Raw genomic sequence first — 72,089 nt, forward strand, 5'->3', positions numbered from 1 at the left:
GTATACCTATGTAACAAACCTGCATGTTGAGCACATGTACCCCAGACTTTAAAGTATGATAAAAGAAGACTTAACCAATTTGCCTATAATTAAAAGAAAATTATTTATAATAGTTATATAAATTTACATAAATAAATTTATATGAATTATTTATAATAGTCTTTCTAGAGTTTGGACTTGGATATTAAAAATATACTATTACACTAAGAATTAGTTAGAACAACAAAATGATCTGAAGATATTGATTTACTCTTAATAAAATTAGAAGTGATTTTAATTTTGTACTTGTTTTTCTTTTTTGAGACAGGGTCTCACTCTGTTGCCCAGGTGGAGTGCAGTGGCACGATCTCAGCTCACGACAACCTTGACCTCCCAGGCTTATGTGATTCTCTCACCTCAGCCTCCTGGATAGCTGAGACCACAAGTATGTGCCACCATGCTCAGCTAATTTTCTGTGTTTTTAGTGGAAAGGGCATTCGCCATTTTGCCCAGACTGGTCTTTAACTCCTGTACTCAAGTGATCCACCCAACTCAGGCTCCCAAAGTGCTGGGATTACAAGCATGAGCAACCGTGCCTGGCCTTAATTTTGTTTTTAACAGACAGTTCAACTTTTATTGTGTTTCACTGTTCTCAGCTTTTTGTTTCCTTTGAGAAGGCCTAATGTAATACCTCTTTCCTTCAACTTTTTCATTAGCTGTTGCAACTTTTTTCCTCAGATTCTAACTACTATTGTGGCCTGATGCTAAAAATGTTTTATATTAAAAGTCTAAAGAAAACGTTTTCTTCCAATATAACATTCTGTGCTTTGGCTTTCAACTATTATATAAAACTGAAAAATTTCACTTATAACCCAGAGCACATTCTTCCTATGTCTAACTAATTCAAGTACTGTTTTTATTGGTTTTGACTTCCAAGTTATCTAAAAAAACTCCTCATAGGGAAAACCAACCATACTTCAGAAGGACGTTTTTTGCCTTTTGGTAACTAACCTAACAAACAGATTTTATGTTTTATCAAAATAATTCCTGTGTAATTGTGATTATGTTTTGGTTTATGAAAATTGAAATTAAAATTTTTTAAAGTAAGGTTATTACATATATGTAACTCTTAAAGTCTTTATGGTGATAAGTTACAGAACTTTGATTCTTGGATCTAAAAAAGACAGCAAGTTCTGCTAAATCTTTTTTTTTTTTTTTTTTGAGACGTAGTTTCGCTCCTTACCCAGGCTGGAGTGCAATGGCGCGATCTCAGCTCACCACAACCTCCGCCTCCTGGGTTCAGGCAATTCTCCTGCCTCAGCCTCCTGAGTAGCTGAGATTACAGGCACTCACCACCATGCCCAGCTAATTTTTTGTATTTTTAGTAGAGACGGGGTTTCACCATGTTGACCAGGATGGTCTCGATCTCTTGACCTCGTGATCCACCCGCCTCAGCCTCCCAAAGTGCTGGGATTACAGGCTTGAGCCACCGCTCCTGGCCCCTGCTAAATCTTAAACATTGACAGTAGTTAAACCTCATCTTCAGACCCAGGAAAAGTTGACAGCCAAAATAAACTGTGTTCATAAGACACAATGCAAGAAATTAAAATTCGTTGAACCCTCTAGGCCCAGGTACTATCAGGGAAGAAGTGGGCACAGGAAATTGTAAGGTTCAATTGTGAGAGATAAATTAGTTCAGAGTCTATTTGTAAATTAAGTATTAACATCAAAGGCACACTGATACAAGACCAGTATCTCGGCTCCTATGTCAGCTTAAAAAGTGTTTCTTGAAATATTAACCCATTTTTTTTAATTATAAAAGGTTATTAAACGGTTTATGGCTGGGCACAGTGGCTCACATCTGTAATCCCAGCACTTTGGGAAGGCAGCCAAGGTGGAAGGATCATTTGAACCCAGGAGTTCAAGACCAGCCTACACAACAGGACAAAACTTCATTTCTAAAAAAAATACCAAAAAAATTCATCTGGGTGTGATGGCACATGCCTGTAGTCCTCAGGAGGCTGAGGTAGAGGGAATCACTTTAGCCTGGGAGGACGAGGCTGCAATGAGCTATGGTCATGCCACTGTACTCCAATCTGGGCAACAGAGATCTTATCTCAAAAAAAAAAAACAAAAAACAAAAAACTAAAATTAAAAAGACTTATTAAAATTAAATCTTATGATCAAGATGGTCCCAATTTTATAGATTTGTTTATGAGATTTCAGAGGCAGATTTAATTGGCTTCATGCTGTCTTAATCAGGATTATTTAGAAAATTAAGTCTCCTCTCCAAAGAATAAAGGTTTTTGCCATTTTGTTAAATATTTGAGTTTTTGTTTTGGCTAACTAAATAATAACCTGAAATATCATTGTACTGATGTGAATTTTATTTTGTATCATCGAGTGTTTTAAACCTTTGACATTTGACAAACTTTTCAAAACCAAATTCTAAATTAAGTTTTTACCTGATTAGCCCTTTTAAATATTAGATCCTCCAGTGTCCAAAAGAGATATATTTGGCTTGTTTGATATATTATAATTATGTAAGAAGCATTGTCAATATAAAATGACATTTAGCTTTCTTGGAGCTATATTCATTTAAGTATTTTATTAGTATGTTACAAAATTATATAAAATATGTATAATTCTGATATGTCTCAGTATATATTAACAGTAATAATTATAATTGTTATGTTAAATTGCTGTGTGCCACAGAGATGACCAGATTTCCTTGTCAATTGTGTCTTTAACTGTGACTGTCCTAAAATTTTGGCATTCACAGACAATTGTTGTCTTGTTTCAATCCTTTTCAAAAAGAAGTTTATAATCAGTCATGGGACTCCAATAGGTACTCTTAAATGAAGATCTCTGATACTTTGAAAATTGTGCCATTGAAATGGAAAAGGACAAAACAAAAACAATTTTTAGGACTCTCATGGAAAGCTAATATATTCATAAGAACTGCTGGCCCGCCGGGCGCGGTGGCTCAAGCCTGTAATCCCAGCACTTTGGGAGGCCGAGGCGGGTGGATCACGAGGTCAAGAGATCGAGACCATCCTGGTCAACATGGTGAAACCCCGTCTCTACTAAAAATACAAAAAAAAAGTAGCTGGGCATGGTGGCACATGCCTGTAATCCGCGCTACTCAGGAGGCTGAGGCAGGAGAATTGCCTGAACCCAGGAGGCGGAGGTTGCGGTGAGCCAAGATCGCGCCATTGCACTCCAGCCTGGGTAACAAGAGCGAAACTCCGTCTCAAAAAAAAAAAAAAAAAAAGAACTGCTGGCCCAATATTGGGCCAAACAAGAACAGCATGGACTAAATTAATAAAAGACCAAAATTATATTTTTTAATAATTTTTTCGCTTAAAATGTTGCTGATTCTTTTTTGTCTTCTAAAGCCAAAAAAACTTTTTTTCTTTTGAGCTATTTACAGCTTTTAGAAATTGGGTAAACTATACTCTTGTGAGAAGAATCTGGAGCATATTTCTTTCTCTCTACCTGATTTCTTTAGAATTTGGAGGCAATTTGTGATTATTCTTAAGTTATGGCAATACAGTTGTTTGCATAAGTGCAATAAGCATTTATTTGCTTGTGTAACAGGACACAATTGGAGACTGGTTATTTTACCAAGGCTTTGACTGCAATGGACTGTTTTCAAATATAAACAGACAGTTTTAAGGAGTCAAAGTTGATTTAGAGAGCCAATAAAATACCCTTAGGAAACCTGGCCTCATACTTTCTCTACACAGTCCCTATATAGAGTTCCTGGCCTGTGGTAAGTAAAGAATGTCACTTTCTGACAGGTCCAAGCACCTGTCAGACCTTGAGTTATCTTGGGACTTTGAGAGAAGAGATTTTACCCAACTCTTACAGGTATTTTCAGACACAAATAAAATCTGTGGCTGGGCTCAAAGCTTTAAAAAATCTAATCTGAGATTGCTGTAAAGTTCCAACAAAGCCAATTTTAAAAAAGCCTATGTCACAAATAATTACTCTTGCTACACTTTATGCAAATAATCAGGCCAAGTATAATAAGACTAAAACTTATACTGCATCGTTTCTTGGCCTTTTGGCTAAGATCAAGTGTAAAACTTATACTGAAACAAATTGTTTCTACTATAATTTTGTCAAAATAGGGATTGGAGAGAGAAAAATTATGATTCAAAATAAACTATAGCACAACTTATTAGATTCTAACCTTGAGTAGTTGTTTTCAATTTTTATTATTATCTAGAATTCAGACCAAATTCTCAAGTTTTTCCTGGCTCTGAGATTCCAAAATAATGTTTTTTATTCTTTTTCTTTTTTATTTTTCTTTTTTTTTTCCTAAATTTTCCTGACCTGAAATTACTAAAAATAAAGCTGTGCTTTTCTTAAAGCCTTGTGAACTGAAGCTGGACAATTTAAATTTGAGAAGAAAATAACAGCAAACTATTTTTATATATAAACCACTTTTGTGCCTGCTTATTGATGTATGAACTTCAGAATAATATGGCCTGCATCAGTTTTCCAGGATTGTTCTTCATTTTTTTTTCTTTGTTTATAGTTGTCTTTCTTCCTGCCCCTAATTTTTCTTCATAGGACATAAGAATTCATAACCTGCTAAAAATGATCTTTCCTAACAATGTGGGACCTATTTGTCTGGGAATAAACTGTCCTAGCCACAAGAGACCGGACAAAACCCAAGACCAGAGACTCATTTTCTTCCAAAATACTGCTTCTGAAAGAGTTTTAAAAAGAAGAAGAGGAAGAAATATAAAAGGAAAATAAAAACTTGGGATCTCAATTTTCTGTGCCAAAAGGAAAAAACTGATCTGAAAGCTGAGTCATGCAAGAAGCTGCCTTTCCTTAAGCAAATAGCTTAAGCAAATAAGAGGTTTTTTAAAAAAGATAGATAAAAGGTTTTATAAAAATCTCCACAGGTAGCTATTCCATGTTCACTTTATCTTCTGTAAAGTGCTTGAGCATGGATGAAAACTTGACTATTCCCCTACTTGCTCCTTTTCTTTTGCAACAGGTGGGTTCAGTAGCGTGATCATACCTTCCATACCTTCCCTTTTTACCACCAGTCTGCTTTATCACTTTAAATATTGAAGCCCTCAAAATAACCTCTGGAGAAAAGCACAGACCACAGACTATCTCTCTCATTTCATGTTTTTTCTCCCAGACATTGTCCTTACCCTCGGCAAAATAAACATCTAAATTGATTGAGACCTGTCTCAGATACTTTTTGGGTTACACTGTAAAAGTGTTAATCTTTTAAATTTTTTTTCTGAAATACCTGGGTAAAATAAAGTGATATTAAAATAATTGTTTAGTCGTAACTTCTCAATAGTGTATATTGTGCCAACAGTAGACTATTATAGACTTCTCATTTCTTCTACACATTTATAAACATCAAGTCTCAGCCCTTTTCATGGAGCTGGAAGATTCTAGTGAGACAGTTTACCATTGTACCTACAGCTCTGTTCATTCTTCTTTCTAGACTTATCCCATCTGGCCATGCTCTTTTCTTCCAGATGTTCATTTTAGCTTTCATCTCATCACTTATTTTGTACTGCATATGTTATCCCTCACTCTTAAAAATCATCTGCCACTGCAAAAGAAGAATTACTCCAAACCTGGCCTGGGACAGAACTTTTTACTTGATAAAATTGACAACTTCTTTCTAGGAAGAAATGATAATTCCTGATAAAATGATTAAGCAATTTTCAGATAAAGTTTAATGAAATTAAGACATTCTAGGAAAGTCAAGTAAGGTCAGAATTAATATGAATCCAGACAGGAAGTTATCGGCGAAGAGCACAGTTACTATGATGACATAAAGCAGAAGCCAAAATACAGTGGGTTGAGAAATGCAAGAGAAGTAAAGAATTGGAGACCACTAGGCAGGTGTCTGTTTCAAGAATCTTGGCTGGGAAAGGCAGGAGAAAGGGAAGATGATAGCTGTTTTTAAAAGATCATGAATCTTGATCTTGTTTATACGTGAAAGAAATGGAGAATTATAACTATCTGTTAGATAAAAGCTTTTGCCTCTCATTACATGTAAGATGGCATGTTCTGATTTGGTTTCACTTCTTTAGAATAGGCAAGCAATAGAAGTTTAGGAAGGAGAAAAGCTTATTTTCATTACCTATTATTAGAGAGTATGGTATAGAGCAAGATCTCCTAAATTCATCTGCTCAGTAGACTAAACTATGGATCTTGATAGAAATTAAGATTTCAGGGCTTTGTACCAGACCCACTAACCCAGAATGTCTAAGAAAGAGACCTAGAAATCTGCATAAAATGTACCTTATGAGCAAGCAAAGTTGGGAAAAGATGTTGCAGTAATGAAAAGCACAAGCTCTGTAATCAGAAAAATCTTGGTTGAAAATCTTCTCCATCACTATGTGGCCTTGTATAAATTATTACTATGTGGCTTTGTATACATTATTCTATCTCCTCAGTGGTTATTGAAGAAATAAGATGACATAGTACAGGTAAAGTGCTGTTCAATAAATTTTATAGGAGGCCATTGGTTTGGAATAAGCTCCTACACTACACCCAACAAACCAAACCAAAATGGGGTTACTTATGCTGAAGTTTCATGCCACCAAGCTACTAAGAGTTTTATATGACATTCTAAGACATCAAGAGAGAGATAATAGCCAAATCCCCAAGCAGGCCTGTTTTAGGCAGCACGACAAGGAAGTCCTTTTTGCTTTAACCATTACAAAAAAAAATAACGTTAAAATGACCAATCACTTCTTGTTTTCTGTTTCTGCTTTCTTCTTTTTTTCTACCAACCAGCCTCTTCTGTTCAGCTCATCAGAACTCTCATGTTATTTTACAGAATAAAATATTGCCCAATTCTAGAATTACAGATAAAAACCAATAAAGATATTTGAGTTTGTTACCGTTTTGTCTTTTGATAGTCCTGGTAGCCATAAAAAGGGATCTTAAGAAGACACCTGGCAAATCCCAAGACCCCTTGAGAAATTCAGGAAAGACACTGTTAACCCCTTTTGATGTCCCTCAGTGTTGTAAGTTCCTCTCAGGTTGGACTATGCTCTTTGTGGACTGAGCTCCCTGATATTACTGGCTTTTGAATCCAGGGTTAGCTTGTGCTATAAGAGAGCATTTGACCTTGGAGTAACAAGTATTAGTTTGTACTCTAAGGGAGAACTTGACTTTTGGGTTTGTGGTGCCGATGAGATATTGGCAATAGTTATACAGTGTTTGGTTTTGTGATTATTGTTGTTATTGTGGTAGCGGTGATTGTTTCAGAAAGTGTCTCACCCTGTCACTCAGGCTAGAGTACAGTGGTTTGATCTGGGCTCATTGCAACCTCCACTTCCCAGGCTCAAGGGATTCTCCAGCCTCAGCCTCCTGAGTAGCTGGGACCAAAAGGGTGAGCCAGCACACTCGGCCAATTTTTGTATTTTTTGTAGAAACCAGGTTTTGTCATGTTGCCTAATCTGGTCTCAAACTCCTGGCTCAAGCCATCTGCCTGCCTCAGTCTCTGAAGGTGCTGGGATTACAGGCTTGAGCCATCTCACCTGGTCAAGAGCCACAGTTTTTAAATTGATAGCAGTTGCAGTAACTGGTTATTACTGCTGTAAGCTTTCAGAATCACAGGTATTTATGTCTATCCTCTTCATTTCTCCTTCTTAGGCATTTAGGTAAGAGAGGCCTCAGATGTCTGACTGAGCCAGACAGAAACTATAAAACCATTGGCTAAGTTGGTCGAGGGGATGTTAGAGCCAAATCCACAGCTTGCCTATTGGGCACAGGTAAGGCAGTTAAGAGTCCCAAAGTGTTGCCACTGAAAAAAATATGATAATAAGGCTTCTATGAAAGGATAAGCTGGTCACAGAATGGCTGAGTTGACATTAAGTCACCTGCCAGTCTCAAGAAAATGCCTGTGTGACAAGGTACACTGTGAAAGCATTATACAACCCAACTGTATGGCATTTCCCTCTTAGACTTTTATATCAGCTCTGAAAGATCCAAGATTCAATGTGAAAAATGAATTATGAAGATGGCCAAGAGAAGGCAGCACCAGAACGCAGCTCCCAGCGAATGAGATGCAGAGTGCTAGAGGACTTCACAATTCCAAAGGAGGTGCCAGGTTCGTTTTGGCGGGACTGATAGCGCACTGAAAATAGCCTAGGGAAGGAGCCACAGGAGGAGAGCCGCCCCGGGGGGACGGTGGGGGGGTGCAAACCAAGACAGGGTTGGGCGTGTCCCCACCTGGAACGTGCAGCCGGCTCAGAGGGTTGGGGGGCTTCACACCCTCAGTGCTCCCATTCAGATCCAGTGCTTACCTCATCCCTCCTGCAACCTATGGTCCACAACAGCCCCGCCAGACTGAGGGGCGCAGTGGGTTGTCAGATGCAAATCTGAGCTGTGGCTCCCGCTGGGGCGCGGAAAGTTGTCATCACAGGTACCTGGGCAGAAGTTTGGACTAAGACAAGCGGGACAGACCGTCCCACAGAAAAAGGCAGCGTTAAAAGCAGGGAAACAGGCCATAAGGCTGGCGGCCCCACCCCTGCAGAACTCAAACTGAAGCCCTCGCTAGAGAGCTTAGTAGCAAATACACCAGTTTGACCCCAGCCAGGCAGATCAAGCTCTGGGAAGGAGAGACGCTATTGGTAAGGCGGGGCCAGTCTCACCTGCAAACAAACTCCAGGGAAGGACCACCCACCCAGCAACCTGACTGAATCCTAGAGAGCCCAGCAACGCCCTCTACAGGCCAAAAAAGATATAGTTCCAACAGAGACTCAAAATCACCAACTTCAAAGATAAAATGAAGATAAATCCTGGAAGATGGGGAAAAACCAACACAAAAAGGATGAAACCATCAAAGACCAGAACACACCTTCTCCTCCCAGGGATCACAACTCCTCACCATCAAGGGAACAAAAAAGACAGAGAATGAAGTTAACAAATTGACAGAAACAGGCTTCAGAAGGTGGGTAATAATAAACTCTGAGTTAAAAGACCATGTTCTAACCCAACGCAAAAAAACTGAGAACCTTGAAAAAAAGTTTAGACAAAATGCTAACTAGAAGAACCAACTTAGAGAAGAACATAAAAGACTTGATGGAGCTGGAAAACACAGCACGAGAACTTCGCAAGGCATACACAAATTTCAACAGCCGAATTGATCAGGCAGAAGCAAGGATATCAGAGATAGAAGATAGAATCAATGAAATAAAAGAAGAAGGCAAGATTAGAGAAAAAAGAACAAAAAAATAAACAAAGCCTCCAAGAAATTTGGGATTATGCGAAAAGACCTAATGTACACTTGATTGGTGTCCCTGAATGCGACAGAGAAAATGAATCCAAGTTGGAAAAAACTCGTCAAGATACTATCCAAGAGAACATACACAACCTAACAAGGCAGGCCAACATTCAAATCCAGGAAATACAGAGAACACCACAAAGATATTCCTCAAGAAGAGCAACCCCAAGGCACGTAGTTGTCAGATTTACCAGGGCTAAAATGAAGGAAAAAATCCTAAGGTCAGCCAGAGAGAAAGGTCGAGTCACCCACAAAGGAAAGACCATCAGACTCACAGCGGATATCTCGGCAGAAACCCTACAAGCTAGAAAGGCGTGAGGGCCAATATTCAACATCCTTAAAGAAAAGAACTTTCAACCCACAATTTCATATCCTGCCAAACTAAGCTTCACAAGTGAAGGAGAAATAAAATCCTTTACGAACAAGCAAGTACTCAGAGATTTTATCACCACCAGGCCTGCTTTACAAGAGCTCCTGAAAGAAGCACTAAACATAGAAAGGAACAACCAGTCCATTTTGGTATCTGACCACCTTCCATATCTTATAACACAGGCCTGCCTCCAGCCATAATCCCATCAAGTCAGTTTAGCCAAAAATCTCTTATCCTTTATGTTTCCTCTGAGTAATTTTCCACTGATACCCCTCAACCCTGCTTCTTGGTTATAAAGCTCCATTTGTCCTTGTTGAAGTCAAAGTTGAGTCAAATCTCTTCACCTCAGTGCAAGACCCCATTGGCATGGTCCCTACACCTATCTCCATGGCCCCCTTGAATAAAGTCTGCCTTACCTTTTTTTTTTTTTTTTTTTTTTTGAGGCAGAGTCTCACTTTGTCTCCCAGACTGAAGTAGAGTGGCATGATCTCAGCTCACTGCAACCTCTGACTCTCAGGTTCAAGCAATTCTGCCTCAGCCTCCCAAGTAGCTGGGACTACAGGCGTGTGCCACTATGCCTGGCAAATTTTGGTATTTTTTAGTAGAGATGGGTTTTCACCATGTTGGCCAGTCTGGTCTTGAACTCAAGTGGTCCACCCGCCTCAGCCTCCCAAAGTGCTGAGATTATAGATGTGAGCCACTGCCCCAGCCCACCTTAACAATCTTTAACAAGTGTCATAAATAATTTTTTAACCTCCTTTTTGTGGGAAGTGAAAGGAAGAAATAGTTCTGAAAATAGTCATTTGTTAGAGGGTAATATGGATCTTAGAATTTAAAAGACACTTTGGAAATCATCTAGTTGGAAATTATGCCAACTATCCTAATTATATCAGTAGCAAACTAGTTAAATAAATTATGATATATCCATATAACCAAATACTATGTAGCTATTGAATTTAAAAATGAGGAAGCTATAAACTATTACAGAAAAAAAAAAACTTGAGATATGCTATTAAGAGAAAACAGCAAGGCACAGAAAAATATGTATTATCTTAGTCAGTTTGGGCTCCTGTAAGAATACCCAAATTGGGTGGCTTCAATAATAAACAGCTCTGCAGGTGGAGAAGTAGAAGAAGAAGACTCCAGCAGATGCAGTGTCCCTCTCTCTCTCTCTCTCTCTCTCTCTCTCTCTCTCTCTCTCTCACACACACACACACACACACACACACACACACACACATACACACACACATATCTTTCTCCCTACCATGTGCAGATACAATAGAAGATACCAAGTATAAAGGATTTTCCCTAAACTGATTTTGTCCAAACTGGATTCAACAAGCACCAAGAGGAAAAACGAAGGCTGGACCTAGTCAAGCAGAGGACTTGTAAGAAATAAACGTTTGGTGTTTAAACCACTCAGTCTATGGTATTCTGTTATAACAACTCAAACTGGCCAAGATACCTCCCAATGGCCCCTACTAATACTATTATATAGGGGTTTAGGATTTCAACAAATGGATTTTAAGGGAAGTCAAACATTTAGCTTATAATAAATATAAATATTACTTTTGTGTAAAATGGAGTCAAAACAAGGATGTGTATTTGTATATCCTTGTACAGGTATGAAGAAACTTAAAATATCTTTTCAATATCTTAATATACATCTAAATAAAGAAACTGTCAAGGATATATAAGAAATTAAGAAGGAAGGGAGTAAAGTAGGAACTAGACACATGAGAGACAAACAAGACTTTGCACTTCATGATATTCTTTTCGATATTTGAAACATGTGAACAAATTACCTTTTTTAAAAAATGTAAAGCCCTAACATCTCTGTGGAATTCAAGACTACCTGCCCAACATCTCCACTGAGAAGTCTAATAGGCTTCCCAAACATTACATGTTTAAAACAGAACATTTGAGATCCCCCGCTCAAGCCTTCTTCTCTCCTGGTTTTCTATTACACAGTAAACACCACTACCATCTACTTGGTTGCTCAAGCTCAAAATCCGAGAATTATTCTCAATTCCTCTTTCTCCTACCTCAATGATTTTTTAAGCAAATCCTACATTTCTACCATCATGATAGAGCCCTAATATGTCCACTTCTTACCATCTCTACTATTACTGCTTCAGTCCCAGTCACTGTCATCTTTAACTACTGAAATAATCCAAGAAGTGTTAATTAAAGTGAGACCCACAGGAAAGGACTGTTTGTTCTAGTCCATGATAACATAAGAAATTTGCACCAAAATGAAAATCAACTACTTTGCTAAGCACAATATTTAGGTCAGCTAACATTTTTTTTGTTTGTTTTCTTTTGATTTTTCTTTTCTTTTCTTTTCCTTTTTTGAGACAGTCTTGCTGTGTAGCCCAGGCTGGAGTGCAGTAGCATGATCTTAGCTCACTACAGCCTCTGCCTCTGGGTTCCTGCAATTCTCCTGCCTCAGCCTCCTGGGTAGTTGGGATTACAGGCACTACTCACCACCACACTTTGCTAATTTTTGTATTTTTAGTAGAGATGGGGTTTCAATATGTTGGCCAGGCTGGTCTTGAACTTCTGACCTCAGGTGATCCTCCTGCCTTGGTTTCCTAAAATGCTAAGATTCTAGGTATGAGCCACCACGCCTGGCTTTTTTGGGTTGTTGTTTTTTAAAAAAGCAGGATCTCATTCTATCACCCAGGCTGGAGTGCAGTGGCATGATCACAGCTCACTGCAACCTTAAACTCCTAAACTCTAGGAATTATCCTCCCTCAGCCTTCAAGATGGCTAGATATATAGGCAAGTGCCACCACACCTGGCTATTTTCTAATGTTTTGTAGAGATGGGATCTTGCTATGTTGCCCAGGTTAGTCTTGAACTTCTGGCCCCAAGCATCTTCCCATATTTTTCTCCAAAAGTGTTTGGATTACAGGTATGATGAGCCACTGCACCCAGCTCGGCCAACATTTTTTTCATAGCAAGCTTTATCGATGAAAGAAAGAATGAATCATTTTGTATTCTGAGAAAGATCTTTATCTCTTTCCAGACCAGCACTTTGAGTAGTACCATTACTGGTCTCCCTGTTTCCATTCTCACTGATTTACAAATATACCCATTCTTTATAGGAAAGCCAAAATTCATGTTTAAAATAAGTCACATCGTGTTGACCCCATATTAAAACCTTCTAAAGTCTTCCATAACAACTAAGATAAATTCTTAGCCCCTTATCAAGAACTACATGAACTTACCTAACCTGGTCCATCTTTCCTTCATTACACTCCAACCACACTGATTATTTCTCTTTTTTTAATTTCAACTTTTATTTTAGATACAGGAGTACATGTGCAGGTTTGTTGCACAGGTATATTGCACCCAGGTAGCCAGCATAGTACTAAATAGGCAGATTTTCAACCTATATACCCCACTCCCTCACCGCTCTGGTAGTCCACAGCACACTGATCCTTTCTACGCTATGAACATGCCAAGTTCTTTCCTCCTTTTGGGACTTTGGACCCTCTGCCTGGAATTCTGAGCCCTTATATCTTCTTGTGTCTGATAGAGTGTCATCATTTAGATTTTAGCTCAAATGAATGGTGATACTGTGAATGTTGTACATCATTTTATCCTCCCAACTCTTGATTTCTTTTTGCTTTCAGGAAATACAGAACCAAATGTGTTGCTTGCTTCTTAACACCAAACAGAATCTTATGCTACAGATTACTGTGTGTTGTGGGCTAGTCATGTCCCCTCAAAATTCATATACTGAAATCCTAATCCCTAGTGCATTAAAATGTGAATATATTTGGAGATAAAAATCTTTCAAAAGATAATGAAGTTCAAATGAGGTCATTAGGGTGGACCCCACTCCAGTGACTGATATCCTTAAAAGAATAGGAGATTAGGAAACAGTACAGGCCAGGCACAAAGGCTCATGCCTGTATTCCCAGGATTTTGGGAGACTGAGGCAGGTGCATCACCTGAGGTCAGAAGTTCGAGACCAGCCTGACCAACATGGTGAAACTCAGTCTCTACTAAAAATAGAAAAAGTAGCCAGGCATAGTGCTGGGTGCCTGTAATCCCAGCTATTTGGGAGGCTGACCCAGGATAATTGCTTGAACTTGGGAGGGAGAGGTTGCAGTGAGCTGAGATTGTGCCACTGAACTCCAGCCTGGGCAACAAAATGAGACTCCTTCTCAAATAAATAAATAAATACATAAATGAATAAAGGAAACACAAAGTACAGAAGACACAGTGAGAAGGCAGCTATCTACAAGCCGAGGAGAGAGGTCCCAGAAGAAACCAACCCTGCTGACACCTAGGTATCAGACTTCTAGCCTCCAAAACTGTGAGAAAATAAATTTCTATTATTTAAGCCATCAGTCTGTGATACTTTACTATGGCAGCCCTAGCAATCTAGTACACTATGTATCAACAAATGTCGGCCGGGCGCGGTGGCTCAAGACTGTAATCCCAGCACTTTGGGAGGCCGAGGCGGGTGGATCACGAGGTCGAGAGATCCAGACCATCCTGGTCAACAAGGTGAAACCCCGTCTCTACTAAAAATACAAAAAGTTAGCTGGGCATGGTGGTGCGTGCCTGTAATCCCAGCTACTTAGGAGGCTGAGGCAGGAGAATTGCCTGAGCCCAGAAGGCAGAGGTTGCGGTGAGCCGAGATCGCGCCATTGCACTCCAGCCTGGGTAACAAGAGCGAAACTCCGTCTCAAAAAAAAAAAAAAAAAATGTCTCCCCTGACTTGCTTTGAGTATTCTATCCTTATCTTCTTTTCCAACTAATATTTATTTTTTTAATTTTTCTTTTCTGTGTATGTTTATGCAGCCACCTTAAATCCTTTTTGGAATCCACAACTCATCTAAGATATGTGTCTGATAATCCTTTCCAAAACAGGGAGAGATTAATGGTAATTTGCCATTACTAGCTCTTAATCAATCCTGCTGTGTCATGATCAATACAGCTTCCTCTTCCAAGTTGTTATGCCAAATGACTAATGATCTATTCAAGACAGTTGCCCGGGATCAACATCAGGTTGGAAAGGTAGAAAACATCTAAGAGGCTGGAGCAAAAAATGTGAAGTTGGCATTAGTACCAAGGACTTGAGGAGTGACTTGAAACCCGGGCACTGCTTTTAGCAAAACTGACCAAGTTATATGCTTAAATGAGCATTTAGGATATGCCGAGCACACTGCTAAGCACGATGGTAACATCATTTAATTCTCATCACAATCCTATGATGTAGGTACAAATATCTCCCTTTTAGAGATGAATGAATTGAGACGTTGAAGAAGTTCAGCAGCTTTTCCAAGGTCACAAAATGAGAACGTGATAGACCCTGCTTTGAAAACCAGCAATCTGACTCCAGAGCCCATCCTCTTGGCTGCTGGATTATACTACAGATAGGAAATATGGTGCACAATCAATTCAGCTAAACAAACATTTATTGAGCAACTACCCTGTTCCAAACATTGTCAAGGACATACTGATGATACAGAGATAAATGGAATATAATCCTGCCTTTAAAGAGCTTTGGGTCCTGCTAGGGGACCAATAGCCATACAAATAAACAAACTGCAATATAGCTGTAAAAGAATAATGAAAAAACAAGTTCAAGTTTTAGAAGTACTATAGTGGAGGAAGTGATTTCTGTCATTGGTACAGTTTCCAAGGGAATCCATTACCTGCTGATCTGGGTTCTGAGGAAGAGCTGAGAAAGAGATTCCAAGCAGAGAACATGAGATGTATAATCAGTGTGGTTGGTCTGAAGATCAATTAAATACTGTAGTCTGATAACGATGGAGACAAAATGAGAGTCAGGAGACAGGGAAAAAAGACATATTGGTAAGCTTCCCCTGAATGTCTTTCATATTTTAGGTTTACCCAATTTTCATCATAACTTTCCTCTCATTCAGGCAGATGGCATGCTTTACCTAACCTGGGGCTACAGCTAACTTCCTTCACTGGTTGATTTGATTCAACTCATCCCATTGCTTGACTGGGTTCTGCATTCCTTTTGTATTTTTGTGTGTAGCATCAATTCTATAGCTATTTAATTGGCAGATACTATCAAATAATTGCTAGTCAGTGAGATTGGGCAATCTTAGAGGTATGTACCTGGCACTATGGTAGCAGACACCATGATATATCTTGCTCCATTTGAGTAATAAGTAACTAAACTGAGGATCGAAGGCTGAGCAGGTATTCCAAACAGAGGAACTAGTATGTATAAAGGTACATGAAACTTGTATGAGAAACAGGAATTAATTTAACCACAATGTAAAATGTACCGAGTTAAGAATTAGTAAGAGGTGAGTGGCCAGATAAGCAAATATCCAAAAAGGAAGGTTATGCATTCCATACCAAGAAATTTGGGTTTTATCTGTTCAATAATTGGGAGTCACAGATAAGTTTTAAGAAACAGAGTAACATGATTTGAGTTTCATTTTAGAAATGGCCTCTGGCAGCATTGTGGAGGTGAATTCAAAGCAGAGAAATCATTTAACAGACTACAGAAAAAGGCAATTTGAAGGACAATTTGGCAACATCTGTCAGCACTAAAAATCTACATACTCATTGACTCAGCAATTTCACTTGGAAAAAATTATCCTACAGGTACACTTGCACATGTATAAAAAGTCACATACAAGGTTATTCAAAGCACACAAATGCTAATCAATAGTACATCCATAAAATAGAATATTTTAAAGCTCTAAGGAACCATTTTATATATTGATATAAAATTATCTCCAAAAGCTATTGTGAAATTTTTTAAAAGAAACAAATTGTAAAACAAAATGTAGTATGTGATACCATTTAAGTAAAAAGCAGAAACAAAAGCATCTAATGCTTTTAAAATAATGCAGTACATGAAAGAACAACATATGCATAATACATCTCTGGAAGGAAATAGTAGAAACTGACAATATTAATTGCCTACAGGGAGGTGAGCTGGGTGGGTGAGGGACAGGAGTTGGAACAAACATTTTACTAGAGCTTTTAAATTTGGAACAACATGAGTGTACTGCCTAATCCTAAATAAATTAATTAAATGTAAGTTTAAGTAGAAAAAATCCTAATTAAGAGATAAAGAGGGACTCAATGAAAATCAAAATCACTGGAAGAGAAAAAGGAAAAGATATAAAAATGTTAAGGTTGGGCACAGTGGCTCCTGCCTGTAATCCAAACATTTTGGGAGTCTAAAGCAGGAGTATCGTTTGAGTCCAGGAGTTCAAGGCTGCAGTGAGCTATGATCTTGACACCATGATTTTTTTTTTTTTTTTTTTTTTTTTTTTTTTTTTTTTGAGACGGAGTTTCACTCTTGTTACCCAGGCTGGAGTGCAATGGCGCGATCTCGGCTCACCGCAACCTCCGCCTCCTGGGTTCAGGCAATTCCCCTGCCTCAGCCTCCTGAGTAGCTGGGATTACAGGCACGTGCCACCATGCCCAGCTAATTTTTTGTATTTTTAGTAGAGACGGGGTTTCACCAGGTTGACCAGGATGGTCTCGATCTCTCGACCTCGTGATCCACCCGCCTCGGCCTCCCAAAGTGCTGGGATTACAGGCTTGAGCCACCGCGCCCGGCTGACACCATGATCTTAACTCTACTGAGGATTGAAGGCTGAGCAGGTATTCCAAACAGAGCAACTAATATGTATAAAGGTACGGGAGTCATGAAACTTGTATGAGAAAGAGGAATTAATTTAACCAGAATGTAAAATGTACCGAGTTAAGAATTAGTAAGAGGTGAATAAAAACAAAAGAAAAGAAAGAAAACAAGAAGAATGTTAAGGAAATAAACAAAAACATTCTGTGACTCATTAAAGCATGTAAAGAGAGTATGTAAGAGAGAAGACTTTATAAAACCTCCCAGATTTCTGACTTGGGAAACTGAGTCACTATATTGGTGCCACTGACAAAGATAATGAATGCAAGGATAATATCATATTTAAAGAAAAGAAAACTACTACAATTTTGAACATGTTGTATTTGAAGTGTTGTAGGACCACATGTTCATGGCTCAGAAGAATATTGTTAAAATGTTCATACTACTCAAAACATCTATAGATTCAATGAAATCCCTATCAAAATACCAATGACATTCTTCACAGAAATAGAAAAAGAAAAAATGTATATGGAACCACAAAAGGTCCAGAATAGCCAAAGCTCTCTTAAGCAAAAAGAACAAAACGGAAGGAATCACATTCCCTGACTTCAAATTATACTATGGAGATATTGTAAGCAAAACAGCAAGGTACTGGTATAAAAACAAATACAAAGACAAATGGAACAGAATAGAGAATCCAGAAAAATATCCACACACCTACATAGTGAACTCATTTTGAACAAATGTGTCAAGAACATACACTGGGGAAGGACAGTCTTCAATAAATGGGGCTGGAAAAACTGGATGTCCATATACAAAAGAATGAAATGAGGTTCCTATCTCTTGCCATGTACAAAAATCAAATCAAATTGATTAAAGACTTAAATCTAAGACTTTGAACTATAAAACTATTACAGGAAAACATTGGGGAAAATCTCCAGGACACTGGTCTGAGCAAAAATTTCTTGAGCAATACTCCAGAAGCACAAGCAACCAAAGCAAAAATGAACAAATGGAATCATATCAAGTTAAAAAGTGTCGCCCAGCAAAGTATACAATCAACAAAGTGAAGGGAAACTCACAGAATCAGAGAAAAGATTTGCAAACTACCCATTGACAAAGGATTACTAACTAGAATATATAAGGAGCTCAAACAACTTTATAGGACAAAAAATATAAAAATCAAATCCAAAAAAAAAAAAATGGGCAAAAGATTTGAATAGACATTTCTCCAAAGAAGACACACAAATAGAAAACAGGTATATGAAAAGGTGCTCAACATCACTGATCGTTAGATAAATGCAAATCAAAACTACAATGAGATATCATCTCACCCCAGTTAAAATGGCTTATATCTAAAAGACAGGCAATAACAAATGCTGGCAAGGATAAAAAGAAAAGAGTACTCTTGTATACTGTTAGTGGGAATGTAAATTAGTACAACAACTATGGAGAACAATTTAGTGGTTCCCCAAACAACTAAAAATTGAGCCATATGATTCAGCAATCCCACTGCTGGGCATATACCTAAAAGAAAGGAAGTCAGTATATCAAAGAGATATCTGCACTTCTATGTTTATTGCAGCGCTGTTTACAATACCTATGATTTGGAAGCAATCTAAGTGTCTGTCAACAGATCAATGGATAAAGAAATTTGGTACATATATGCAGGCTGTCTTTGGCTTGAAGGTCAGATTTCACCAGGCACCCATTCTTGTCTCCCTGAGAATTTTTCTGTCTCCTGTCACAATCAGTTGCAAATGAGAGTATCTCTTTTTTATGACTGGCTGAAAAAAAGTTAAAAAATTTTTGTAGACAATTGAGAAATATGAATTTGAACTAGATATTATATAGTAGTATAATTTTCTTAAAAGTGCACCGGCATGATTTCAGCTCACTGCAGCCTCAAACTCTTGGGCTCAGGCAATCCTCCTGCTTCAGCCTCCTAAGTAGGTGGGATTACAGGTGTGAGCCAACATGTCCAGCTCACATGTTCTTTTCTTATACGTAAGTATCTTCCAGAAAGAAATTCTGAGTTTCCTTTTATTTAAAACCCCTCATTATATAATTATTTCACAAAGTTGACAAGCTCTAATTCACACAACATGAGCTGAGAAAATTCTCTTAATGACAGGCTATTAAGTCACATTTCTGAGCTAAAAGATTCCTTGATCCATTGCCCTGTCATAGTACATACAAGTTCCTCCATGTACCTGAAATAAGCCATACAGAACATAACAGGAAAGTAAGCACCAGTGACAAGAGTAAAGTGACAAATTTGTCTTTAGGAAACCACACACTATAGCCCACTTCCAACTCCACTATAATTTTTGTAAAGAAATTAACTATCCATTCTTGACATTTGGTACATAATAACTTATAATTCTTTTTAATTATAAAGTATTTAGAAAATATAGTCATCACAATGGCTGCATCATAAAAATGGATGGAAAAACTTTTTTTTTTTTTTTTTTTTTGAGATGCAGTCTTGCTCTGTTGCCCAGGCTAGAGTGCAGTGGCACAATATTGGCTCACTTCAACCTCCGCCTCCCGGGTTCAAGCAATTCTCCTGCCTCAGCCTCCCGAGTAGCTGGAATTACAGGTGCCCACCACTGTGCCTGGCTAAATTTTTTTTTTATTTTTAGTAGAGACGGGATTTCACCATCTTGGCCAGTCTGGTCTCAAACTCCTGACCTTGTGATCCACCTGCCTCAGCCTCCCAAAGTGTTGGGATACAGGCATAAGCCACTGCGCCCAGCCAAAACATTTTAGTGTATTTAAAAATTACTTTAATTATGTACGTAACTATTGCCATGACTACATCCTCTTAAGATATCTTTGAGAAAACCATAGTAACTGTAATCTGTTTGTCTTTTAAATAATTATGAAACTGTCTAAACCAGAGCTCAGCCCAGAATACGTAACACATTAATATATATGGTAAAGCTAAGGGGTGAAAGCATCAATATAACATCTGCTTGCAAATCTTATTTTAGGGATTGAAAATTCTAGGATGTATAGAATTCAACAAGGTATAAAATTTGGTTACTATAAGCATTCCCAGCCAGTTTCTAAGCAATCATTTGCTAGCAACCATTCTAATCAGTGTTTAAGAATGATCTGACAAACACCGCATGTTCTCACTCATAGGCGGGTGTTGAACAATGAGAACACATGGACACAGGGAGGGGAGTACTACACACTGGGATCCGTTGGGGGGAAATGGGGGAGGGACGGGGGGGTGGGGAGGTGGGAAGAGATAGCATGGGGAGAAATGACAGATACAGGTGAGGGGATGGAAGGCAGCAAACCACACTGCCATGTGTGTACCTATGCAACAATCTTGCATGTTCTTCACATGTACCCCAAAACCTAAAATGCAATTTTAAAAAAATGATCTGAACATTTTATTTAATACTGCTTATAATTGACTTGTGAGAAGCTCCAGGAGAATGGGCAGATATAAGGTGCTACCCAAGGACAGATTGAAAGAGAGCTTTCATTCAATGTTGCATAACATTGAAGGATGGGGTTAAAAATATATGCATCAACCATGAGGTCAAGCTGGTATACAGAAACCGAAAAGATTAACTCAAATTGGCCAAACTGACAAGGATATTCTTTATTATGTACATGAGTGCATGTATGCTTTTAAGGATACTTAAAACTAGTTCATTTGGCCAGGCGCGGTGGCTCACGCCTGTAATCCCAGCACTTTGGGAGGCCGAGGTGGATGGATCACAAAGTCAGGAGTTCATAGATCAGGCTGGCCAAGACGGTGAAACCCCGTCTCTACTAAAAATACAAAAATTAGCTAGGGCGTGGTGGCAGGCACCTGTAGTCCCAGCCACTCAGGAGGCTAAGGGAGGAGAATGGCTTGAACCTGGGAGGGAGAGGTTGCGGTGAGCCGAGATTGTGCTAGGCGCCACTGCACTCCAGCCTGACAACAAAGCGAGACTCCATCTCAAAAAAAGAAAAACAAAACAAAACAAAACTAGTTCATCAGGTAAATATTAGAGTACCAACAGAAAACATGGATAACTGGAGAAAAGTTCAATAAAGAGGCTATTTATAAGGTAAGTAAGGTGTAGGGAAAAAAGAGAATAGTAACTCGGTTAGCCTTTGGTTTCTTATGAAAGAAAAAATAGTGATAGTATCCTGGGCCTAGATGAGCTTTACTCCTGGGCCTGAATGTGCCAGAAAAAGGTGGAAAGGGATGAGATGGCCACCTTGACAGAAACTTCCCTTCGATGGATGTCAACAGCAACTCCCTCCTCCCTCTAATCTCCTGCAGCTGCTTCCTATTGGCCCGAACCAATGGGAAACCAGAAGACAAGGGAACTCATTGGTGCCGTTCATCTAGGTCAGCTTCCTGCAGCACAAAGCACGGTGGAAAATGTTGAGGAGTTGATCTTGAATGGAAATATAAGATAATTAGCATAGCTGTTTTGTTTTGTTTTGTTTTGTTTGCATGGGGTAAAATGAGACTGATTTATCCCTTTGCACCACAGATAAGCTCCAAGGGGTCTAAGAATTAGTAGAAGCAGGTTGTCAGAGATTGTTACAATAATGGCTCTGATGTATCATACCTTTCAGTATTCACGCCATTCAGTATCCATACCCTGTGTATCCCTCTTCCACACTGACAGATTTCTGGAGAAGTCTGATTTCTACTAAGGAATGGCTAAACTCCAGTGCCACTGGAATCAATCATGTTCAAATACCATGCTTACAACTCGGTTCTCTCCACCTTGAAACTTAGCTATTCTCTCTTCCTCTCTGAGTGCTGACTTAATTTTTGAATGGAATAGATTATCCTCTTGTGGTTACAAGAAGGTTGCAGCACTCACAGATTTCACATCCTCCATGCTAAATGTGCAATAGACAAAAGGAAGTTTCTTTTTCCCAACAATTAGGCAAAAACATCCAGTCTGCCTCTCAAAGTGAGTTGTGTCTATCACAGCAGACCAATTACTGTAGCCAAGTGATAGGATTTGTTGAGTGGTTAAGTCAATCAGGGCCTACCTGAGGAATTAGGGTAAAGTAATTAGATCCAAATAATATAAGCTGAGAATAAATGAAGGGTAAATCCATACCAAAAAATCAGACAACTTGAAAAAGGGAAGAATGACTGTGGATGCTAGGTGGCCAAAAATGATGCATTTCTAATATAAATCCCAAATTCATTCACCTTTCACCTTTCTTCCATATTTCAGGCTTGTATATCCAACTGCATGTTTGGTTTTAATATTGAGTATCTCCAGACATTTCAAACTTTAAATGTACCAAAATGAATCACCCACAGAACTCAGATCTGGAGGTGGAGAGGTGCTTCTTTTGCCTTTCATTGTGGCTCCCAAACCTTATCCTAACTCCCCTTTTACAAAGCCCCATAATCTTTGACATGGACCAGGATATGTTAGCACTAGCTTCTTCTCCTTGTTGCTGTCATCTGCCAAACTCCTAGGCTATAACCTTCATTCACTAATGACTCTGGCACCTGTCTTATAGTCTACTTGTACCACTACTCCTATCAATATGAGTAATGTCAACATCCATAGTGATGATCCATCTAACAACTTAGACTCTCAGCTCCTCAACTTCCAGTGATTCTTCCTTCCAATGATCAACTTACCACTCTGTCTCAACCACCCACTCACTCTTTAACAACTATACTACCTCCAAAATCTCAAATTCCAGAACCTTATTCTCTAGCCCTTCCATTTCCTGTCACTTCTAGTCTTTGCACAGAAACTCTTCTTTGATCTTAACAAAATCTTCAGTCCACGAACACCATCCCTTTCTCACTATAAAGCATTCCCTTACCCAGTTTATATTTTTGTTCACTGCTAAAATCATTTCCTTGAAAAAGCCCTTAACTCCCCCAGCCCTTTCTTCCTTATCTTACCTGACAAAGCTTTAACCCTAATTAATCCCACATACTCCAACACCTGTTCCCAAGTGTCTGAATAGCGATAGAAAAAGAAAGTGTAAACTTTACTCACATTACATTGATGGCCATAAATTTCACGAGCACTCCACACTGCCAGGAAATCCTACTTTACTTCCCTAGTCTGCCTGCTTTTCTCTTTTCCATAATGACAATTTCACATATCTTTTCTCTTATACTGCCAACTTTCCTTTGTCAGTTGATGACCTTGCCTCATAATCATTTCAGAAAATACAAATAAGTCAGGATCTCTATTTTCTGTACTTATACTTCCTGCTATCAAGCAAGTGACACTTGCTGCATACCATCAGGAGCAGCAGCATCAGGATGTCAACCCACTACAGTACGTAATTTGCAGGTATTAAAGTCACTAAGAAAGACATGACTCACACAGGCACTGAAAGAAACAATGCTTTACTCACCTAGAGAAGAGAGAAAGGTCAGTTTCAATAGTGTGCATGTGTCCACCACGGCAGCAGGTCTTGCCTGGCAGCTGACATAGGGTGATAGTCTTCACACATCCCTCTTGTGCTACATGTGAAGGACCCTGTTCCCTTTCACTGGGAACAGACAGAGCAGTAGGGCTGGCCAGCTGTCATGATGTACATTCTTTAAGTAGGATAAAGAAGTACACATGATGCCCAGAATAGTGAAAGATACTCCCAAATAAGGAGATATGCCCAGCATAGGTCATTAGAACCCTTTTTCTCCATATAAAAATATGTTTCAGACCTGAGGGATACTCTCATGCAGCCATGCAAGGGTCAACAGCCTGTGCAGAACTGTCTTTCCCAACAGTCCAACTCCTAATCCATACTTGGATGCTGACATAGCAGGTAATGCATATCAAATTTGGTAGGATCAAAACCTGACCATGATTTGGAGGTGAAGCTGGTTCTTGTGGGGCCCCTGAACAACCCATTATGGATGTAGTTTTCTCTCAGAGACTCTGTTATTTTGAGACAGCATTCCATCTGGGTTACTGGAGAAACAGGCACTTAGGTTTAACCAGGAGCTTAACCAGGAAACCCAAGTGCCTGGATCAAGCCAAATAAAGAGATTAATATGAGTCCACGGAACTGTGAGTGTATAGATGATAACTGTCTCCCTGAATGTGGATCTTCTCCAACTCAGTTTTTACCCTCCCTGAATTACTGATATATACACAGCAAGAGGTGTTGGCAATAACACAAAACCACCCTATTCTGCCAGCAAATAATCAAGCACTATTCAGTTGTCTAACAACACCTCGGCTAGTGAGTTCAGTGCATTCTGTTGGTCTTAGATGGCTTGGAGAAAGTTCGAGTCATTGTGCACTGGCCAAGCCACTATAATGGGAGTGTGGGGTGAAAGAGATTTCATTGTGGGGCGGCAAATCCTGATACATTGAGCTTGCCACTTCTCACCACAAGTGTGCTGATTCTCATCAGTGTTGTCATGCCAGGCAAAGCAGGAATGAGAAGAGGAAAGATTAATATTCCCAACCCATCCCCTCTGCATAACCTCCTGAGGCCAAAGACACTCTTTTTCAATGACCTGGGATGACACTTACTCAAATATAGCTACCCAGGCTCTTTGTCCTAAGGCTACAATTTTCATGAGGGTCCACTGTCCCATTGCTTAACCCTAACCTTTCAGCCCTAATCATCCAACTCAGGGAAGGAGGTCACATCCTGAACAAATTCGACATATCCTAAAATATTGCCCACCTATATGGAGGAATTGGGAGTTCCAGACACAACCAGGGGAATCCTAGTGTCTCGATATTCTATCACTCCTTCTGTCATCCCCACAGAGTACACAAGAGGGAGGCACCTGAAGGCAGTATTGCCTTCAGGTCTAAATCAGAGACCCTACGGCTGGTGCTATTGCAACATAGACCACAAACCATCCCTGGGGAGTGTGTTCCAGTGGGAAAAAAGTAAAAAGAATGGTTGGATATACTGATAGTAGGATTTCAGAGGCACAGCCTAATCAGGCATCTGCCTAGTTTTCCATCCACCCGCAAACTCGGTGTTTATCTTCTCTGTTTGAAACAGGGTCTCATTCTGTCACTGAGGCTCGAGTGCAGTGGCATGATCATGGCTCACTGCAGCTTCCACCTTCTGGGTTCAAGTGATCCTCCCCCATCAGCCTCCCTAACAGTTGGGACCACAGTTGTGAACAACTGCACCTGGCTTTAGTACTTTCTTTTTCTTTTTCTTTTTTGTTTTTTTGAGACGGAGTTTCGCTCTTGTTACCCAGGCTGGAGTGCAATGGCACGACCTCAGCTCACTGCAACCTCCGCCTCCTGGGTTCAAGCAATTCTCCTGCCTCAGCCTCCCGAGTAGCTGAGACTACAGGCGTGCACCACCATGCCCAGCTAATTTTTGTATTTTTAGTAGAGACGGAGTTTCACCATGTTGACCAGGATGGTCTCGATCTCTTGACATCATGATCCACCCGCCTCGGCCTCCCAAAGTGCTGGGATTACAGGCGTGAGCCACCGCGCCTGGCCTAGTATTTTCTAATATGTATTGAAGTGCCATGTTTCATAGGTATTAAACCGACCACTTTATTGCTTTATTATCCTATATTTTGCTTGGGAGTAATAATGAACATGAAAGGTCCATCTCTCCTTTCTTTGCAAGGTATTACCACAATTTTTGTTCCACATAAGGAAACCTTTCATGGTCTAATTATTAATCCATTAGGCACTGGACTACATGATTAGCCCATTTGTAAGGCCCATGAGTCTGCAAATATGTAGGAGGGATTTACTGTTGGAATCGCCTGTATAGACATGATTATTGTACGGAGTTCTGCCCATTGACAGAGTGTTCTTACCTGGTCTCAGAAGGTGGCCATCTTTGGGGCAGATAGCTGCAGTGTCCCATCAGACTTCAGTTTCAAGGATCTATCTGTGAACCACGCCATACCATCTGCAGGAACATCTCAGAACTGTGAGACCCATTTAGTAAAGATTCGGAAGGAAGTATCCCCACTGGGTCATTAGTTCCCTCCAGCAAAATAGATACTTGTTTGTAGAGTCAATTAACCCCTTGAGCCCCCAGTCAGGCTCCCTCTTAGGTACATAATTTCTATTTAATGACAGAGGTTTGCTGAACTTGTTTTATTAACAGAATTAGTGAGTACCCACATAAGGATGGGCAGCTTAGGTTTTAAGGTCACATACAGCACTTCAGCAGTCAGGTTTTCTGTTTTCGTCAGGTCCCAAAAGCAGGCCAAGAGTTGCCATTTAAAGGGAGTGAAACTGGCTGCCTCAGGTAATTTATACACTTAAAACCCAAGGGATCAACACATCCAAGTAACAACACCTTATTATCACAGATTAAATCTATATAGGTAGGAGTAACTGAGAACTGTAGTTTTGGCAGGCTTCCTTGGCCCCAATGGCAGGACCCATGTCATTACATGTTGTATGACTTTTAGAGCCTGTTGTTATTGGGGGCCCCATTTAAAGGTGGCCACTTTTTGAGTCATCTTAATTAAATGGACCAAAAGAATACCCAGACATGGTACATGCTATCTCTAATATCCAAACAGGCCATTAGCTGTCGAGCTTTTTTCTTATTTGTGAGTGCTGCCAAGTACAGTGTTGTTGTTGTTGTTTTTACTTTATAAAGAATACTTCTCTGATTGCTGGCCAGGCAGCTCCTAGGAACTGCAACTATTGAGCCCTGGACTTGAGAGCTCAGTCTACATGCCACAGTGTCTATGAACTTAAGTAGAGCCTGGTCAACTTGTTTGTTTCTGTCAGGCTATCAATGATGTCATTATTGCAGTGAATAACAAATATTTCTGAGGGTAATTAGGCTTGTTACAGATCTAGCCCTGTTGGTGGTATTTTGCAGGAAAACTGATGTTATCCCTGTGGAACTACAGTGAAAGTGTATTGTAGCTTGTTTACGTGAATACAAACCAGTCTCGATATTTATCCTACAAAGGAATCCAGAAGATGGCCTTGGACAGATCAAAAATAATATGTTGGTCTCTGTGTGGGCCACCATTGCCTGAGTGACGGCAATGATGTCAGGTGACACAGGAGCCAAGGGTGACACCTAAGCATATACTCTTTGGTAGCCTACTGTCAGCCTCCAGGATCCCTGAGGCCTTTTGTACAGTCCAGACTGGGCTGTTAAATGGAAGCAAAGTGATATGCAATACTTCTGCCTGCAGCAAGTTCTAAATCAACAGGATCGTGTCCCTTTATTCACTTGTTATGTAGTACTGCTTTTGTAGAATAACCTGCTGGGGCTTGGATAACTTTGGTGGTAGGTAGAAGTGGACATACCTCACTGTTAAGGCTTAAATCCTTTGTTGTGAGGGAACATATTCCCTGAGGTGGCAGTGATGCTGTTGCAAGTAGCCAAAATGTCAATATCTATAATACATTCAGTGCCCAAAATGGCCCAAAGGGCCCTACCCAAAAGCACGTATGATTTTCATCTGTCTGCTATTAGTTTACCCTTATTAATTCAGAGTCCCGGGATTGTTGCCATTTGGACACCAGTATCCAAGAGCCCCATAAAGTTTGGATATGCAGCGGTGCACGGTGGCTCATGCCTGTAAACCCAGAACTTTGGGAGGCCGAGACAGGTGGATCTCCTGAGGTCAAGAGTTCAAGACCAGCCTCATCAATATGGTGAAACCCTATTTCTATTAAAAATACAAAAATTAGCAGGGCGTGGTGGCATGCACTTGTAGTCCCAGCTACTCAGGACACTGAGACAGGAGAATTGCTTGAACTGGGAGGTAGAGGTTGCAGTGAGCAGAGATCACACCACTGCACTCCAGCCTGGGCGACAGATCGAGACTTCATCTCAAAAGAAAAAAATGTTTGGATTTGCTTTTTCCTTTTTTTTTCAATCTTGTCAGGAGCATAGGGCTGCTGGTCCCTAGTGGGGACCTAGAGACCTTAGTTTTATCCCCATTAGTTCTATTTTATGTTGAAGAAATTAAGGTCAGGGTCAGGTGCAGTGGCTCACTCTGTAATCTCAGCACTTTGGGAGGCTGTGGTGGGTGGATCACTTGAGGTCAGGAGTTCAAGATCAGTCTGGCCAACATGATGAAACCCCATCTCTACTAAAAATAAAAAATCAGCCAGGCCTGGTGCCGGGCACCTGTAATCCCAGGAACTTGGGAGGCTGAGGCAGGAGAATCTCTTAAATCTGGGAGGCAGAGGTTGCAGTGAGCCAAGATCACACCACTGTACTCCAACCTGAGTGACACAGGGAGACTCTATTTCAAAAAAAAAAAAAAATTAAGGTTGTGGTATGGGTGAGGAGACTCATATATACTCCCTGTCTGACTCATTGTATTCACTGCAAACATTACCTTCCTGATTATCCTGTTCAGCCCATAGAGAAGTCATAATCCCCATATTTGGGGACTTGGAGAGATGCCATACAGGATTCTAAATCTTTTTTATTTATTTATCTAAATCTTTTCAATCTTATGAGCACACTTTTTTGTTTTCATGGCTAAGATTAGAATCCTAACCTCTAATTTAGTGACACTTCTCTCCGCCTGACAGCATTGGCCTAGATCTTCTATAGGGATCCCATCAATCTCCCTTTTGTCTGTCCCTGTTTTTTTTTTTTTTTTTTTTTTTTTTTTTTTTTTGTTGTTGTTGTTGTTGTTGTTGTTGTTGTTTTTGAGACAGTTTCACTCTTGCTGCCCAGGCTGGAGTGCAATGGTGCAATATCGGCTTACTGCAACCTCCACCTCTCGGGTTTAAGCAATTCTCCCGCCTCAGCCTCCGGAGTTCCTGGGATTATAGGTATGTACCACCACACCCAGCTAATTTTGTATTTTTAGTAAAGAAGAGGTTTCTCCATGTTGGTCAGGCTGGTCTCAAACTTCTGACCTCAGGTGATCCACCCATCTCGGCCTCCCAAAGTGCTAGGATTACAGGCGTGAGCCACTGCACCCAGCCTTGTCTATCCCATTTTAACAATGAAAGCCACATTATTCTGTGGGTCAACCCTATTCTTTTTTCCCTTTGTCATCCCTTGGATTCCTCTTTTGGCCCTATGGACATTGCTTCCTATTGTTAAGAACTACATTCAGCTCAAGTTGTTGGAAACCATTGAAACCATTTTGTTTTTATCCAAAAGCAGGACACTCAGTGGAGTTTTTCCATTGCTTCCACATGACGACTTCAGAAAACAACAGTAGGGATAATGGGGTCTTCTCTTTGGGGAAACCTTTGTCTCACGCAGGCTTCCACTGTATCATCCATATCCTGGGAGCAGGATCACACTGTTACGCATGACTTTCCTGGAGTGGTTACAGCTTTATGAACAGTTCTAAAGTGGGTCTTAGTCTTAGGAAATCCCCCACAGTCAGGAAGACCGTTATCAAGCTCTTTTCAACCTAAATCAAGAGCAGCTAGGACTCCTCTCTATCTCTGTCCTGTTAGTTGCAATGTAAGCAAAATCATGTTGCAGCAGGGGTTCAGTGGTTAGCTTACCTGGACTCAATCAGTCAGTCTGACACACTAAGGTCCACAACAGGGACCTTGTCATCAAACAGGTAACTACCAAAGCCACATATGACTCCCCTGGCCTCCACCCATGTCTTTTTTTTTTTTTTTTCAGTATTTGTATTTCATTATCAAGGAATGTACTCATTTTAACAGTTTCATTTTCAGCCACACCATCAATGGTTTTGTCATACTGAAAACAGGTCTTACTTGGGACTTATAAATGAGCAGACCAGGAGGAGTTTCCTGTATGGGGACCTTTGATTTCCCTCAGCCATTGTCTGCAACCCCTGGGACACAGTGAGAGTTGGCAGATGGTTTGGGAGTGTAAAATTAGCCGGCCAGAGCTAAGGTATAGTATTACTATATTTTTCCTAGGGCTTACCTCTTGCATTTCCACCCTCATCCATTGTACCAGTTTATTCCTGTTAACAGGGAGAGTGTTGACATCCCATGTACCCCTCTATGCAACCAGAGGGAGGTCAACAGCTCAGTCATCCCATCATCCCCTCAGGGAGCTGGCACCATCCTGAGATGGCTGGACTGGCAGACCCTGCTTGCTGTGCCAAACTGTCGAGCAAGTTAACACCTGTTACCTACCGTGAGGAGCATCAGTCTGAGGATGTCATCCCACTGCATGGTTTGCAGGTGACAGGGTCACCAGGAAAGACACAATTCACAGAGGTACTGGATAGAACAGCACTTTATTCACATAGAGAAGAGACAGAGGAAGATTCGCTTCGATTTGCATATGGTCACCGGCAGTGGGTCTTGCCATGCAGCTGACACAGCATAACGGTGTGCATACATCCCACTTGGGCTGTAGGCAAAGGAATCCCTTCCTTCCCAACTAAGAATATGTAATAGTACTGGAATTGCCCAGGTGCTGTATGCTGCACATACTTTAAGCAGAACAAAGAAGTACACATCAAGCCTGGAACAGGGAAAGATACGACCAAATAAGATGAGGTATCTAGCTCAGGATGTAAGGGCTCCTTATCTCCAAGAAAAAAAAAAAAATGTTCCAGGCCCATGTCACAAGGTACACTCTTATGCAGCTAGCAGGGTGGACAGGCTGCACATGGTGGCCTTTCCCAATACCTGCTTTCTCTTTTAACAGATGAAATAGATGAAGTGTCCCTATTCCAATCAAAGATCTCCATTTGTATCCGGGAAAGGATCTCCTCTTATCTTCTCAAGGGTTTGGCTCCTATAACTTTTGCCTCTTTGCCCTGCATCATAAATCTTCTCCCTCTATTAAATAATTCCCATGAATATATAAACATACTCTAGTATTTCCTATTTACAAAGAAGTCCCTTATCTTTACATCCTTCTACCTACTGTCCCATTTGTGCCTTCTCAACTCCATCTCTTCAAGTAGACTTCCATCAGCATGATTCCACGGAAACTTGTTTACAAGATCACCAGTAATTTTCATGTTGCCAAATCCAATGGTTGTTTCTGTTCTTACTTGATCTTTCAGAAACATTGAACTCAATTCACCTATCTCTTCCTAAATTTTTTCTTCATTTCTGAAGTATCACATTCTCGGTTTCCCAAGGGATCTCGTTTGCTGGCTCCTCCTTTCCTACTAGAACTCTGCAGTGTTCCAGGGTCCCATCCTGGGCTTTTTCCTCTTCTCTGTTTATACTCTTACCCTGATGATCTCACTCATGTCATGCTTTAAATTCCTTATTCATGCCAATGACACTCAAGCCCTGACCTCTCCTCTGAACTTCAGACTCAAGAATCAAACTGCCTCCTTAATGTTTCCCCATACACAAGATATTTTTCCTAATTTAACTCTTTAACCTTACTATTTCTTGGAGTATTCACAAGATTTTCCATTGGTTATCCTGCCATGGAACCTAGAATTTACTGGCCAGAACAGACATTGGGAAAAATTTTAAAAGAATATTAGACTAAGAGGTAGAATTCCTTTGCTTTTGTTTTGTTTCCTTAGATCCACTTCATCTGTCATAGAATTATTTCTTTTTTTAAGACTATTTTTCTGCTTTGGAATAAGGTAATTATGCCTCCAATACTTAACTTTTGGTTGTTTTTTGTTTGTTCGTTTGTTTGTTTGTTTTGAGAACAGTCTTGCACTGTCACCCCAAGCTGGAGTGCAGTGGCACAATCTCAGCTCACTGCAACCTCTGCCTCCTGGGTTCAAGTGATTCTCCTGCCTCAGCCTCCAGAGTAGCTGTGGTGCCCGCCACCACACCCAGCTAATTTTTTGTATTTTTAGTAGAGATAGGGTGTCACTATGTTGGCCAGGGTGTCTCGAACTCCTGACCTCGTGATTCGTCCATCTTGGCCTCCCAAAGTGCTAGGATTACAGATGTGAGCCACCGCACCCGACCTTAACTTCCTATACATGTTTCTCCCATGATTCACCAAAATCTTTGTGGACTTTTTTCTTATACATTAATTTTGTAACCAGATCCTTATGTCGACTGTTTTTAAGGTTGTCTACTATAAGCTATCTGTACACTATAGTACTAATTCTAATTCTAGGCCACCACTATTGGCTCTTTTTTTCTTTTTTCTTCACACTCATTTGTTCATATGGCTTCAATCATCCCTTCTACATTAGTGTTTGTCAAATGGTCCTCTAGTGCTGATTTTTCTCTGGCTTCAGGTCCGCATTTCTGATGGACAATAGGACAACTGTAACCAACCAAATGTTCCACCCAAAATTTAACACAACCAAAATGGAATTATCTTCTTTTCTTTGCTCCCAAACCAGTAACTAGCTGCCATTCCCTAGGCTGCCTGGGCTCTACTCCACTTCCTCTCTTCTCCCACAGCTCCTCATCACATCCTTCATTTCTTTCTTTGTCACAACTAGATAATGCCCTGGTGACATGATTATGCATTTAAGGTCAGAAAGACTTGGGAACATTAGTTAACTGAGATCTCCATGCGTCATTTTGCTCATTTCTAACATAAAGTTAAAAATACACACCAGAACTTGAGTACATGATCTAATGCATATAAGAACCTAACAGCATATAACAAGTTCTCACCAAATCTTGTCTTCCCTACCTTCCATTTCCATGGTCAAAATTATAATGGTGTCCCTCTCATATCTAAACCCTGTAAAAAGTTGAGTGGACACTTTTTACTAAACTATAAATTCCTTCAAGTTTGACATTTGTTATTCACATTAGAGTTCTCTGAAGTACACTGCATACACCAGGGGCTCAGTGAACATTTCTTTTTAAAAAATGACTAAAGTGATTATCTTATCAGGAATTTTGTTTCAGAATATGAGAATTTATTTTCAATATAATAAATGCTTTAAATATAAAAGACACTTTTAATTTCAGTATTGATCCTTACTAAGTCACTTCAAATATTTGGTAGTAATCTGTTTGACTGTTTTAGGTATGAGAGCTCTCACACCTAACAACTGATGGCTTTATCCCTCAGTTCATCTTTGTTTCTCGTAGAGATAAACATCTTAAAAGAGTTGTGTACTGACTTCACAGTCATTGTACATGTTAACAGGAGGGCACTATCAATTATCAGGCTCTGAACTAATTTAATTTTTACATTGCCTTTGTTACAATTATTAGTTTTTGAGTCAAAAGTAATACAAGGCCCAGCACAGTGGCCCATGTTTGTAACCTCAACACTTTGGGAGGTCCAGGTGGAAGGATTACTTGAGGCCAGGCGTTTAAGACTAGCCTGGTCAACATAGCAAAACCCTGTGTCAACTAAAAAAAAAAAAAAAAAAAAAATTGGCGGGATGTGGTGGCACACACTTGTAGTCCCAGCTACTTGGGAGGCTGAGGCAGAAGGATCACTTGAGCTGAGGAGTTGCAGGCTGCAGTGAGCTGTGATCACACTATTATACTCCAGCCTGGGTGACAGAGCAAGACCCTGTCTGAATAAAAAACAATAACATGGAAGGTTTAAAAAAAAAAAAAAAAAAAGACTAGAATAGGCCAGGCACAGTGGCTCAGGCCTGTAATCCCAGCACTTTGGGAGCCAAGGCGGGTGGATCACAAGGTCAAGAGATAGAAACCATCCTGGCCAACATAGTGAAACCCCATGTCTACAAAAAATACAAAAATTACCTGGGCATGTGTGGTGGCATACACCTGTAGTCCCAGCTACTTGGGAGGCTGAAGCAGGAGTATTGCTTGAACCCAGGAGGCAGAGATTGCAGTGAGCCAAGATTGTGCCACTGTATTCCAGCCTGGCGACAGAGTGAGACTGTCTCAAAAAAAAAAAAAAGAAAGAAAAAAAAAAGACTGGAATATATATCATATATGTAGTACCTCTTTTACTTTTACCCTAAAACAGTGGTTCTCAAACTTCTATATGAAGCACCCTACACTTGTGCTGTCCAATGCAGTGACCAGCCACATATGGCAACTGAGCACTTGAAAAGTACAGACCACATATGCACGTAAATGTTCACTGCAGCACTATTCACAATAGCAAAGATTTAGAATCAACCTAAATGTCCATCAATGACAGATTGGATAAAGAAAATGTGGTACATATATACCATGGAATACTAAGCAGACATAAAAAGAATGGGATAATCTCTTTTGCAGGAACATGGATGGAGCTGGAGCCATTATCCTCGGCAAACTAATGCAGGAACAGAAAACCAAATACTGCATGTTCTCACTTATAAGTGGGTACTAAATGATGGGAACTCATGAATACAAAGAAGGGAACTACAGACACTGAAGCCTCCTTGAGAGTAGAGGGTTGGAGGACAGAGGAGGGCAGAAAAAATAACTACTGGGTTCTAGGCTTAATACCTGGGTGATGAAATAATCTGTACAAAAAATCTCTGTGATATGAGTTCACCTATATACAGCAAACCTGCACATGTATCTGCAAATCTAAAAGTTAAAAAATGATAAATGTGCAGAACAAATTGAGATGTGATGTAAGAAAAAAATACACACTTGATTTCATTTACTGCATACAAAAAAGAAATGGAAAAATATTTCAATAATTTCTACAGTGTTCATATGTCAAAATAAAAACCTTTGATTATATTTGGGTTAAATAAAACAGATTAGAACTTCATTTTTTCTTTTTAAGACAGGGTCTGGCTCTTGTCACCAAGACTGGAATGCAGTGGCACAATCTCAGCTCACTGTAACCTCTGCCTCCTAGGCTCAAGCCATGCTCTCACCTCAGCCACCACACTCACCTAATTTTTGGGGGTTTTTTTGTTTTTGTTTTTGTTTTTGCATTTTTTGTAGAGACAGAGTTTTGCCACATTGCCTAAGCTGGTCTCGAACTTCTGAGCCCAAGCAATCCACCCGTTTTGACTTCCCACAGTGCTGGGAATCACTGTTTCGTATGGCTTTTGACCAGATGATGTTTATGGTCTTCAGCAAGGCAGAAATCCTACATCTACGAAAAATACAAAAAATTAGCCAGGCATGGTGGCGCCTGCCTATTGTACCACATAGTTGGTGGGCTGAGGCAGGAGGATCACTTGATCCCAAGAGGTTGCAGACAGCCAAGATAGAGCCACTGCACTCCAGCCTGGGTGACAAAGTGAGACCTTGTATGGGGGGAAAAAGTCATCTATATGTACTGATATGGGAAGATGTTTATGATAGTTAAAAGAAGGACAAACAAGTTACAGGAGAGCCTATAGATTCCATTTGTATGTGAAAAACGAAGTACATATATTTGCATTTGCATAGAAAGTCTCAAAAACTGTTAATAGTATTGCTGAAGAGTACAATTAGGGAAATTTCCAGGCATATGGAAAAATACTTTCACTACGCCTTTTTTTGTTTTTTTTTTTTTTAATTTTTGTTTAATACAGTAGAGACAGAATCTTGGGCTCAAGCAATGCTCCCACCTCGGCCTTCCCAAGTGCTGAATTACAGGCAAGAACCACCACACCCGGGCCTACTTTGCTTCATATCTTTTTTTACTTATTAGTTTTGTTTTACTATTTACTGTGAGCAATACGCGAATTTATATTAAACATTACAAAGTAATATAAAAACTGACATAATGCCCGGCCCAGTCAATACTTCGTTATTTAGGTTCCTGTTAGAGACACGGGCTTTTCACTACGACCTTTTGATGTGAAGTTTGATCTACATTCTAATTTTCTAAAAAGCCACCTAATGTATTCGTTAATTCACTCATTTAACCATTACCGACAACCTACTTAATGCTAGGCTCTGTTCTAAGAAAAAATAAACAGCAGAGCATAAAATCAGATGTGTTCCTCCCACACTCTAGCAGGGTCAGACCATAACCAAATGCACAAATAAACAATGTTAATAAGTCGTGCTCTGAAATACAGAAGAACGACCTGAATTTTCAAATATGGAAATGTTCAAACGTCGTGTGTGTGTGTGTGTGTGTGTGAGCGCCCGCGCGCACTGACACACACACACAAACATGCTTATTAATGAAAGCACTGCTTTTGAATTTTGCAAGTTTGTCTTCCTGATAAAGTATTCAGGGATACTTCTCAAATTAATCTTTCTCTCTTTTCAGTATAACTAATTTGGTACCAAAAAAGTTAAAATTAGCAAATCATTTCAGCTGTGTGACCTTATCCAAATTACCACTCTGCTTTAAGCCTTAGTTTTCTCTTCCGCAAATTGGAGCACTGAATCTCACGTTAGCTGTTTGAGCGAGACTTGTATGGTCAGGTTTAGAGCGTAACCGGATGCCTGACAGGAGGAAGCGTGAGGAGAAAAGGGCCCCCACGAAGCCTTCAAGCCCGCCCTGAGGCCAGGCGGGGCCGCGTGCCGGGGCGGCTCTCACGGGGCGCTTGCCGCTTTTTCACCCGAGCGTTTCTGCCAGCCAACTGCCCTCTCCCAGGAGTGCAGCAGCCAGGGCTCGCGCGCTCGTCCCGCGGCCTCCGCTGGGGGCCCACTCCAGCCCAGCTCCAGCTAGCCAGCCCGGCTTCTCGAGTCGGTTCTAAGCTGAGGCCGCCCTGCGCTGCAAAACTTGTGTCCACTCTCGGACCCAATCTGTCCTGCGCGGACTTCGCTCAGGGCAGGTGGTAGCGTCGTTTCCAAATGCGGCTGTTTGAATTCTGGCGCCACTCCCGCGCCACGTAGGGACCGGTGGCCGCCAAACTCGCAAGCGACGTTTCGCCACGCGCCTGCGGGCGAGCGCTGGGAAGAGGACGGGCGCGCGGCCGGACTGCGGCGCGCGCGCCACACCGCAGAACCTGCCTCGGAAGAAAGGAGCCGCCGCGCGCGCTCCCGCTAATTCGCGGCCACGCCCCCGTCTACTTCCATGTCCAATAGGTGCGAGAGGGCGGGGCGGCCTCGTTCTGACTCTGGGAGGCTATATAGGGAGCTGCTGGCCACGCGCTTCGGTCTTTTACGTCTGCCTTCTGGCTCGTTTTGCAGCTTGCTAAGTGAGTGGGTGTTGCGGGCGAGTATGCCAGCAAAAGATGGTGGCGCAGGCAGAGATAGGAGCTTTAGTACTGTGAAGCCATCTTAGAGGTGAGCTTAGAGAGCTGAGGGTTGAAAGCTTGCACGTGGGAAAACGCGCGGCCGGACTGCCACCTGTACTGAGGTTGAGTCCTGGCGGCCACAGGCTCCCGAGTTTTGGCGTGAAGAGGCAGTTGATCAGCGGCTGGCGCCGCGCGCTTGCAGGCCTCCCGCACGAGCCTGAACGGCGGGGGGAAATCACAGTTACGGGATTGAGGCAGAGGGTTAGTTTTAAGAGCCTTTAAAATGGCGAAGACCTTCCGTCGGCGTTATTTTAAAATGGATAGTCTCGACCCTGTGCTGAGATTGAGCTGTTTGAAGGCGGCATTGTGTGCAATTTGGATTAACGAAAGGTAGGGGTTTCATGTGGAAAAACGCCTTGGAGTGTGACATTTTTGCGAGAATGCTTATACCTCGATTCCCCGCAGAAACAATGGCGCTGTCTTTCAGTGACACAGCGGAGCCTCTCGGTGAAGATGCAGAGGTAAGAGCTGTTAAGCTTTATTTACAAACTAAAGGAGTAAACCTGTTGATTTACAGGAATAGCAACTGTTGCAGTCCTTTGAAATTTTATTTTTGTTAGGTACGTTAAAAAAATTCCAGCACATCTGGGAGAATATTTAATGGAAAATCGCTTGGTTAAAACCTAACACTCTTAACAGGTATGAGTTGTTTTAGTACTTTATGATGATAGCGTTTAATCTACACTTAGACTAAATTAATTTTTTGTCATTGAACAGCGTTCTGGGTGCTGACAAGTAGCTAATGAAGATATGAATGTCAGATGTCACTGACTAGCAGCTTCATTTTGAAGTAAGTTATGGTGGCTTAGAAGTTCTGTAGTATTTGTACTATAATACTTGCCTTTTAGATTTACCTTGGTTTATGGTCAGTGTCATCGAAGTGCCGTTTAAGTGTATTATGCGTACATGTGTAAGGCATGATTGGTCTAATCGGTGATGAAACCTATCCCGAAACTGATGACCTGAAGAAAAATATGTACGGATTCGGCTTCTGAGATTTAAGACCAATATTCAGAGGTGGAGTAAATTTTGTTGCCATGATTTTGTAACAGCTCTGTTCACAACAGCTCAAAATCTTGGGGTTTTTTTGTTTTTTTCTGCCAACAGTGAGGGTCGCTGTCTGCCCATTGATAGAGGCCAGATTGTCTTGGAAGTTCCAAAGTTGCAACGATTTCTGTAAGTGGAGTTTTTCTGTTTGTTTGTTTTTTTTGTTTTTGTTTTTGTTTTTTTTGCTTACCAATTAGTGAATATTGTGGCCTTGGTCTTATCTGTGATGATCTTATCCCGAACCTGAACTTCTGTTGAAAAAAAACTAATACGGATCTGGCTTCTGAGATGGACCATTATAAGGACAATACTTTTTTCAAAATGCTTTTACATAAATTGTTGTAATGTTAATAGTCTTGTAAGAATCTCATGTTTTTCCTTTTCTAGGGCTAGTACCACGAGGTTTACTTGACTGTGGTATGAAAAACTGATAAGAAAACCATCCAGAAAAAAAGCTCTTCGTTTTACAAACATGAAAATAAAACATGTAATTTTGGATTATGTTGTTTTTGTATTATTTTTAAATAGATCCGAAATAACATGGGGGACGTTAGATGGAAAATCCACTAACCAGCCTTATAATCAAAATATTCTGAATGAATGTTTTGGCTTTATGCAAGGTACAATGTAAGGGTTTTTGGATCAGTGTAGGAGTAGAGAGGCAGGAATTACTGGTGGGAAGTATGTCAGGCATTAAAAGAAGTGCTACTAAGCAAATCATTGAATATTTAGTTTTGATGTAATTATAGACTTGAAAGCCTGGATGCTTAAGTTGAGAAATTGGGGGATGAGATACAGAAAACAGGAGCCCAATACAATAATGATAGCAGTTTATTAACTAAGTGTGATCATGAGAGAAAGTCACTGATAAAACAATCTGGTGAAGACATTCAGGCTTGCTAAAATCTACGAAGAAGGAGATCATTTGGCATGTAACATTTGGAGATAGAAAATGCATCTTCACTGTCGGGCGTGATGGCTCACGCCTGTAATCACAGCACTTTGGGAGGCTAAGGCGGGTAGATCAGCTGAGGGAGACCAGCCCGACCAAAACATGAAGAAACCCTATCTCTACTAAAATACAAAATTAGCCGGATATAGTGACATATGCCTGTAATCCCAGCTACTCAGGAGGCGGAGGTTGCAGTTAGCCCAAGTCACACCACTGCACTCCAGCCTGGGCAGCAAGAGTAAGACTTCCATCTCAAAAAGAAAATGCACCTTCAAACTGAAGGTAGTGTGTTTAAGATGACAGTTGAAGCAGTGTTTGCATTTCCCCCCTTGCTCTGATGCCCTTACCTGCTGTACTTAAAACTGTTAATCATTGTCTGTCATTGTCTTTCTCCCTCTCCTAGAACTTATGCTTACAATTTTAAAATCTGGCCGGGCGCAGTGGCTCACGCCTATAATCCCAACACTTTGGGAGGCCAAGGTGGGTGGATCACGAGGTCAAGAGATGGAGACCATCCTGTTCAACAAGGTGAAACCCCGTCTCTACTAAAAATACAAAAATTAGCTGGGCATGGTGGTGCGTGCCTGTAGTCCCAGCTACTCGGGAGGCTGAAGCAGGAGAATTGCTTGAACCCAGGAGGCAGAGGTTTTGGTGAGCTGAGATTGTGCCATTGCACTCCAGTCTGGGTAACAACAGTGAAATTCCATCTCAAAAAAAAAAAAAATTAAAATATGTTTTTCATTAGTTCAGAAGTGCCTAGAACAGGGCCAGGCACTTCAGCAAGTGGTAAAAGACTTGAGATCCCATAGAGTTTTCAGGGAAGATTTCCGTTAACCTTTTGTCAAAGCTGACAAACAAGACAAAGTTGTGAAATAGACTATTTGCTTTGGAGCCCTCTGACCTCTTTTCCTGTAGCTCCTTCTACCTCCCTTGCCTTCCAACAGATCTTTTAATATGTCATATTTTCTTAGTTAATATCAAAATTAGTATCCACATTTACTTTATATTCACTGAGCTGTGCTAGGTTCTGCCAAAAAGGCCTGAAATAAAAGAAGAACCATTTTGTCAATAGTGGCACAAGATGTCTAGGAAAAGTCAAGCTATTAAAAATTCTTGAAAATAGAATAAGTGGATTTGAGTCTTTTATTTATTTATTTTTTTTTTTTTTGAGACGGAGTTTCGCTCTTGTTGCCCAGGCTGGAGTGCAATGGCGCGATCTCGGCTCACCGCAACCTCCGCCTCCTGGGTTCAGGCAATTCTCCTGCCTCAGCCTCCTGAGTAGCTGGGATTACAGGCACACGCCACCATGCCCAGCTAATTTTTAGTATTTTTAGTAGAGACGGGGTTTCACCATGTTGACCAGGATGGTCTCGATCTCTTGACCTCGTGATCCACCCGCCTCGGCCTCCCAAAGTGCTGGGATTACAGGCTTGAGCCACCTCGCCCGGCTGGATTTGAGTCTTAAACCAGCACAGGTGTTGGGGAAATAGGCCTGAGAAATACTGAGCAAAGACGGTATGGTCCAGAGCGTGAGAGAGAAATACTGAGGATTTGAGTACCAATAGGGTGGATAGATGTGGGACAGAAAGCTAAAATGTTAATACCCTTAAGCTATTAGTCTCTAATAGCCTCCTAAAAACTCAGGCAATATTGGCTAAGATCAGGGACTTTTAGTTGTGTGAGTTAACCCTCGAGTATATCTGCTGCTTGGGACCAGGTACAATGGCTCATGCTTGTAATCCCAGCAGTTTGGGAGGATTGCTTGAATCTAGGAAGAGACCAGCCTGGAAACAGCAAGATGTCATCTCCACAAATAAAATTAGCTAAGTGTGGTGACATGCACTTGTTCCAGCTACTTGGGAGGCTGAGATGGGAGGATCACTTGAACCTAGAAGTTGAGGCTTCAATCAGCCATGATTGCACCTCTACACTCTAGCCTGAGCAGCAGACAAAGGCCCTGACTCAAAAAAAAAAAAAAGGACCTAAACAGCTTGACTATACTTACTAGACTGGGATATGTATGCTTCTGATTGGTTTCAGAAGTTAAAAGATAATTTACATGTGTCTGACTTTAGCCAGCAGGAATGTATATCATCTGCCTTATACCAGGCTTCCAGGTAATCTTAAAATATAGTAAGCTCAAACCTACCATTTGGTGCTTTCTAAAATTAGTTCTATTGCCAGAAACCCAATATCCACTGTTGTTGGCTCCCTGGTCAAGTGTCCTGTGAACTGAGGAACATGTCAGTACTCACAACCCAGTGTGCATGAAAGAGCTTTTAGCTGTTTTCATGATTTTTCTAACAGCTCCCCAGTTGGGATTAGAGCCTTTGTTTGAATCTCAGCCTGCTAGAATAACCTGCTTATCTTTCGCTAGTCCTTCCCTGGGAGTGGGCCCCTCATTCCTATCTTCCCAAAAACTTGGTTCTGGATCCAAACAATGTAGTACTTAGTTATAATTAAGATTATATTAGTATATATGACCTAGCTGTCTGACTGAATGTTGCCACTGTCTCTGGTCTTACTCCCTCCACCCTGTATGTACACAGAGACCATGTTGGGGCAGAAGAGGATACCTTTTCAGTATGAGAACCAGACTCTGTTTTACTCTTATGAGCCCTGGTCTCCTCCCCATACTACTAGTCCACTGCTGAGGTCTCAGCACGTAATGTAGCTGAGGTTATCAGAGTTACAAGGGTTTAATAATTAGAGAATTTCAAATCAATTACAGTTCGATCTAACCTATTTGAGAACTTAATTGTCCGTGTTAGTTACTTCACTTATTATAGTTCTCTTCAAAATAACAATGGAATAATGGAAAAGGCATTTCAGAATATGCAAAAAGTTTATCATTTGAAGATGATTTTTACAAATGTGCCTAACTTTATTGAAATCAGGAAACTGTTTTGTCCTTGCCTCTTGTAGTGAATATAATGATGTACAAAAATGTGTACATTTTAAAAGTATACAATTTGATGAGTTTTTTTTCATAGGTACACACTCATAAAACCATTAACATAATCAAAAGATAATGACTATATCCATCACTCCCAAAAATGTTCTCTTGTAGGCTTAATTTTGAATTTGTTTAAGATGGCACATGATACTCAAATAGGGATATTTGAGTAGGCAGTTAGATATAGACGTCCACAGTTCAGAGGAGAGGTCTGAGCTAAAGAAATAAAATTGGGAGTTATCAACATATGTAAGGCATATTTAAAGCCATAAGATGAGATGAGATCACCAATAGAGAAAAAAGTCCAAGAGTTGAACCCTGTGGCCTTTCAGGATTAGGACATTTCAGGTTTATTCAAATCCTAGAGAATAATTTGTGCCAAGGGACTAAAATCAGCACATGGAAATCTGTTGTCAAGTTCAACAAAGTAGAAAACCAATGATGCCTAGAATTGAAATGAGCCGAGAAAAAGGATGACAACCAAACAAATAATTGCTTGGGGCTGGAAAATGCCTTGGATTTAATGCAGTCCATTGGTCAACATGAAAATTGAAGAAGTTAGTGTCTGATGATGACTGCAAAGTAACAGACAAGTGATCTTCAGGAGAGAATAAGATGAGGAATTTAGGAAATATGATAAGGCTTTTTCATCAGACACTGCAGAGTTGGAGAAAAATGGAGCTGACCATGGACAAGTTCTAAATTTGCCTAGCATTGATAAAGTATCAGCTGAGGCTGAAAACCACCAATTTTAACAAAGATAATCAATATATTTCTTCAGTACTCTGTGGTGCTTATCTCCCTGGGAGCAGAAAGCAGATAGACTGGATTAATCCAAAATCAGGGATAAACTGACCAAGAGGAGCAGAACAATAATGGGCCAAGAGTATTGAGGATGCAGATAAAAGTGCTAAAATTACTGTATTGACCTTGTAATCCCAAGCTGATCAGGGAAGGGAAAAAGAAAAAAGAAAAAAGAAAAAAAACAGGAAAGGGCTGGAAAATTGTCACAGGTAATGACAGAGGAACAGATGTCCCATAGAAAGGTGTTGTTGAAAACAAGGTAGAATAAGGCCCTCTCCCTGAGCCATATATCACGTTGTGATTATTTGTTTCTCCCTCTCTGGACCTGGAGTGTCAGTTCTTCTAAAGCAGAGACTTCCCTTTAGTCTCTCTTTAAACTTGGTGCCTAGGACAATGTAACGACATCCATAAAATGTCTAATAGAATGGAATTTAACGTGTTTTTTAGTGTGGAACTGGCGGTGTGATTTAAATTCTCCAAAAGAGATAGAAGTGAGAAAAGTTGGAAACTGTTGTGGCCTTCCAATTTCATATTTTGCATACTCCAAAAAGAGGAATAATGTAAACCCAGAATCACTATCAGTGATGAGATTCAAAAGAATTGAGATGTACCCCAAAGAATATACCTTACTAGTGTCCTAGAGAAGTTTAATGTGTTTAATTAATACCTACGTTCTTTTTTTTTTTTTTTTTGAGACGGAGTTTTGACTCTTGTTACCCAGGCTGGAGTGCAATGGCACGATCTCGGCTCACGGCAACCTCTGCCTCCTGGGTTCAGGCAATTCTCCTGCCTCAGCCTCCTGAGTAACTGGGATTACAGGCATGCACCACCATTCCCAGGTAATTTTTTTGTATTTTTAGTAGAGATGGGGTTTCACCATGTTGATCAGGATGGTCTCGATCTCTTGACCTCGTGATCCACCCGCCTCAGCCTCCCAAAGTGCCCGGATTACAGGCTTAAGCCACCGCGCCCGGCTTTTTTTTTTTTTTTTTTTTTTAAAGACAGGGTTTCACCATGTTGGTCAGGCTGGTCTTGAACTCCCGACCTCAGGTGATCAGCCCGCCTTGGCTTCCAAAGTGCTTGGATTACAGGTGTGAGCCACCACGCCTGGCAATACCTATGTTCTTATTGATGCAGTTAAAGTGACCAACTATTAGCAACAAACCCCAAAGTGTCCTTTGTACAAAAATAGTTGATTAGGCCAGGCGCAGTGGCTTACACCTGTAATCCCAGTACTTTCAGATGCCATAGTGGGAAGATTACTTGAGGCCAGGAATTTGAGACCCGCTGGGCAGCATAGCAAGACCATCTTTACAAAGTGTTAAAAAATTAGCTGGGCTACTTGGAGGATCTGGCTATGGCAGGCTGAGATGAGAGAATCGCTTGAGCCCAGGAGTTCAAGACGACAGTGACTTATGATTGTGCCACTGCACTCTAGCTGGGCAAGAGAGAGAGACCCTTTCTCAAAAAAAAAAAAAAAAAAGTTAAAGTTATTTGGACTGTGTCTATATTACTGCTCATATTATTTTTAATAACTGGTGGCCATACCATCAATAAAAACACATTGAGTGCATTAAAAATATGGATATGAGCAGTAATAAAAATACAAGCCAAATATTATTATTATTATTATCATTATTTTAGAGACAAGGTCTTATACTGTCACCCAGGCTGGAATACAGTGGCCTGATGATAGCTCACTGTCACCTTGAACTCTTGGGCTCAAGGGGTCCTCCCACTCAGCCTCCCAAATAGCCAGGAGATCCTCCAGCATATACCACCAAGCTCAGCTGATTTGTATTACTTTTTGTAGGGACAGGGTGTCACTATGTTGCCAAGGCTGCTCTCAAACTCCTGACCACAAGTGATCCTTCCACCTTGGCCTGCTAAAGTGCTGAGATTACAAGTGTGAGTCTCCTCACCAAGCTGCTATTTTTTTTTTTTTTTTTTTTTTTTTTTTAAGCAATGAGATGAGAGCTCATTCTGTCACCCAAGCTGGTCTTGAATCCTGGCCTCAAGTGGTCATCCTACCTAAGCCTCCTGAGTAGCTGGTATTATTGATGTGAGTGGCCACACTTACATCATTTGTTCTTTAAACAAATATCCTGAATGCCTACCATGTAACATACTATCCTAGGCACTAAAGATACAGTAGTAAACCAAACAAAAATCTCTGCCCTTGTGGAGCTTACATTTTAGGAAGAGGAGAAGGACATTACATAATAATTATCAAGTATGTTAGAAAATGAGAAGTGACAGAAAAAATAGGATATGAGACATTGGGAGTAGGTTTGGGGAGCTGATAAATATTGCAGTTTCAAATGGGGATTCTGTCATCTGAGAGGCAATTAAAGTAAATGGGGTTGACAGAATAGGCTTCAATGAAAAGGTGGGATTAAGCAGAGATTTAGATATCTAAATCTCTCACCGTTCCTTAGGTGAGAGATTGAGCTATAATCTGGGGAAAGGTCATTTCCATAGCAGTGGCCCAAAGGAAGGAGCATGCATAGTGAGAAAAGAAGCAAGGCATGAAGCTTATGAAGGGCTTAATGTTTTTTTGGTTTGTTTGTTTGTTTTTTGAGACAGAGTCTCACTCTGTTGCTAGGCTGGAGTGCAGTGGCACTATCCTGGCTCACTGCAACCTCCACCTTGTGAGTACAAGCGATTCTCCTGCCTCAGCTTCCTGACTAGCTGGAACTACAGGCATGTGCCACCACACCCAGCTAATTTTTAGTAGAGACAGGGTTTCACCGTTTTGCCCAAGATGGTCTTGATCTCTTGGCCTTGTGATCTGCCCACCTTGGCCTCACAGAGTGCTGCAATTATTGGGTCATTGAAAGGATTTCACTCTTAGTCAAATGGGAGCCACTGTGAAAGAAAACACAGAGACTCCAAGTGTGATTCATATGCATCAAAATCTATGAACCCTAGCCCTAAGGCCCAGATTATGTCCTTTAAATACTACTTACCACTAAAATGAAACAGATTTGGGACAAGAAATGTACAAGATGAGCTTGTTGCACCTTGCTATAGTAGGTAGCAAGACTGCTAGAGTTATGTTAAAGGAACTCACGAGTCAACTAGGAGAGTTTCTCACTTTCCAAAGATGGAAAATTTGTCTATTATTGAACTATAATAGAGAAAAAGGCAGAAAATATCTTCAAATCTATGAATTCAGGATGGTACTTTTAAAAACTGAATCGGTAGCATTAAAGGATGCTAATCATCACTTTCAGAACTGCAGATAAAGGGACTTTCCAATACCAGCTGTACTGACATAACCAAATAAAAGGTGATAAAAAGTTTGTCTTTGTTGATATATTCCAGTGAGCAATGAGAAAAGATTGGCACAATTAGAATATCATCATTTTGCAACACTCTAACAAATTAATTATATAGGTAATAAATATCAATGACTGCTAACATCCAAAAAAGAGAGGTGATAGATATTATATGTCCCTAAAGAAAGAATTTGCCGCTGCCTATTTCAGACTCTTGTCTGAAAACCACAAGAATGAATATGAATTTGATAAAGTCTCTGGATATAATTACCAATTTACAGATGACAGAGAAATATGTTAAACTACATTACAGAGATCCAATCAGCAAAATCCAGACTATGAAAAACTCTAAAAATGATTTTTTTTTTTTTTTTTTTTTTTTTTGAGACGGAGTTTCGCTCTTGTTACCCAGGCTGGAGTGCAATGGCGCGATCTCGGCTCACCGCAACCTCCGCCTCCTGGGCTCAGGCAATTCTCCTGCCTCAGCTTCCTAAGTAGCTGGGATTACAGGCACGCGCCACCACGCCCAGCTAGTTTTTTGTATTTTTAGTAGAGACGGGGTTTCACCACGTTGACCAGGATGGTCTCGATCTCTCGACCTCGTGATCCACCCGCCTCGGCCTCCCAAAATGCTGGGATTACAGGCTTGAGCCACCGTGCCCGGCGATTTTTTTTTTTTTTTTGAGATGGAGTCTTGCTCTGTTGCCCAGGCTGGAGTGCAGTGGCACAATCTCAGCTCACTGCAACCTCTACCTCCCAGGTTCAAGCAATTCTCCTGTCTCAGACTCCTGAGTAGCTGGGATTACAGGTGCCTGCTACCATGCCCGGCTAATTTTTGTATTTTGGGTAGAGACCAGGTTTCACCATGTTAGCCAGGCTGTTCTCAAACTCCTGACCTCAAGTGATCTGCCTGCCTTGACCTCCCAAAGTGCTGAGATTACAGACATCAGCACCGTGCCCATCCCACAAATGATTTCTATAACAAATAAATTGCAAGGAAAGAAACCAACCAAACAAGAGATGAATGGGTAACCTATAAATCAACATCTGAAAAGATATATCAACATTCTCAATGTTTGCATCCCAGTTAGATTCTCATTCAATATTGGGAAAAAATTATGACATTTATGAGATATATGTTTAAACACAGGGTATTTCATGTATTAAAAAATAATTGGGACTTTGTTAGGTGTGATAATGGCATTTGGCTCTTTGTTGTTAAAGAGGCTGTATCTTTTAGATATACATACTGAATTATTTATGGATGAAATGATTTGATGTCTGAGATTTGCTTCAAAATAATACAGGAAACAAAGGAAGTGGTTGAAGGGTATGGATGAAACAAGATTAGCCTGAAGTTGATAATTGTTAACATTGGATGATGGGCTCAGGAGTTTATTATACTCTTTCTCTATTTTTGTACATGTCTAAAATTTATACAATAATTTTTTTTAAATCTGTGAGTTTTTATGTTGATTTAATTTCCAAAAAAAGATACTGTGTTTCTTCACAATTTGCTTTTATATTCTGGCTAGTTCTGTAACAGAACAGTGCAGTTTCCTGCTGCCACAAACATGGCCCACCTGTCCATACTAGATGTGTAATGTCTTCATGATTCTACAGTGCTCTCATATGTTCTCTTTGTGATTAAATTCAGGGTATTCCTCCCAGAGCATATGCTTTAGGGACACTTTACATGCATTAAGTAAAATAATGCAGGCCAGGCACGGTGGCTCACGCCTGTAATCCCAACATTCTGTGAGACCAAGGCAGGCAGATCACAGGAGGGCAGGAGTTCGAGACCAGCCTGGCCAACATGGTGAAAATCTGTCTCTACTAAAAATCTAAAAAGACAAAAACAGCCGGGTATGGTGACACATGCCTGTAATCCCAGCTACTCAGAAGGCTGAGGCAGGAGTAATCGCTTGAACCTGGGAGGTGGACATTGCAGTGAGCCTCTAGATAGTGCCATTGCACTCCAGGATGGGTGACAAAGTGAGACTTCATCTCAAAAAAAAAAAAAAAAAAAAAAGGGCTGGGCGCAGTGGCTCATGTCTGTAATCCCAGCACTTTGGGAAGCTGAGGCAGATGAATCACCTAAGGTCAGGAGTTGGTGACTAACCTGACCAATATAGTGAAACTTCATCTCTACTAAAAATACAAAAATTAGCTGGGTGTGATAGTGCACGCCTGTAGTCCCAGGTACTTGGGAGGCTGAGACAGAAGAATTGCTTGAACCCAGGAGGTGGAGGTTGCAGTGAGCCGAGGTTGTGCCACTGCACTCCAGCCTAGGCAACAGAGCAAGACTCCATCTCAAAAAAAAAAAAAAAAAAAGGAAATGAAAGATATAAAATGTTTAATATAGTGCTTGTCATCATGCATTAGCTATAACTATTAATAAAGTTGGGTGTTTCTGTGCATATCAGTAAACACAATATTGTAAGCCACTACATTCAAATAAGTGAAGTCCATCAGATCCCTTCAGTTAAAAAATATGTGATCTGTAGAAACAGCTAAGTAAAATTCCTTAGCAGTTTCTCATGACTTAAAAACACAGTGTGGGCCAGGCGCAGTGGTTCACTCCTGTAATCCCAGCACTTTGGGAGGACGAGGCAGGTGGATCACCCGAGATTGGGAGTTTCAGACTAGCCTGGCCAACATGGCGAAAACCCATCTCTACTGAAAATGCAAAAATTAGCCAGATGTGGTGGTGCATGCCTGTAATCCCAGCTACTCAGGAGGCTGAGACAGGAGAGTCTCTTGAACCCAGGAGGCAGAGGTTGCAATAAGCCAAGATCGAGTCACTGCACTGCAGCCTAGGCGACAGAGTGAGACTCCATCTCAAAAAAAAAAAAAAAGAAAAAGAAAAAAAAAGAAACAGCACATCGAGGAGTGGAGACTTACACCTATAATCTCAGCACTTTGGGAGGCCAAGACACAGGGATGACTTGAGCCCAGGAGTTTGAGACCAGCCTGGACAACACAGCAAGATCATCTCTTTATAAGGAAATTTAAACATTAGCTGGTAATGGTGGCATATACCTGTAGTCACAGCTACTCCGGAGGCTGACGTTGGGGGGAATCACTTGAACCCCTGGATTCAAGAGTCAGACCCTGTCTCAAAAACTGATTAGAGATAGACAGATAGATAGATGATAGATAGATAGATAGATAGATAGATAGATAGATAGATAGATAGATAGACAGATAGATAGACAGACAGACAGATAGATAGATACATAGATAGAAAAGCAGACATAAAGACAGATACCAATTAATCTTGCTAAAAATTATATACATATGTCTCACCCCTTCCCTTTGGCTCAGGTAGAACAATTTGACCAACAAGGTATATGTGGGGCATCAGCATATTATACCAAACATCTAATATTCTGATTTTCTCTCTGTTACCATTTCTGCTCTATGGTATTACTTCGTGATCTCCTAACCCAACAACCTATATATCCCCCATCTTTTTTTTTTTTTTTTTTTTTTTTTTTTGAGACGGAGTCTTGATCTGTGGCCAGGCTGGAGCACAGTGGCACAATCTCAGCTCACTGCAACCTCCACCTCCTGGGTTCAAGCGATTCTCCTACCTCAGCCTCCCAAGTAGCTGGGACTATAGGCACACACCACCACGCCCAGCTAATTTTTGTATTTTTAGTAGAGATGGAGTTTCACCATGTTGGCCAAGATTGTCTCAGTCTCAACCCTGTGATCCGCCCACCTCAGCCTCCCAAAGTGCTGGGATTACAGGCATGAGCCACCGTGCCTGGCCTATCCCTCATCTTTTCATTATGAACATTTCAAACAATTAAAAAATTCTAAGAACAGAATATTGAGTAACTGAAGCCATAAGTATTTTTCTTCTCCTTTTTCAAATAATGCCGTTTCTTAATCCAACTGTTTAAAACTCTGCATACTATGTTCTCTGATAGCCATATAATTTTTTAAAAATTCTTATTAATGAAATATTTCCACTGTTTTCACCTTCTACAAAAATGAGAGAACATAATACACTTATATGGCATCTTAAAAGAGTTCCAATCTGGGCCGGGCGCGGTGGCTCAAGCCTGTAATCCCAGCACTTTGGGAGGCCAAGGCGGGTGGATCACGAGGTCGAGAGATCGAGACCATCCTGGTCAACATGGTGAAACCCCGTCTCTACTAAAAATACAAAAAACTAGCTGGACATGGTGGCGCGTGCCTGTAATCCCAGCTACTTAGGAGGCTGAGGCAGGAGAATTGCCTGAACCCAGGAGGCGGAGGTTGCGGTGAGCCGAGATCGCGCCATTGCACTCCAGCCTGGGTAACAAGAGCAAAACTCCGTCTCAAAAAAAAAAAAAAAAAAAAAAGAGTTCCAATCTGAATTTAGACATTATCTTCTTTGTAATATTTTTCACAGAACAGATTATTAAACTATTTATTTATTTATTTATTTATTTGAGACAGGGTCTCTCTATCACCCAGGCTGGAATACAGTGGTACAATCATACTCACTGCAGCTTCGAACTCCTAGGCTCAAGTGATCCTCCCACCTAAGCCTACGAAGTAGCTGGAACTAGCAGGTGCATGCCACTACACACAACTGGCTACTTTTTTTTTCTTGTAGAGACAGGGTCTCTCTCTGCTACCCAGGCTAGTCTCAAACTCCTGGGCTCAAGTGATGCTGTCAACTCAGCCTCCCAAAGTGCTGGGATTGCAGGTGTAAGCCGCTGTACTTGGCAAGGTGAAGAACTGAAAGCTGGAGAATTTAATGCCAGCAAAGGATGGTTCAAGATATATGTGCGTCTGTGAATGTTTAGTACATATATGTCTCTCTCTCTCTCTCTCTCTCTCTCTCTCTCTCTCTCTCTCTTTCTGTGTGCGTGTGTGTGTGTGTGTGCGTGTGTGTGTGTGTGTGTGTGAGAGAGAGAGAGAGTATATTTTAAGAGACAAAGTCTCACTCTGTTTACCAAGTTGAAGTGCAGTGGCTTCATCACAGCTCACTGTAGCTTCTAACTCCCAGGCTCAAGCAATCCTGCCTCAGGCTCCCAAATAACTGGGACTACAGTAACATGCCACTATGCCCGATTTTAATGTAAAAATAACTTTCCAAAATATACTTTTTATATGTCAACATTTCTTTCATACATATCTCTTAATAAAACGCCATCTCTGTTTTAAGATGCTTTTACCTGAATATAACATCAAACTCCAAATGGCTTAAACTATACCTAAATTTCTTTTCTTTTTTTTTTCTTTTTCTGGAGATGGAGTCTTGCTCTCATCGCCCAGGCTGGAGTGCAGTGGCATAATCTCATCTCATGACAACTTCTGCCTCCCACATTTTCAGGTTTAAGAGATTCTCCTGCCTTAGCCTCCTGAGTGGCTGGGATTACAGGTGCCTGTCACCACGCCCGGCTAATTTTTGTACTTTTATACTTTTAATTCTGTACTTTTAATAGAGACGAGGTTTTGCCATGTTGGCCAGGCTAGTCTTGAACTCCTGACCTCAGGTGATCTGCCTACCTCAGCCTCCCAAAGTGCTAGGATTATGGGCATGCGCCACTGCGCCCAGCCAAATTTCTTAGCTCTTATAAAAGGAAGCTCATAGGTAATGAAAGTAAATTGATTTAATGGCACAGTTACTATACTAGGAAACCAGATTTGTTCCATTTTCCACTCCACCACCCTAGGTCTATAAGTTTTGCCCTCAGGATGGCTTCTCTCATGGTCACAAACTGGCAGCAGCAGTTCCAGACATTGTATCTAGACACAACATTAGCCAGAGGAAAAGAGGGATTATCTCTTATTTTATTTATTCTTGAGAATGAGGAACTCAGTTCCAGAAATTTCTGACAGACCACACTTCACATCTCATTTACTAGTATTAGATCATGTATCCATTACTAAACTACTTATTATGAAGGAGAACAGCATTACTATGATTGATGTGGACCAATCATTTGGGGACAGAATGAATGCTGGGGTTTCAACCACAATAGCTAATATGACATTTTACACACTCTTCTACCTGAGTATAAGTGACTAATATTCACACGTCAATGTCCAGACAACTTGGTTTATCAGTTCTTTGACTTCCTCCACTTTCTCCCTCCACTCCAGTCCTTTTTATCTGAGATTCCACTATCCCATAGAGAGCCATGGATAAAATCCAAGAAGTCTATGAACTTGGACAGGGGAAAATATGTATACTTTTACTAAACACTAACTGAAGTTTAGCATTTCCTTCAATAACAAATGTAGACTGTACACCACAGTATACTAGCAATATCTATGGGTTTGTCACCAATAGAAAACACAGCTATTTTTTTTCCAAAGAGACATCTGCATCCTTATGTTTATCGCAGCACTATTCACAAAAGCTAAGATATGGAATCAACCTAGGTGTCCAACAACAGAGAAATAAAGAAAATGTGTCTTGCATGTTGGGATCAAAGAAATTTTTTTAATTAAAAAAAAAAAAAAAGAAAATGTGGGCTGGACACAGTGGCTCACACTTGCAATCCCAGCACTTTGGTAAACTGAAGCACAATTGCTTGAGCACAGTTATTCAAAAGCAGCCTGGGCAACATAGCAAGATTCCGTCTCTACAAAAAATTTTAAAAATTAGCCAAGTACAGTAGTGTGTGCCTGTAGTCCTAGCTACTTGTGAGGCTGAGGTGGGAGGATCATTTGATCCCAGGAGACTGAGGCTGCAATAAGCCGTGTAGTGAAACCTGATAGCACCACTGCACCCCAACCTGATCAACAGAGCAAGATCTTGTCTCAAAAAAAAAAAAAAAATGGAAAATGTGGTGTATATGTATACACAATGGGCTACTATTCAGTCATAAAAAAGAATGACATCATGTCATTTACAGCAACATGGATGGAACTGGAAGACACTATGTTAAGTGAAATAAGCCAGGAACAGAAAGTTAAACACCATGTTTTCACTCATGTGGAAGCTAAAAAAAGTTGATCTCATAGAAGTAAAATGTAGAACAAAGGATACTAGAGGTTGAGAATGGTATGGGTGATGGGAAGATAGGGAGAGATTTGTTAAGGGATATAAAATTATAGCTAGATAGGAGGAATAAGTTCTAGTGTTCTACACCACTGTGGGATGACTATAGTTAACAATAATACATAGTTTCAGATAACTAGAAGTAGGATATTGAATGTTCCTAACACGAAAAAATGATAAATGTTTGAGATGGTGAATATGTTAATTGCCCTGATATGATGACTATACATGATATATATTGAAACATCACTATGTACCCCACGAATATGTAAAATTATAATATGTCAACTTAAAAACATTTAAAAGTTAAAAAAAAAATCTACAACACACAAGGAATTGAGCCAGCATGAAAAAGAATTAGCAAAATCTTCAAACCTCAAGACCAGACTCACAGGACTTCAGATACAGAAATTTTAAATAAAAATTATAAAATAAGTATGTTAAAATGTTTAAAGAAATAAAGAAATACATTGGTATATGATAAAGAATAAAAGACCATCAAAAATAATTTGGATGACATGAAAACAATCAAATAGACATTCTGGGAATAAAACATATATAACGGACAGGAGAACGTCCTTTGGCTCCTGACCTCTCTGCATTTGCAAGTAATCTGAGCCAGAAAATGCCAGAAGACCTCAGAAGCCAAGTGGAAGCCCCACAGTGAAGCCAGGACAGCCTTCATTTCAGACTCAGCAGCTGTCCGTGGTCGTGGCTGACACACTGCTGGAGCATGTGTGCTGCCTGAACATTGACTGGCCACCCCCACAGCCCAGAACACTGCTATCATCTGTACTATCGGCCCAGCTTCCTGATTAGTGGAAATGTTGATGATTAAGTCTGGAATTAATATGGCTTGTCTGAACTCACGGGTACCACACAGAGGCCATCAAGAACATGTGCACAACTATAGAAAGCTTTGCTTCTGACCCCAGTCTTTAGCGGCCAGTTTCTGTGACTGTGGACACTAAAGGGCCTGATATCTGAACTGGGCTCACTCAGGGCAATGTCACCATGAAGATGGAGCTGAAGAAGGGAGCTACCTTCAGATCACACTGGATATTGCCTTTATGGAAAACTATGATGAGAACTTCCTGTGGCTGGACTACAAGAACATTTGCAAGGTAGTGGAAGTGGGCAGCAAGATCTACAGATAGAATAATTTATTTTTCTGCAGGTGGTGCAGAAAGGCACTGACCTTCTGCTAATAGCAGTGGGAAATGGTGGCTCCTTGGGCAGCAAAAAGGGTGTAGACCTTCCTGGGTGGCTGTGGACCTGCTTGCCATGTCAAAAAAGATATCCAGGATCTGAAGCCCGGGGTAGAACGGGATGTGGATATGGTGTTTGCCTCTCACATCCACGAGGCATCTAATGTCCATGAAATTGACAGGTAATTATTGCAAATTGGAGCAAGGTTCCCACTTGCCCACCAGGGTTAGGCTCTTACCTTCCCACAGGAACTGAGACCCATAGCTATTTTTATGTATCTTACGGTTCAGATCAGATACAAATGTACAAACCTCTACATTATTTCTACCTAGAAATTATGATATTCTTTAAGCCTGTCACAGATTTTATAATTTAATGCAAAGAAGCACATATATTACTATAGGACACTTTTAGTTTGTTTAAATATTTTGATAGTTGTATTTTAATGTAAACAGTTTTATTTATTATCTTATACAGATGGTCTCCAGTTTATAATGGTTCAACTTAGAATTTTTTATCTTTACAATGGTGTGAAAGCAATACATTTTGAGTAGAAACTGTAGATCAAATACTCATTCAACCATTCTGATTTTCATTTCACGGAAGTATTTAATAAAACATATGAGATAGTCAACCTTTTAACTTTGTATTAGATTATATTGCCTAATTAAAGGATAAAGTAAGTGTTCTGAGCACATTTAAGGTAGACTAGGCAAACAATGATGTTCAGTAGGTTGGTTATGTTAAATGCATTTTCAACTTACAATATTTTCAACTTTACAATATTGTCAATGGGGTTTATCTGAACATAACCTCATTGCAAATTGAAGAGCATCTTTTATGCATCTAAAAATTTTTTTTGAGAAGGGGTCAATAGGCTTCACCAGACTGGCAAAGTGGTATACGGCATGAAAAGTTAAGGACCTCTGCATTTCATATCAAATCCTACTTGTTTTTAACTTCTCTTCATATCCAAGGTTTATCAGTGACCCTCTCATGCAATATTCCCAACTTCCTTGCCCTGTCTTCTTTCCTGAACAACTACTGAAACCACTTTTGCAAAAATTGTAACAATGAGAAAAATCTAACCTAACTGACTCTATCTTGCTTCTAACCTCACAAGGTCTACCTACTCTTGCTCATTCCTGGGCATGGTTCAAGTTAATCATGGGAAGAATTTAGTCTATAGTTTAAAGCAAGGATGAAAGCAGTTCCTTCTTAAAACTAACCCCCTTATTGTTCAGGGACCAAAACTGCCTCCCTAAAGGTAATGAACAACGTTAGAATTATGGGAGTGGCATGAATTCGCTGAAGACGTAGACACAGTTAAACGATAACAAGCCATTGTTCCCTAGCTTGCTTTTTTATATTGCTTACTGTTCAGGAGTTATATAGCTGGAGGCCACAAGATTTGTAACCCTAATTGCTCCTATAAATAACATTACTATTTTAAAATCTAAGACTGGTGTTTGAGATATTTTTCAGACTTCTGCATCCTGCAGATGCTAGCTGTACCTGTGACCCATGCCACAGAACTGACACTATGGGTCCTGTGACTCTCCAACACCCCCATGCAGAAACTGATTCAGTGCACAAGGACAGTTTCAACTTCCCTATGATTTCATCCCTAACCAATCAGCAGCATTCATTCCCTAGATCCAGCCCACGAAATTATCCTTCAAAACCCTAACCTCTGAGTTGTTGGGGCAGCAGATTTGAGAAATATCTCCCATCCTTCCATTTAGTTGCCTTGCTATAATTAAACTCTACTGCAACGCTGCTATCTCAATGTATCAGCTTTTCTATGAGATGGACCAGAAGAACCCACTGGTCTGTAACACTACCTATAAAACCCCCAGCTATGGATTGATTCAACCAATTGCCTTTCCCAGTAACATGCCAGTATTACTGAGCCTTGCTGCAGAAATCACATGGCGGCACAGATTTATACCACCATAAATTTATGCTCTCCAACTCAACCAGGCTCTAAATGCTACAAGGCCATTCTTATTTCCTTTGTCAGCTTTCTTTCTTCAGACTTCCTTTCTCCTCCACATGTCTTCACTCCTTCCTCTCCTATCTCAATTCTTTCCTCACCTAAAAATATGATTTTAGCTCCCTCTTCGTGGAGAATTTTGATATTGTCAGATGACACAATTTCCTTACCCCAGCTTTCATATGTATTCACTGTTTTTCATTCCTTTCACTACAATAGAATGTCGTCCTGAGGGGTAAGGCAAATTTCTCCCTCAGTGTTCTTAATCACATTTAGTTATTCAACAAATACAGAATTTACTTGGTTGAATCATGTCTTCCCAAAAAAGATACATTGAAGTCTTAATCCCTAGTACCACAGAATGGAAATAGGATCATTGCAGATATAACAAGTTAAAATGAGGTGACGGAGTAGAGTGAGTCTTAATCCAATATGATTGCTGTCTTTATAAGCAGATGGCCATAAAAACAGAGGCACAGAGAGAACATCATGTAATGATAAAGGTAGAGGTTGGAGTTATGCAGCTGCAAGCCAAGGAATGTCATAGATTGCCTGAATACCACTAGAAGCTGAAAAGAGGCAAGAAAGGTTTCAGAGGAAGCATGGCTCTGCCAACTTTGATTTCAGACTTCTAGCCTCCAGGACTGTGAGACAACAAATTTCTGTTGTTTTGAGCCACCCAGTTTGTGATACTTCGTTATGAAAGCCCTAGAAAACTAATGTGATATTATCAGCACAAAACAGTGAGCAAAACAAAGATCCTTGCCCTTGCTGTAGAGCTTAACTGACCTCCTAAAAGCCTAGGCATATAGATTATCTCTTTTTTCTCCTTTATTTGCTACTTCTCCCTCTCTTCTGGCTTCTCCCACTTTTAAATGTTCCAAATCACTTTACATAAAAATTATAATATCCCTTGCCTTCAAGTTCCCTTCTACCTACCGAGTTATCCCTCATTCTTTTTTTATGCCCACATTTCTTGTAAGAGTTGTCATTAGGCATGGTGGCTCATGCCTGTAATCCCAGCACTTTGAGAGGCTGAGGTGGGTGGATCACGAGGTCAGGAGATCAAGACCAGCCTGTCTAACACAGTGAAACCCCATCTCTACTAAAAATACAAAAAAAAAAAAAAAAATTAGCTGGGCACAGTGGCATGCACTTGTAGTCCCAGCTGCTCAGGAGGCTGAGGCAGGAGAATCTCTCCCACCCAGGTGGGAGATGGAGGTTGCAGTGAGCTGAGATCGCACGACTACAATCCAGACTGGGTGACAGAGCAAGAATCCATCTAAAAAAAAAAATTAGTTGTCTACACCTGCCTTATATGCTGATCTACTCACATTGTAGCCCACTGCATTCTCGCCTTTGCTTCCATCACTCCACTGAATTTGCCCTTGCCAACGTCAACGGATAACAGTCTTAGCCACCATTTTTTCTCACCTTGATTATTATAGTGCCCTCTATATTGGTCTTCTTGCCTCTGTTGTGGCTTTCAAAGTGGAATTCATGGGCAAATAACCTGTGTAGTCACAAAGGGCTCCATGCTTGTTTTTAAGCTCTACTGTTGCCATCTTGAAATTCTTAATTTTAAGTTTGCATTTTGTAAGTGAAGTCCAATGGGACAATAGAGTATGTGTGTGAGCAGAGGAGATATATGCAATATGTGTGCCTGCCATTTCTTGCTCCTCCATTTCCATACAGCAGCCATGATGCCTCATGAGCACAAGATTCCAGTGGACCCATGATATGTGGGAGTTCAGTAAAGCTCAAAGTGAATACAAAAGAAGTGTGCAGAGCCTCAGTGAGCACAGAAAGGCCATGCTTTCCACTGGGGAATCAGATCTTGCTTTCAAGGAACAAAGAAGGTAATAATGACATTCTAAGAAACTTCTGGGCTGGGTGCAGTGGCTTATGCCTGTAATCCCAGCATTTTGAGAGGCTGAGGTGGACAGATCATCTGAGGTCAGGAGTTTAAGACCAGCCTGGCCAACATGGTGAAACCCCATCTCTACTAAAAATACAAAAATTATCCAGGTGTGGTGGTGGCCACCTGTAATCCCAGCTACTCAGGAGACTGAGACAGGAAAATAGCTTGAACTTGGGAGGAGGAGGTTGCAGTGAGCAGAGATTGTGCCACTGCACTCCAGTCTGGGCTCCGTCTCAAAAAAAAAAAAGAAAGAAAAAAGAAAAAAGAAACTTCCATGACCACAGAGTCCCATGATATCCTTTTTTGTTCATGTTTCTTCCTGGTATTAGCCAACAACTTATGCTGAACGTAATAACATAGTGGGAAAGGGAAAGTTAGTGACCCTGTAATTCACTTTCCTTTCAGTCCCTCGATACTCACCTACTCATCAGTAGGCCAAGAATAAAGCATGTTGATAGAGGCCAGGTGTGGTGGCTTACGCCTGTAATCCAAGCACTTTGGAGGCCAAGGTGGGAGGATCACCTGAGGTCGGGGATTCAAGACCAGCCTGACCAACATGGTGAAACCCCGTCTTAAAAAACAAAAAAGAAACAAAGAAAAAAAGCATGTTGCTAGAATGTACACCTATCAAAAAGTGAGAGAAACTGGGCATAGTATTGTGCACCTGTGGTCCCAGATACTTGGAAGGCTGAGACAGGAGTTCAAGGCCAGCTTGAGCAATATAGTGAGACTCCATCTCAAAAAAAAAAAAAAATGTGACCGGGCGTGGTGGCTCACGCCTGTAATCTCAGCACTTTGGGAGGCCAAGGCAGGCAGATCACCTGAGGTCAGGAGTTCAAGACCAGCCTGGCCAATATGGTGAAACGCTGTCTTTAACAACAAAAAAAAAAGGCCGGGAGCGGTGGCTCAAGCCTGTCATCCCAGCACTTTGGGAGGCCGAGACGGATGGATCACGAGGTCAAGAGATTGAGACCATCCTGGTCAACATGGTGAAACCCTGTCTCTACTAAAAATACAAAAAGTTAGCTGGGCATGGTGGCGCGTTCCTGTAATCCCAGCTACTCAGGAGGCTGAGGCAGGAGAATTGCCTGAACCCAGGAGGCGGAGGTGGCGGTGAGCCGAGACTGCGCCATTGCACTCCAGCCTGGGTAACAAGAGTGAAACTCCATCTCAAAAAAAAAAAAAAAAAAAAAAAGTGAGAGACAGACAATGGAGTTAGTTTTGTGCAGCATTTCCAGTGTTCTGAGCAGACAAATTATATATGTACATTATCAGCTATATAAATACAAATGTGTTATTAACTGATTTCCCAAAGAATATTAAAAATGAAAATAAAAAGATAAATATAAATTGTGCAATTTCAGTGATTCTTTTTATGAGTAAATGTTCTTATGTTTGCATTTAAAGCTGGCATTGCACAATATAAAGATAAATGGTAAAATTTTTGGTAATAATCAAAAATATTAATTTTCCTTTACTTAGAACAATATTACATAACAAATAAGAAACACCATGACAAGTGAAGGCAAAGACTGCAGAGGAATAGAAAAAGCTTTATGTTGTAGTACCTTTAACATCATATTTTCATGCTTTTTTAAACAAGCTCTACATGTTTATTTTGTACTATGTCCTGCAAAATGTAGCCAGCTCAGGTTGCTTTTCACCAATTCATTGTATCACAAGAATGAACTAAATTATAAATAATATCAAGTCATTTTCTTATTTAAAACACTTCTGATGGCCAGGCATGGTGATGCACACTTGTAACCCCAGCTACTCTGGAGGTTTTAAGCTCTACTGTTGCCATCTTGAAATTCTTAATAACGTTATCTTTAAACTTGTATTTTGTAAGTGAAGTCCAATGGGACAATAGAGTATGTGTGTGAGCAGAGGAGATCTATGCAATATGTGTGCCTGCCATTTCTTGCTGCTCCATTTCCATACAGTAGCCATGATCTTTCATGAGTCCTGGGTAGCTGAACTAGAATGGGGTGTGTGTGTGTGTGTGTGTGTGTGTGTGTGTGTGTTTAAGAAATAGAGATAGAGTATTGCTATATTGCTCAGGCTGGACGAGAACTCCTAGACTCAAGCAATCCTTCTGCTGCAGCCTCTTGAGTAGCTGGATTATAGGCATGTATCACAATGCCTAGCTGAAAATGGATTTTCATGTCAAAGTGGCATGACATAAGAAATCCAAGAGTAGGGTTGCTTGATTGCTTGAACTGGGGAGACAGGCTGCAGTGAGCGAAGATGGTGACACTGTACTCCAGTCTGGGTGACAGAACAAGACTCTGTCTCAAAAAAAAAAAAAAAAAAAAAAAAAAAAAAAAAAAAAAATCAAACGTTTATGACACTTACCAGAGCCTTCCCCTGCAGTTGCATTTTACATAATGATACTCAAAAGGAGAAAGGGATCTGAAATCCAGCCTGCACTCTGCCTGTCCTGCTTTGCACGCTGTCATAGGGGTACAGTAATGACCTTAGACCAAGGAAAAGAAGCACTACTCTGGGCCTCCCATTTTATAGTAGTGCGTTTAATCTCCAAAGTGCATGCAAATCAATTTAGGATCTGCGGATTCTTATTTGATTGGTGTGAAGAGGCCTGAGGTTCCTCATTTTTGCACACTCCCCAGGGGTGTCCATGCTGCTGGTCAACAGACCACATTTTGAGTAGCAAGGCTTTAGAGGACCCTGCTCTTGGATTTCTCATACCATGCCACCCTGACATGAAAACCCATTTTCAGCTAGGCATGGTAGCACGTCTGTAGTCCCATCTACTCTACTCAGGAGGCTGAGGCAGAAGGAGTGCTTGAGCCTAGTGTTTCGTGTCCAGCCCCAGCAACATAGCATAGCAATACTCTATCTTTATCTCTCTCTCTCTCTCTCTCTTTTTGTATAAAAAATAGTATTTTATTCAAATTCCCAAAACAAACTTGAGGAGTTATACTGGGTTTGAATTGAAGAAAAAAGGTCAAGTTAAAATAGAAAAATGAACAGTTTTCATTTAGTGGGAGTTGAAATCAAAGTACAGATGTGTATACATTCTAATCCACCGTCTATCCCATGTGGCATTTTCCAAGGTTTAAGAGTCTACCAAGCCAAACCGTTGGCCACCTTCACTGTTTTTGCTTTTCTTTTTGCCTTTCTTTTCTCTTGCTTTGACTTCAGCTTTTTTCTTTGTTTTTGGTTCATCCATATTGGATACTGTCCATGATGGTCTAGAAGAGTCTTTTTGTTTCTCTTACTATCAGTCTCCATTTTCATGTTATCTTTTTGATCTTTTACCTCACATGGCATTTTCTCTTGTCAGCGTTTGGGTTTGAGTACCACCACAGTTGCTAGCTCTTAAACGTCTTTCATTAAAATATCACCGTCTAGTTTGAGAATACTTTTAAGCCTGTTGAGCTCCTTTGGGGCATTCTTTTTTCTGTTTTCAGCACACATCTTTCTTTTCCACTTACTACTTGAGCTTTTAGCCATGTTTCACCTGAGAAACAAAAACACACACGCCACTTTTTTTTTTTTTTTGAGACAGAGTTTCGCTCTTTTGTCCAGGCTGTAGTGCAACAGCACGATCTCGGCTTACTGCAACCTCCGCAGCCCGGGTTGAAGCGATTCTCCTGCCTCAGCTTCCTGAATAGCTGGGATTACAGGTGCCCACCACCACACCAGCTAATTTTTTTTGTATTTTTAGTAGAGACGGGGTTTCACCATGTTGGCCAGGCTGGTCTTGCACTCCTGACCTCAGGTGATCTGCCTGCCTCAGCCTTCCAAAGTGCTGGGATCACAGACATGAGCCACCGCACCCAGCCAGCAATACTCTATCTCTGAAACAAATACACACACACACACACACACCCCGTTCTAGTTCAGCTACCCAGGACTATATATTTTCCTGCTCAAACAGTTTAGGGTTTACTTCTAACTGTTGCTGGGAGGAGAGGGAATGGTGAATAGAACTTGGATTACTAGGCCAGAGTGTTCAGATGTATATGTACAAGACCATTTTTGAATATGTTGGTGTCAGTGATTGCATTTTCCTTCTTTCTTTCTTTTTCTTTCTTTCTTTTTTTTTCTCAGAGTCTTGCTATGTTGTCTAGGTGGGAGTGCAGTGGCTATTCACAGGTGTGATCATAGCACATTGCAGTCTCAAACTCCTGGCTCAAGAGATCCTTCCACATAGCTGGGACTATAGGCATGCACCATAGCACCCAGCCCAGTGATTACTTTCTTTTCTGCCTACTTCATTTAACTTTTTTGTTAGTTATAAATATACACAACCTTATCATCTGTAAATAATGATATATTTATCTTCTCTTTTTCATAGTTATCCTTCTTATTTGTTTTACATCTTAATTGCTAGAATTTACAGAACTTGTTAAATAATGGTAATAAGGGAAGATTCTCTTTTATAGTCCTTACATTAATGGAAGCCTAGTATTTCAACGTGAAGTGTGATATTACCTGGATTTCATAAAAGTATTCTTGATTATTATGTTTCACTCAATTCCTAATTTATTGTTATTAGTATTTGTATGGACTGAATATCTAGGTTTCTCCACAATTCATATTTTGAAATCCTAAACCCCAATGTGATGAGATTTGGTGGTGGGGCCTTTGTGAGGTAATTAGGGTTGATTAGTTCATGATGCTAGGACCCTCATGATGAGATTAATGTACTTATCAAAAGAGGAGGAGACATGGGATCTCAATATCTCTCTGCTTTTCATCATGTGAGGATACAATGAAAAGATAGCCATCAGTTAGGTGTGGTGGCTCATGCCTGTAATCCCAGCACCTTGGGAAACGAAGGCTGGCAGATCACTTGAGGTCAGGAGTTCGAGATCAGCCTCAACAACATCATGAAACCCTGTCTCTCTAAAAAAAAATGTGTGTGTGTGTGTGTGTGTGTGTGTGTGTGTGTGTGTGTGTATAAAAGAAAAGATAGCCATCTACAGACCAGGAAAAAGAATGCTCAATGGATCTGCTGGTATCTTGATCATGTATTTCCCAGTCTCTAGAACTGTGAGAAATAAATGGTTGTTGAACCACCTAGCCCATCCCATGGTAATTTGCTATAGCAGCCCACACTGACTAAGACAAGACTCAAAGGTGGATATTTGTTTGTATCAAATGTCTTTTCAGCAGTGATCTAAATAAATATGTAGATTCCCCTCTTTGACCTGTTAAAATGATGTATTAGATCAGGTGTTACACAATAAATTCTTTTCTTTCTTTCTTTCTTTCTTTCTTTCTTTTTTTTTTTTTTTTTTAAGATACAGGGTCTCACTCTGTTGCCCAGACTGGAGTGCAGTGGTAAGATCATAGTTCACTGAAGCCTCAAATTCCTGAACTCAAGCCATCCTCCTGCCTCAGTCACCCAAGTACGAGGTCCCAAACATCACAAATGGCTCTTCTAGTATTGTTTCGAAATCAGTTGCAGAATTTAACTTGCAAATACTTATTTAAGATTTTTAATTTCCCTCCCTCCCTCCCTTTCTTCCTTCCTTCCTCCCTTCCTTCCTTCCTTTTTTCTCTTCTCTTCTCTGCCTTTTCTTTTTTTCTTTTTTCTTTTCTTTTTCTTTTTCTTTTTGAAACAGAGTCTCACTTTGTTGCCCAGACTGGAATGCAGTGGTATGATCTTGGCTCACTGCAACCTCTGCCTCCTGGGTTCAAGCAATTCTCCTGCCTCAGCCTCCAAGTAGCTGGAATTACAGGCATAAGCCACCACACCTGGGTAATTTTTGTATTCTTAATAGAGACGGGGTTTCACCATGTTGGCCATGCTGGTCTTTAACTCCTGGCCTCAGGCGATCCACCTGACTCAGCCCTACAAAGTGCTGGAACTACAGTCGTGAAACACTGCACCAAGCCTTTTTTTTTTTTTTTTTTGTCAGGGTCTCATTCTGTTGCCCAGGCAAAAGTTCAGTGGCTTGAACACAGTTTATTGCAGTCTCCACTTTCCAAGCTCAAGCAATCTTCCCACTGAAGGAGCTTAGACTACAGGTGCATGCCACAATGCCTGGCTAATTTTTTGCATTTTTTTGTAGAGACAGGGTTTCACCATGTTGCCCAAGCTGGTCTTGAACTTCTGGCCTCAAGTGATCATCCTGCCTCAGCCTTCCCATGTGCTAGGATTACAGGGTTAAACCTCAGTGACTGGCCTTTACATTTCTTTCATAATGTCAGTTGGTCTGAATTTGTGTGTGTGTGTGTGTGTGTGTGTGTGTGTGTGTGCACTCTGTTGGGTTTTGATATCAGAATTTATGCTGATTTTATAAAATAAACTAAGAAAATTTCCATCTTTTCTATTCTATTTAACAGTTTATATAACATTGTAATTATATTTTCCATGAAAGAATTCGTTCTTGGCCAGGTACAGTGGCTCACACCTGTAATCTCACCACTTTGGGAGGCCAAGGTATGTGGGTCACCTGAAGTCAGGCGTTCCAGACCAGCCTGGCCAACATATTTCTGTTTCTACTAAAAATAGAAAAATTAGCCAGGCATAGTGGCATGTGCCTGTAATGCCAGCTATTCAGGAGGCTGAGACAGGAGAATCACTTGAACCTGGGAAGCAGAAGTTGCAGTGAGCCGAGATCACTGCACTGCACTCTGGGGACAGAGCAAGACTGTCTAAACAAAAGAAAAACAAACAAATAAAAAGATCTATTCTTGGCTGGGCGCTATGGCTCAAGCCTGTAATCCCAGCACTTTGGGAGGCCGAGGCGGGTGGATCACGAGGTCAAGAGATCGAGACCATCCTGGTCAACATGGTGAAACCCCGTCTCTACTAAAAATACAAAAAACCAGCTGGGCGTGGTGGCGCGTGCCTGTAATCCCAGCTACTTAGGAGGCTGAGGCAGGAGAATTGCCTGAGCCCAGGAGGCGGAGGTTGCGGTGAGCCGAGATCGTGCCATTGCACTTCAGCCTGGGTAACAAGAGCGAAACTCCGTCTCAGAAAAAAAAAAAAAAAAAAAAAAAAAAAAAAAAAAAAAAAAAAAGATCTATTCTTTAAACCATCTAGGCCAAAAACATTTTGGGGAGGTTAATTATTGAACATCTTTTTCAATTTCTTCCATAGCTTTTGGTCTCTTTTTATTTCTACTTTTCTACTTGGTTTAATTGATAATATATTTTTCTTCAAAAATTTTAATTTTATCAATATTTCCAAGTTTATGCCCAGGTGTTATGAAGTAATGTAAAAACAGTCATAATTTAAAAAAAAAATCTACCTGTCAATTTGTTATTATTCTTAATTCCCTAAATTGTGTTTTTATCTTCTTTTTCCAGTTAGACTACCTGACATTTGTCTACATTATTCGTTCTTTAAAAGAAACAAAAATAGTTTTGGGGGCAAATGGTATGCATTGTATTCTTTTCCTTTCTTTTTTTCTTTTACTTTTTTTTTTTTTAAACAAAGTCTGGTTCTGTCACCCAGGCTGGAGTACAGTGGCGTGATCGCAGCTCACCACAACCTCTGCTTCCCAGGTTCATGTGATTCTCCTGCCTCAGCCTCCCAAGTAGCTGGTACTATAGGTGCATGCTACCCGCCTAATTTCTTTTGTATTTTTAGTACAGATGGGGTTTCACCGTGTTAGCCAGGACGGTTTCAATCTCCTGACCTCATGATCTGCCCACCTCAGCCTCCCAAAGTGCTGGGATTACAGGCGTGAGCTACCAGGCCTGGCCCCTTTTTTCAATTTTTTAAAATATTTTTTCCTCCATTTTTCCTTTTTAAAATTTATTTTATGTTATTTTATAGTTCTTTATTTCTGATTAAAATGTTATGCGTAGCTCATTTACTTTCATTCTATATTTTTCCAAAGTGGAAACACGTAAGATTATAAAGTTGCCCCTTAAGTGCAGCTTTGACTGCAGTCTATACATTTTGCTGTAAAAGTTACACTCCAATTTGGCTTCGACTTTGGAATTAAGCTAAAATCTGTGGTCATACTATTACAGTTCATTTTTAGTAAGTGGAAGACTGAGTTATCAAATGCTGACTTCAAAAGAATTCCTAGCATCTGTAAACTTGTATGGAACCAATGACTATGTGGTTGTGTAGATAACCACTGTCTTTAATCAGAGTAAACCCAACATTAACACAAATAAGTCCTGTTATTTGGATATGTTTTTAATATCTGAATAAAGGAAAAATGGAAGTCATTACAAATACATTATTAATATACTGCATTAGCTTTTTTTTTTTGAGACAGCATCTTGCTCTGCTGCCCAGGCTGAGCTCAGTAACATGCACATGGCTCACTGCAGCCTTGAAATCCTAAGCTCAAGCAATCCTCCCACCTCAGCCTCCAGAGTAGCTGGGACTATAGGCATGTGCCACCATGTCCGACTAATTTGTGTGTGTGTGTGTGTGTGTGTGTGTGTGTGTCTGTGTGTCTGTGTGTGTCTGTGTCTGTGTGTGTGTGTGTCTGTGTGTGGGTTTTTGTTTTTGTTTTGTTTTTTTGTAGAGACAGCTTTTGCCATGTTGTTCAGGCTGGTCACCAACTTCTGTGCTCAAGCAATCTGCCCTCCTTGGCCTCCCAAAGTACTGGGATTACACACGTGAGCCACTGTGCCTGGCCTGGAAATTCTGCATATCCTCTAAGAATGATGTAAAAGCAGAATGTCAAATTTGCCACTACCAAATTTTATTAGGTGGAAAAATTCTATAATTATGTATAAACATTCATAGTAAATGATCTTTAATCCAGATATTATAAAGAGTATAAAGAAAAAAATGGTAGAATATTCAGAAAACAGCCTGCCTTAATTGAAAGCAAACATCTGTTTAGTATGGCAAATATGAAGCAGAATACCTGTAGGCGGGCAAAATCGAGCAGCTAACGGTACTGAGAAATTCGCGTTCCTCTATGCTAGTCTTAGACATTTATAATTTGATGATAGAATTGCAATAATAATTACATTGTTTTTAGAGATGGGACTCACTCTTTTGCCCAGGATGTAGTGCAGTGCCAGATCATAGCTCACTGCAGCCTTGAATTTCTGCAATCCAGAGATCCTCCTAACACAGCCTTTGAGTAGCTGAGATTACAGGTACTAGCCACTGTTCCTGGCAATAATGAAAGTTAAAAAAAAATAAAATGTTAGGTTTATTTTTGTGTTCTAGAAATTATTTTATTATTATGATACTCATATTTGGCTATAGTCTTGGTTCAATATTGATTTTAATGTTCAGCTTTTTGTTATGCAGCCCAAATAAATGTTTATTGCAATCTTATTTTGATTTTTATTTTTGTTGAATCCAAAATATACTTAGAAGAATTTATTTTATGGCCGGGGATGGTGGCTTAGGCCTGTAATCCCAGCACTTTGGGAGGCAGAAGCAGGCAGATCATCTGAAGTAGGGAGTTTGAGACCAGCCTGACCAACATGGAGAAACCCCATCTCTACTAAAAATACAAAAAATAATAGCTGAGTGTGGTAGCACACGCCTGTAATCCCAGCTACTTGGGAGGCAGAGGCAGAAGAATCCCTTGAACCTGGCAAGCAGAGGTTGCGGTGAGCCAAGATTGTGCCATTGCACTCCAGACTGGGCAACAAGAGTGAAACTCCGACGCAAAAAAAAAAAAAAAAAAAAGTTTAATTTTTGTTTTAAAATCGAATTGGGCCGGTCACGGTGCCTCACACCTGTAATCCCAGCACTTCGGAAGGCTGAGGTGGGTGGATCATGAGGTCAAGAGATTGAGACCATCCTGGCCAACATGATGAAACCCGGTTTCTACTAAAAAATACAAAAATTAGCTGGGAGTAGTGGTGTGCGCCTGTAGTCCCAGTTACTCCTACTCGGGAGGCTGAGGCAGGAGAATCACTTGAACCCAGGAGGTGGAGGTTGCAATGAACTGAGATAGTGCCACTGCACTCCAGCCTGGCTGCAGAGTAAGACTGTCTCAAAATAAATAAACAATTCAATAAATAACTCAATACATCAATAAATCAAATTAAATATTCTAACTGGGCATAGTTTTTTACTAACCTTTTCTGGTTAATTTGTCGGGGTATGAAATTGAATTCAGAAGATTTAGGCTATTCAATTTTGCTTTTTAAAATTTGTTGGCCCAGCGCAGTGGCTTTCACTTGTAATCCTAGCACTTTGGGAGGCTGAGGTGGGTGGATCACCTGAGGCCAGGAGTTCAAGACCAGCCCAACCAAGATGGCAAAACCTGTCTCTACTAAAAATACAAAAAATTAGCCCGGTGTGGTGGTGCATGCCTGTAATGGGAGCTATTCAGGAGGCTTAGGCAGGAGAATCACCAGAACCCAAGAGGCGAAGGTTGCAGTAAGCAACTCCAGTCTTGGTGACAAGAGCAAAACTCTGACTCAAAAAAAAAATTCATTGCAGGTTTTTCTGTGACCTAATAGCATGATTTTTGTCAGCATCTGTAAGTGCTTGAAAAGTTGTACTCTGTAAGATACCAAGTTCAACATGTATATAAAATATGACTTTAAACTTACTAATTAAATTACTTAATATTAGGCCGGGGGCAGTGGCTCAAGCCTGATTCCCAGCACTTTGGGAGGCTGAGGTGGGTGGATCATGAGGTCAAGAGATCGAGACCATCCTGGTCAACATGGTGAAACCCTGTCTCTACTAAAAATACAAAAAATTAGCTAGGCATGGTGGCACGTGCCTGTAATCCCAGCTACTCAGGAGGCTGAGGCAGGAGAATTGCCTGAACCCAGGAGGTGGAGGTTGGGGTGAGCTGAGACTGCGCCATTGTTCTCCAGCCTGGGTAACAAGAGTGAAACTCAGTCTCAAAAAAAAAAAAAAAAAAAAAATTACTTAATATTATTGTCCTCGTTTATTTCTTATCAGCCTTAACCTAGGAAAGTGCAGTATTAAAATCTCTTATGGTAATTTGTTTCCTTTTCATGGAGTTTTATTTCTTCCCATTCTTATGGCTATATTTTCCTTCTGACCAGTAACTGCCCTTTCTGTACTCTAAAACTTCTACCTCTTTTCCAGCTATAGAGTGGGTTTTGAGCATTTTTAGACTTTGGGGTTTATATTTGTAGTCTTTTCCCTAACCAACATTTACACAAAGTAAATACACACATGATTGAAGCAGTTTAGCAACTGATTTAATATTGTAAAAGTTCTACATTTATTTATAGGAAAATTTATCTATATAAAATTTCCAATTTAACAGCACATTTAAACAATTGTCAAGGTCATAAAAAAGAGGTAAATCAAAATATACTTATATAACACAAATACTCAAAGATTTTTATTATGGAATTGTTTGTAATGGTTAAAACAAAAAACAACGACAAACAAACAAAAACCAACCAAATGCTCATAGTAGTAGGTTGGCTATAGAAATTATGAAACATCTATAAAATGAAATTCTATGCAACTATTTAAAGTTGAAGTATATGAAGTATGAAGTGTACTGACACGAAAATGTGCCCAAACATACATATTAGGTGAAAAAGCTAGTTATATTAATAATAAGATGACATACATGATATGAAACCCTTCTTGTTAAATATGTGAAAATAATATTAGTATCTAGAGAGATAAAAACTGAAAGTAATTTACATGATTGACATTTTTATAAAGTAGCTCTCTTTGGCAATGAAGTTATAGGATATTTTTAATTTTTTTTATTTATTTATTTTCTTTCTTTCTTTTTTTTTTTAAGATGAGGTTTCACAATGATGGCCAGGCTGGTCTTGAACTCCTGACCTCAGGTGATCCACCCACCTCGGCCTCCGAAAGTGCTAGGATTACAGGCCACTGTGCCCGGCCTTTACTTTTATTTTACATGTTTACATAATTGTTGAATATTTTTATTGGAGCATGTATTATCTTTTATAACAAAAATATTTAAAATAAAAGTAGATCTACAGATTTACAAGTTAGTATTCTGATAAACTATATCATTATCCTTGTCTTCTTGAAGAATTCTGTGATTCAATTATCTAGGACTTTTATTTCCTCATTCTCTTCTTGCTGGCTTTTCATCTCTTTATTAATCTCAATGCAAACACAGGAAGAAAAGAACTAGTCACATTTTATCAGCTGAGTTGAAAAAACAGACACAATAATGTAATTAATTTATATAAACGGTTAAGTCTCAAGTGGCTACATTCTAGTTGGGTCCTTTTGTGCTAGATTAAAGATCTCAATCTAGCCAAATAAAGGGAGTATTATTTATTTTAAGAAAACATGTTCAATAGAACTTTCTGCAAAGATTGGAAAAGTTGTATATTGATGTGTTCATCTCAAGTCACATGTAGCTACTGAGCCCTTGTCATGTGGCTAGTGTGGCTGAGGACTTTATTCTATTTTAATTAATTTAATTAGCCACATGTAGCTAGTTGCTATGGTTTCGGACAGTTTCATTCTAGTTTAAAAGAAGCTGCAGAGGCCGGGCGCGGTGGCTCAAGCCTGTAATCCCAGCACTTTGGGAGGCCGAGGTGGGTGGATCACGAGGTCAAGAGATCGAGACCATCCTGGTCAACATGGTGAAACCCTGTCTCTACTAAAAATACAAAAAATTAGCTGGGCATGGTGGTGCGTGCCTGTAATCCCAGCTACTCAGGAGGCTGAGGCAGGAGAATTGCCTGAACCCAGGAGGCGGAGGTTGCGGTGAGCCGAGATCGCGCCATTGCACTCCAGCCTGGGTAACAAGAGCGAAACTCCGTCTAAAAAAAAAAAAAAAAAGAGCCGGGCGCGGTGGCTCAAGCCTGTAATCCCAGCACTTTGGGAGGCCGAGGCGGGTGGATCACGAGGTCGAGAGATCGAGACCAACCTGGTCAACATGGTGAAACCCCGTCTCTACTAAAAATACAAAAAATTAGCTGGGCATGGTGGTGCGTGCCTATAATCCCAGCTACTCAGGAGGCTGAGGCAGGAGAATTGCCTGAGCCCAGGAGGCGGAGGTTGCGGTGAGCCGAGATCGCGCCATTGCACTCCAGCCTGGGTAATAAGAGCGAAACTCCGTCTCAAAAAAAAAAAAAAAAAGGAAGCTGCAGAAACAACAAAATGTAATGTGTGAACTTGGTTAAATGTAGTGAAAAACACATGCAGAAGTGCTGGTAGGTTTTATCTTCATCTTGCTCTCCCCTGGTGTGTAGCCAGTTCTTTTACCCAATTGTAAACCCTGCTAACCAACAGCAACCACAGGTCTGCCACCAACGACAAAACAGCCTTTATTTTTTTTCAGGATCTCGTCCTGGAGTGCAGTGGTGCAATCTTGGCTCACTGCAGACTTGACCTCCTAGGCTCAAGCGATCCTACCTCGGCCTCCCAAGTAGCTGAGACTACAGGTGTGCACCACTACACCCTGATAATTTTTGTAGAGATGCGGATTTCACCATACTACCCAGGCTGGTCTTGAACTCCTGGGCTTAAGCAATCTGCTACCCTCAGCTTCCTAAAGTTTTGGGATTACAGGTGTGAGCCACCATGCCTGGCCAAGAACAGACCTCACTAAAGTTACTTTTCATGGTCTCATTCCAGGAATGAGACATAGTTGGCTTCCAGTTGTCCTGTAAGCGCTCCTTGTTGACCTAGCCTTGTGGAGGACTGCTTAGTGACATTACTCATTCTCCAAATCTCCCTTTTGGATCATAACTTTTTCAGCTTTTCTCCTTTCATATAAATTCGTATTCCCATAATAAAATGTTTATTTCAGGCCGGGTGCGATGGCTCAAGCCTGTAATCCCAGCACTTTGGGAGGCCGAGGCGGGTGGATCATGAGGTCAAGAGGTCGAGACCAT

At 40.4% G+C, this 72,089-nt stretch overlaps 1 long non-coding RNA gene, 2 other non-coding genes and 2 pseudogenes across 4 annotated transcripts; 4 read left to right on the forward strand and 1 right to left on the reverse strand.

The window, feature by feature from the left end:
• The first annotated feature begins 37,013 nt into the window (after nt 1–37,013).
• On the forward strand, nt 37,014–38,704 carry LOC101051558 (uncharacterized). Of its 2 annotated transcripts, none has more exons than XR_012517251.1 (6): nt 37,014–37,489; nt 37,565–37,620; nt 37,695–37,798; nt 37,877–37,949; nt 38,267–38,335; nt 38,594–38,704. It is a non-coding gene; the product is annotated as an uncharacterized LOC101051558 (long non-coding RNA). The 2 variants fall into 2 exon arrangements; XR_744185.3 differs by having other exon boundaries at nt 37,720–37,798.
• Nucleotides 38,088–38,157, forward strand: LOC120363478 (small nucleolar RNA SNORD50). Its single transcript, XR_005579023.1, has one exon. It is a non-coding gene; the product is annotated as a small nucleolar RNA SNORD50 (small nucleolar RNA).
• Nucleotides 38,425–38,496, forward strand: LOC120363477 (small nucleolar RNA SNORD50). The gene has a single exon (XR_005579022.1). It is a non-coding gene; the product is annotated as a small nucleolar RNA SNORD50 (small nucleolar RNA).
• A 1,971-nt stretch (nt 38,705–40,675) lies between the features above and the next one.
• Nucleotides 40,676–54,770, forward strand: LOC101051878 (pyruvate kinase PKM pseudogene; annotated as a pseudogene).
• A 6,657-nt stretch (nt 54,771–61,427) lies between these two features.
• Nucleotides 61,428–61,817, reverse strand: LOC120362522 (protein LLP homolog pseudogene; annotated as a pseudogene).
• Nucleotides 61,818–72,089: the final 10,272 nt, after the last annotated feature.

This window comes from Saimiri boliviensis, chromosome 4 (assembly GCF_048565385.1).
Source record: "Saimiri boliviensis isolate mSaiBol1 chromosome 4, mSaiBol1.pri, whole genome shotgun sequence".
NCBI classification, from domain to species: domain Eukaryota; kingdom Metazoa; phylum Chordata; class Mammalia; order Primates; family Cebidae; genus Saimiri; species Saimiri boliviensis.